Source organism: Bactrocera neohumeralis, chromosome 6, assembly GCF_024586455.1.
Source record: "Bactrocera neohumeralis isolate Rockhampton chromosome 6, APGP_CSIRO_Bneo_wtdbg2-racon-allhic-juicebox.fasta_v2, whole genome shotgun sequence".
NCBI lineage: Eukaryota > Metazoa > Arthropoda > Insecta > Diptera > Tephritidae > Bactrocera > Bactrocera neohumeralis.
Genome location: NC_065923.1, coordinates 59,382,704 through 59,454,075, shown reverse-complemented (window position 1 = coordinate 59,454,075; position 71,372 = coordinate 59,382,704). Strand labels below are relative to the sequence as shown.

General features: G+C 35.1%; 8 protein-coding genes across 17 annotated transcripts in view; 5 read left to right on the top strand and 3 right to left on the bottom strand.

Annotated features, from left to right (window-relative positions):
• Positions 1-21,686, top strand: part of LOC126762643 (unconventional myosin IC) — a 67,058-nt gene extending 45,372 nt beyond the window's left edge. For 2 of the 3 annotated variants that reach the window (XM_050479532.1, XM_050479534.1), the window contains 8 exons: positions 12,431-12,578; positions 14,468-14,583; positions 15,423-15,493; positions 17,487-17,878; positions 17,940-19,114; positions 20,080-21,162; positions 21,232-21,331; positions 21,404-21,686. In XM_050479532.1, the coding sequence (XP_050335489.1) occupies positions 12,453-12,578; positions 14,468-14,583; positions 15,423-15,493; positions 17,487-17,878; positions 17,940-19,114; positions 20,080-21,162; positions 21,232-21,331; positions 21,404-21,418 (3,078 nt within the window). In that variant the 5' untranslated portion in view covers positions 12,431-12,452 and the 3' untranslated portion in view covers positions 21,419-21,686. Of the gene's footprint in view, positions 1-4,350; positions 5,142-12,430; positions 12,579-14,467; positions 14,584-15,422; positions 15,494-17,486; positions 17,879-17,939; positions 19,115-20,079; positions 21,163-21,231; positions 21,332-21,403 lie in introns of those variants that run through there. The other variant, XM_050479531.1, reaches the window with a different exon arrangement.
• A 15,810-nt stretch (positions 21,687-37,496) lies between these two features.
• On the top strand, positions 37,497-38,980 carry LOC126762657 (acyl carrier protein, mitochondrial). 3 transcript variants are annotated; one of them, XM_050479560.1, is made up of 5 exons: positions 37,497-37,587; positions 37,684-37,858; positions 38,172-38,276; positions 38,360-38,485; positions 38,673-38,980. In XM_050479560.1, exons 2-5 carry the CDS (start codon positions 37,706-37,708, stop codon positions 38,850-38,852), a joined length of 564 nt encoding a protein of 187 aa, XP_050335517.1. In that variant the 5' UTR covers positions 37,497-37,587; positions 37,684-37,705; the 3' UTR covers positions 38,853-38,980. The 3 variants fall into 3 exon arrangements, with proteins under 3 accessions (XP_050335517.1, XP_050335515.1, XP_050335514.1); XM_050479558.1 differs by lacking the exon at positions 38,360-38,485 and having other exon boundaries at positions 37,498-37,587; positions 38,172-38,291; XM_050479557.1 differs by lacking the exon at positions 38,172-38,276 and having other exon boundaries at positions 37,499-37,587.
• Positions 38,981-39,199: 219 nt separating this feature from the next.
• Positions 39,200-39,959, top strand: LOC126762656 (uncharacterized). Its single transcript, XM_050479556.1, has 2 exons — positions 39,200-39,312; positions 39,375-39,959. The coding sequence occupies exons 1-2, from the start codon at positions 39,261-39,263 to the stop codon at positions 39,797-39,799; spliced, it is 477 nt and encodes a 158-aa protein (XP_050335513.1). The 5' UTR covers positions 39,200-39,260; the 3' UTR covers positions 39,800-39,959.
• LOC126762652 (augmin complex subunit msd5) lies at positions 39,822-40,628 on the bottom strand. The gene has a single exon (XM_050479549.1). The coding sequence runs from the start codon at positions 40,614-40,616 to the stop codon at positions 39,861-39,863; it is 756 nt and encodes a 251-aa protein (XP_050335506.1). The 5' UTR covers positions 40,617-40,628; the 3' UTR covers positions 39,822-39,860.
• Positions 40,629-42,408: 1,780 nt separating this feature from the next.
• Positions 42,409-43,878, bottom strand: LOC126762649 (uncharacterized). Its single transcript, XM_050479544.1, has 5 exons — positions 43,734-43,878; positions 43,317-43,666; positions 42,832-43,255; positions 42,649-42,778; positions 42,409-42,580 (listed from the first exon to the last, which is right to left on the bottom strand). The coding sequence occupies exons 1-5, from the start codon at positions 43,740-43,742 to the stop codon at positions 42,492-42,494; spliced, it is 1,002 nt and encodes a 333-aa protein (XP_050335501.1). The 5' UTR covers positions 43,743-43,878; the 3' UTR covers positions 42,409-42,491.
• Positions 43,879-44,288: 410 nt separating this feature from the next.
• LOC126762648 (porphobilinogen deaminase) lies at positions 44,289-60,237 on the top strand. 2 transcript variants are annotated; one of them, XM_050479542.1, is made up of 4 exons: positions 44,289-44,692; positions 45,670-45,742; positions 58,029-58,298; positions 58,374-60,237. In XM_050479542.1, exons 1-4 carry the CDS (start codon positions 44,642-44,644, stop codon positions 59,747-59,749), a joined length of 1,770 nt encoding a protein of 589 aa, XP_050335499.1. In that variant the 5' UTR covers positions 44,289-44,641; the 3' UTR covers positions 59,750-60,237. The 2 variants fall into 2 exon arrangements, with proteins under 2 accessions (XP_050335499.1, XP_050335500.1); XM_050479543.1 differs by lacking the exon at positions 45,670-45,742.
• On the bottom strand, positions 60,234-62,461 carry LOC126762646 (zinc finger protein CG2199). Its single transcript, XM_050479541.1, has 2 exons — positions 62,266-62,461; positions 60,234-62,209 (listed from the first exon to the last, which is right to left on the bottom strand). Exons 1-2 carry the CDS (start codon positions 62,434-62,436, stop codon positions 60,488-60,490), a joined length of 1,893 nt encoding a protein of 630 aa, XP_050335498.1. The 5' UTR covers positions 62,437-62,461; the 3' UTR covers positions 60,234-60,487.
• Positions 62,462-62,710: 249 nt separating this feature from the next.
• Positions 62,711-64,249, top strand: LOC126762654 (oocyte zinc finger protein XlCOF15-like). Of its 5 annotated transcripts, XM_050479553.1 has the most exons (3): positions 62,711-62,904; positions 62,960-63,015; positions 63,343-64,249. In XM_050479553.1, the coding sequence occupies exon 3, from the start codon at positions 63,359-63,361 to the stop codon at positions 63,977-63,979; it is 621 nt and encodes a 206-aa protein (XP_050335510.1). In that variant the 5' UTR covers positions 62,711-62,904; positions 62,960-63,015; positions 63,343-63,358; the 3' UTR covers positions 63,980-64,249. The 5 variants fall into 5 exon arrangements, with proteins under 5 accessions (XP_050335510.1, XP_050335509.1, XP_050335508.1 ...); XM_050479552.1 differs by lacking the exon at positions 62,960-63,015 and having other exon boundaries at positions 62,711-62,929; positions 63,343-64,248; XM_050479551.1 differs by lacking the exon at positions 62,960-63,015 and having other exon boundaries at positions 63,343-64,247.
• The last annotated feature ends 7,123 nt before the right edge of the window (positions 64,250-71,372 follow it).

Sequence of the window (71,372 nt, the reverse complement as noted above, 5' to 3'; positions counted from 1 at the left end):
ACCTATCAGGTATTTGATATGATTGGTTACTTATTAGTTAGTTAGTATTCATGTGTATATTTATATATCCAGGTTATTATAATCAGACAATGTCAAGTCTTATGTAGTTTTATTACTTTAATTCTTCTACTGTTAGTCTATATATTTTATGACAGTTATAATCGACAAATTCTTTATTCTTATTTTATTAACCCTCTAGCTGCTATACCAAACTCTAAGTATATGAATACGATCTTCAGCTGTATATTTTCAATATTTTTGAACTTTATTCTTGAGAGTAGTCCTCTCTCTATAATATCATATAAGTATTTACATACATATGTACCATACGTAACTGCGTAATCGAAAGTTTTTTGTGATCTGTCTCACTTTGTCTTTCAATGTAAATAAACGCTGATTACAAAATGGATTGCTCCAGTTTCGTTTAATAGAAAAATAAGTAACTCTTAATCTCGCAATTTAATGAAGACGTTCGAAATTCGATTATTAGTATTTGCTATAATGACTACATTTCATATTTGTGAAATAATGATATATTGTTTACACACCTATGTATATTCCTTAAATGTATGCATAACCCAATTTTAGAACTTCATTTATACTAGATTCTATAATAGAAATAATTAATATAAAATAACTTCATATGTACATTGTAAGTATACTTATATTTATGTATATATGTATAAATATGCGTCATATGCTTTGTGACCTACAAATTTAATTAATTATGTAAATACACAGTCATTCCGCAGTAATAGCCCTGACATACGAGCAAAATTAATGCGCCTTAAGCAACGCTAATGCGCATTGAAATTTTATGGTGACAGACGGCAGACTTGTGCATTTAGACAGCTGATAGTGAAATTTGTTTAGTTATTAAAAAAAAGTGAAATAAAAATTAATAAAATAAATTATTAATAGAAATTTTGTTTTTTTCTGGAAAATCAATATAAATTTAACGAAAAAATTCGTTTATTATTAACTACGTTAAAAGATAATAGAGAACTTAAAAGCAATAATTGATTGTAATGCGGAAAAAGTGTGTGAAAAAGTTAAGAATATTGGAAAAATGGATAGCAAACTGTGCGTTGTTTATCTTCTGCCATCTAAAAATATTAAAATTTGTTTTTGTTAATATACTTACACATAATTTAATTAGCAATATAAAACTGCTTACCTCTGATGCTGTAAACGCAAAGGAGGCAGCAGACTTCAAGCGACATCTGTGAAAAAATAGAAAAAATCGGCCATTTTTGAGCGTTGCCTACTCAAATTTGGTAAATTCAGCTAAATGTACGAAATTCTTCTGCATCACAAACTTGCAATAACATTTGTCAAATGCGCAAGTAAATAAATGTAAATTAAGCCCGCTAATGCATATTAGCGCTGTCGTCTGTCAGGGCTATAATAGACTAGTAGCCAAATGAGTAGCAAGGCAGGCTTTTCTCTGGAGCATTATAAGCTCCACTTTTGGGCAAGTCCAAATCATAAATGATAAATAAAGTTATACAGTCGTTACTCGGCACACAAACTCAAAGCTTATCATAAATTACAGTGCTAACTGGTTACTAAGCAGATTAAAACTTATACATAAGTCTCCAAATTCTCCAATTTCAAATTGAGCTATGGGCGTTGTGTGAATTGTTGACAAACTAAAAGGCTGCTGTTTCTATAATAAATAATGCTAAATAATGTGGTGAGATCTCTCCTACAGAAACTTGGAAGGAAGCTTTCTACGGCTTTCAATATTCAAATTTAATAATAATTTTGTAGAATTTGATAAAAGATTGTTAGTTGAGATTCACTTGGGACTATTATAAAACTAATATTGGCTAAAGAGCGGCCGCTAAAGCAGTTTTTTTCATCTACCCCATTCAACTATCAAACCAAAGGATACTCCAGTCTTTGAGAAAGCCATTGACAAGAGAGACAACAAGTTAGATATTATCAAGTTATTAGTCGGGTGAATATAGTCAATATTATCATAAAGTGAATACATGTTAGAAATTTATCAAAATTGGACAAAATAAGTCCAGGTGTACCCTCCGTTTGACTTGTGATACAGCCGAAAGGATATGGTGCGATACAAGGACTTTTAGATCGTGGAATCATGATTAAGGAGACTTGTGATTTAGAGGAAATTCTAAGATTTATGCATTATTAGGACGTATTCGACAGCATTTAAAATCGGTTGGCTTAGTAGTTCTCAAAGTAAATCAGAGCACTCTTGAAGTAGCACAATATGATAAGCCGTTTCTGCGTAACGACAACTTCGTTCACTTTCTCATTTTTGTTAAAAAATATCGCAAAACAAAATAATAAATTTTATTACTAAGCATAACAATTTAAAGTTCATATCAAATGATTCACTTTTGAAATATGCCACCATCTACTGGAATAATGTATGTATATATGTATAGTTCGGATATACAAATTATTTTCATATTTAAATGTTGTATTTACGAGGGAGGACCAACAAGTGCTTAGCCTAACCGCCCAATGACATCTCTTTTGCAAGATATGGGCAATCTTCTACCGTTTAGTATATTCTTGTAGACAGCTACTGTCAAAACTTTAGCAGAATCGAGTGGAGTTGGGAAAGAGAAATATCGGCCGATGATTTGATTTTTGTTTTTGGAAGAGAAATCGGGCAGTGAAATCAGAGATCGTTTGAATACTGTATACAGTGGCTCTGATTCGTTCAATTTGGTTTTTAGGTATCCTGCTTTCTCCAGACTGGGCAGCGAAGCAAAACAAATGGGTCTAGCAGTGAACGAGGGCAAGACGAAATATCTCCTGTCATCAAACAAACAGTCGTCGCACCCGCGACTTGGCTCTCACGTCATTGTCGACAGTCATAACTTTGAAGTCGTAGATAATTTCGTTTATCTTGGAACCAGCGTAAACACCACCAACAATATCAGTCTGGAAATCCAAAGGAGGATAACTCTTGCCAACAGGTGCTACTTCGGACTGAGTAGGCAATTGAAAAGTAAAGTCCTCTCTCGAGGAACAAAAGCCAAACTCTATAAGTCACTCATAATTCCCGTCCTGCCATATGGTGCAGAGGCTTGGACGATGACAACAACTGATGAGTCGACGTTGCGAGTTTTCGAGAGAAAAGTTCTGCGAAAGATTTATGGTTCTTTGCGCGTTGGCCACGGCGAATATCGCATTCGATGGAACGATGAGCTGTATGAAATATATGACGACATTGACATAGTTCAGCGAATTAAAAGACAGCGGCTACGCTGGCTAGTTCATGTTATTCGAATGAACGAAAACACTCCAGCTCTGAAAGTATTCGACGCTGTACCCGCCGGGGGAAGCAGAGGAAGAGGAAGACCTCCACTCCGTTGGAAGGACTAAGTGGAGATGGACCTGGCTTCGCTTAGAATATCCAATTGGCGCCACGTAGCGAAAAGAAGAAACGACTGGCGCCCTGTTGTTAACTCGGCTATAATCGCGTAAGCGGTGTCTACGCCAATTAAGAAGAAGAGGTATCCTGAAAACGATTACCTCCAAACATAACGCGACAAAAGTCCACGATCTGGTATTAGCACATTGCCGATTAAAGATAACTGAGGTACTTGGTATCTCAAAATATCTTGTCGGTCATATGCTGAGTGATATTTAGATTCACTAGTACACACTAAAGATGATGGACTGTTTAGGAAGTATCAAAGCGTGATCTTGTGAGAAGATTCGAGGTCCGAACCACAGCAAAAATACAGCCCATTTGGCGAGGAAGAAAATTTCTTTCAACTAGAGCCTTCCAGAGAAGATTCGAGGTCCGAAAATAGCCCCATTTGGCGAAGAAGATAATTTGTTTCTACTAGATCCTTCCAGATCTTTAAGGTTAAAAAAGTTGAAGAATCGCCGAACTATAAGGAGGCTGTATTGAGCAAATACATATGTACATATATCACCATTTTATAAAATTTTCGTTATTCTTTCATTTACTAAGTATTTATCGGCCAGCTCTCGTACATCTAATATCAGTAAACATTATTTTAAACAAAATTCTTTGCTGATATTATATTTCAAATAAATGTAGAACCCATTCAGCTGATCAACCAATTTGCACCATATAAAACAGTATGAATATATGTACATACTTATGTATGTATGTATTTTGTATATCTCTAGAATTGAACTTGAATTCATCACGAGCATGTACATACATACATATGTATGTACATCATGAATGTAAACAATACATTTAGCACACTGATAACAACAATTGTGCGAACAACGGATGACTGTTGCCACTGCTGCTAGCTTCAGATGGCAGAACACTCCAATTATGCCACATTTTCCGCTCGCCAGGCGTGTGAACCAGCCACCATTGACAAAGTGTCGCTAAACTTAGATGTGAACTTGCACAAACCTACCAACAACAATAGTAATATTTATACCAAAAAGAACACGTTTGTTTATATTATATGTTGTAATCGCTTGCAAACAGATAATTTATAGAAAAAAGATCGTGACAATAATAAAAAAATGACTTATCATATTTCAATGCACGCGTCAGTGTGTTTTATCAATCGAAGATAGAGTTACTTTTTTCCACTTTTTTGTGTCTCACTCGCGCGACGCGTTTGCATGTCAGTTCTCAATTAACAAGTGGTGAGTTTTTCAGCAATTTCGTGCAGAATTTCTATCAACTCACACTAACTTCAATACTTTATCTAATCGCAACAGTGAATGTGCTAATCAAAAGAGCAAAAGCAAAAATTAGAAATAAAATAAAATCACGCTAAATAAATACCGCTAAAGGAATAAATTTCGAAAATACTAGCAATAATAATAAAGAGACTGTAAATAATCAGCCGTTTCAGAGATATGCTAGCAAGAGTGATTCTGTTGTTCGGTGGCTTGAGGTACCTTAATCGCCAGCATTTTAATTCAGTTCGATCCGTGAGGCGCACGAGTGGATGCGACGGTTTGGCTAACGCGTAACCCCGGTACTCACTTATTTGCATAACAGTGCAAGAACATACTTAGATATTGCAAGTGCTCTTATAAGTGATCTCTTTAGAGACTTTGTGAATTACAAAAGACTAGAGATATTTTTTTAATAAGAAACAACACGATAGCGGTCGCCATACGAAGCAGTGTTACAAAAACATGACAAGGTATATACAATAAATAAAATGTGTAAAAGTGTCCATAAAAAGTGAAAAATAATACACAATCGTATGTATGTATATAAAATTTGTTTTCTATAAGATTCATGAAAATATCTTGATCTATGTACATATACATATAAGAGATATGTTGAGTTTGTCATTTTATTATTTTTGCTTGAAAACCGAGCGATTTGGAGAAATGAAAGCGGTCTATAAAAAACTAATGTCATATAAATATATTTAGGGCGACATTTAAAGAATAAAAAAAATATTACATTATGTTATATTATAAGTCGTTTTGCCGCTGACATCGGTATTGGCGTAAAAGATTCTGACTAGGGTTTCAAATAATGCAGTATTAAAACATAACTTAAAAAAATTAATCCTAAAAACCGGATTAAAAATACATTTACATATTACAACTACCGGATGGAAAAATAAAATAGAAAAATTTTATTTTATCTTACGCATATAGTTAAGAATAATAGTTAAGAATAAAAATCAAGAAACTATATTGTAATTTTTAATCCCAAACATTTTTGAATTAAAAAATTCGCAACCCTAATTTTTATTTGAAATCTTAAAATCAAACATTATTTCACATGAAAGCGTTTTTTATCCTTGGTAAAAATAACACTTAAAAAAAACTCTGGTTTTGCGATTATTTTTATCGTAATTCCCTTCGCCCATTTGAAAAACATACTTTCGAGAAATCACTGTTTGGTTTATGGTTAAAGGTAGACCGGCTATGAGCCAAGTCGCATATCTTCAACAATTTTTAAGAAGCATTTGAAAATTTTTCATTAATTTTCTTAGAGCATAGGTACCTTACGATTAATACAATCAAATAGACAGAAGTTTTTGAAGCGTCCTTGAGTAATTCCCAGTAATATTAGAAACTTGTTGGAATTTCGTTGTTTTAGGGGTTGCAGAAGAAACAAGATAATAGAGACCAAATACTTTACATCCTTATTTTTATCATTTTTCCATTTCATTATTTTCTTCATATTTTGTTAAAGAGAATTTTACATTGAAAATGAGTTTGAATATCGATATAATTTAACAGTGCTGTATGTATAGTAGTAATCCAAAATACAAGTGTCTATCTTCCCCACAAGTATTTTGCTACTAAGAAAGGCACATTGACAGGTTGAAATGCTCTCAATCAAAAAATTTCTATCAGCGATTTAGTAAATGATTAAGTTTATGAAAAATACGTGTTCAAAGAGTCAGACAATAAGAAAGGCAAAACTTATAGTTACTGATAAAGGACAAAAAACATTTGGCTAGATATTATCTGCTGTAGAAATTTAACGATCGGAATGAAGTTCTGGTAAAGAGTCAGTGTGTTTGTATTTGTGAAGGGTATTATAGATTCGGTGCAACCGAAGCTTACGTTTTTTTCTTGTTTATTAAATTAAAGTACAAATTAATGTCGGAATAATAAATATTACTGACTAGTTGTTGTTGTTGTTGTAGCGGCAGAATTCTGCCGAGTTGACAGTCCTTGGCCGGATAAAAATCCGGGTCCGTCCCGGTTACGTAGACCCGACTGTCGTGGGAACGGATTGACAAGAGATCCGATTACTGACTAGTCTAAACCCGCAGCTCCGCTCGCTCCTTGTTGTCAAGGATATTATTAAACATGACAACAATTTCATGGAATTAATAAATTTACTTTATTTATTTACTACTTCTACTTTAATCTACATTTTTTATTGACTTCGTAAATCACTTAAAGATAGTCATACTAATACTTCATTGTTCTGTGCTATGCTTCAGGAATATTTGTGAGTTATTACGCACTCAACTCAAGTTATGTTTCAATTTTTCCTTGTTCAGTGACAACTATCAGTATATATCCCTATATATATGTAAAGAAAAATTAATATACCCTGCCAGTAGCTATGTGATGTTATTTTGTTTTTCAAGCAAAAAATATTCAAAAGATTCTGACATGATTACTAAACATATGCTGATGATTTGAAATATAACTTTTTTATATAAAATCTACGGTGAATTTGCAAGAAAGGCCTCCGTTAAGACCTTCTGCAGGACTAAAGGAATACCTGTGCGAACTTTCACGTCTTTCCGTGCTGCGGTTCGGACGTTATGCCGGCACATAACGAAAAAACGTTCAATTTTAATATATATATGAGTATACATACATACATATAAGATTAGGAGTACAAGGTTCGAGTTTCCGCAGAATTCCCAAAGCACATTGTTGTTATTGGAGTTCTATTTTTTATGTTCAATACCACATTCTGAACTAGTCCAATCTATTAAGAAGTTACATAATAAAACGTAAGTATCGTGAATTTATTGCCATAAGTTGATTATCGGAGCAAAAATTATTGATTAAGCATACGTGTAGAAATCAATATACCTAAATACGATTTGGTAAAGTTTATAGTTATTGATTTCCACAAATGATAACCGACATTCTTTTAGAAATAAACAGGTTTTCAAACAAGATAATAATTGTTTTAGCGGTAATCCATACGAAGATAATCTTCGCCAGTTGATAGCATAAAACAAGCTATATGTGAAGAATTACAATGCCTTTGGAAATACAACGCTGGATTTTAAAAAACTTAAGTAATAAAAGGATCATGTGTTATATTGCACGAAATAAAAAAAATGCCTTCTCTGATCATTTAATGAGAAAAAAAGTTTTATTCCCTTAAATCATTATTTTTATTCGCTTGCAACTAATTGATCAGGATGACGAGACGCGTTGAATTCCGAGTGACTATCTGTGTGGCCAAGCGATAACTTGAGTAAAAATTAATATATCTTAATGACGTATACCTTGGCAAAAAAGGGAGGACGAGTTCGTAGATGGGCGTAAGAGGCATTAAACGAAAATCTAAGCACTAAATTAAGATACCTAAATGTAATTTGGCAAAGGGATTGCAGTGGAAAAAGGCACCTGGTGGCTAAAAATTAAAAAACAGTGGTCATGGCCCCTAATATGTTTAATGTACATATCTCCTAAACCACGTAATGTAGAAGAAACAGCCTTTATTGGAGCCGAATTGAAAAATGGACGGTGAAAGCCATATCTCTGAACCTACTCGGGCGATATCGACCAAATTTGGTATATACATACATATGTATGTATATGCTAGTAACGTAACTTTCACATTCCTATTTTCCACTGCGAAAACCAACGAAATTCTAGTGCAACCTCGCCAGTTGATAGCCAAAGTTGATAACCCAATTTTAAGTTCCTAAATGCAAAAATTGTCCAAATCAGACCTTAAACTATTCAAGATGCCGAATATGTGGATCAAAGTTTCAATTCAATAGTATGCCTGTATGCTAGAAATGGGTTGAATTGGAACAATAAGTTCTTTAGCTCCCATATATCCAATTTAAAGATTTTCGAGCATTTAGTTGATATCGGCGAATATGTGAGTTAGGAAGCGTGTTTTCAAATAACGGTACATCTTTGTGCCTAATATGGATAAAATCGTGTAGAAACTTGCCCTAGACCTCATATAACTTACATACCTTATGCACGTGAAGGAATTTCCCTGGCTTTGATTCTGGCAACTTGCATGAGTATGAAATGTTCGGTTACGCTCGAACTTAGCCCTTCCTTACTTGTTGATATTGTATATATAGAAATCCCTGAAATTAAGCACAAAATTTAGCCATTTTTGCCGATTATTATCAAATCAAGGAAAAACGTTAACTTCGGAAGCACCAAAACTTTAATACCCTTTACATATGTATGTATTTTTTATAGCAAATATATTCTAACTAAACCTAAAACCGTAACCAGTCAATGATTTGCATCCAACGGATATCGTCTTGCTAATTATTTCCAACCACATTTTTGATACAAACAACATTCAAATCGAATTAAGATTACTTAATAAAGAAAAAATACTTTTATGTTGATTTTGGTCGATTAATTTGAATGGCAGTGTGCTATGTACATATATGCTATAGCGGTCTGATCTTAAAAACATGTTCGGAGATTGTAGAGTTGCCTTTGACAATAATCTAGTCCAAACTTCGTGAAGAAATCTTGTCAAATAAAATTTGTTGATCATTTTTTGTATAGTAACTATTTATGCTATAGTGGTCCGTGGAAAATGATTACCTAAGAACCCAAAAACATTCAAATTTTGGTTGGCTCGCTGAAAAGTTTCTTAGAAAACGTAGTACATTATTTTCTTAGACTGGGATGTTAGATTTACGCATTTATAACGGGTGATCCATGTGGAGGTAATTTTTTCAATAGCCTTTTTTGACAGATCCCGCTTGAGTCATGTCATGCTGTCATGTTATTTTTGTTCAGTATTGCAGGGATTATTCCTGATAAAGGGATGTCAAACTTATTCCAGTGTGAGAGCGCTTCAAAATTAGCTTTTTTTATAACATTTTCCATTATGGCCAGATTGAACAAAATAAAAATTTTTGGGCATTTAAATTAAAACACCCAACATTTAGTATGAATAAAAATTACTATATAGTGGTTAATTATTATATGGAGAAACTATTTAAATCTTATTGAAGTATGTTAGAATAACTGACTTTTGACCTCTCAATACCCAATAAGAAGATTTAAGCTTATTAGCTCTCAATCATTAAATGTTTTTAATAATTTTCCATTGAAAATAATACTATGATGCTTCAAATTACAAAACCTTTCATCAAATGCCTTTAAATTTCACAAATTTATTTAATTTTCATTGCTTTACTATTTTTATACGTGGTCTTGATTTTTTTACATATTTTTTGGTAAGATTTCAATCTGGTCGTCCCTCTTTTTCAATTGCTAAACGTCCAAACCTACTGAACTCGATTAGCTGTCAAAGTACAGTAGGTTTTGACGTTTAGCAATTGTTCTCTTACTTCCAGTGAGAGAGGAGTTGGACATCTCTTACCTCTGGCAGGGATAATGGGATGCCCAACATATTCCAGTGTGAGAGCGCCTCAAAATTAGCATTTTTTATAACATTTTCCATTATGGCCAGATCGAACAAAATAAGAATTTTTGGGCATTTTAAATTAAAACACCCAACAATTATTACGATTGCAAATTATTATATATTGGACTTTTAATATATGACGAATTTACTTAAATCGTTTTTTATGATTTTATGGTATATTAAAACAACTGACTTTTGATCTTTCAATACTTACGAGTAATAAGGTGAATTAAGCCTAAGCCTGTTAGTTCTCAATTAATAAATGTTTTTAATCATTTGTAATTGAAAATTAATTCTATTATGCATAAAATTGCAAAACGTTTCATGAAATATATTTGAATTTCGCATTTTCTTTGATTTTCATTGTTTTAAATTTTTAATAGCGATCTTGAACGGCGGCAACAAATTCCTCCGTTCACATATATTTTTAGTATAATACAAAATACAGCTAGTGCCTCAATTGAAGCCGTTCGATTCCGAAGTGACATCGCTTCCCTCTATGGACCCTTGCAAAGTTCCAAGAAGATCCGACGTTCTCGAGCCAAATATTGTTCAGCGATGAGGTCTATTTCTGGCTTAATGGGTATGTAAACAAGCAAAATTGCCGTATTTGGGACGAAGAGCAACCTAATGAGATTCAAGAAAAAACAACGGTTTGGTGTGATTTGTGGGCTGTTAGATTCATTGGTCAGAATTTCTTCAACATTTGAAAGAGATACTCTTCCAAAAATAAATTCCAAAGAAATTTCTTTCGGAGGATAATAAACATTCTCTATTAAATGTGAAGTTTCTGTATTTTTTCTTTAAAAAAGTAGGGAACCTAAAATGGATCACCCTTTATTAAGATATTTATACTCTTGCAAACATGTTACTACAAAGTATAATAGTTTTAATCACAATTTTATGCATAATGTAATAGTTTTAAGTATATGAGTTTGTATTACCTAAAACTAATCGGCTTAGATAATTTAGATATACCATACATATATAAATGATAAGGATGAAAGAACGAGATTTTGAGATTGAGATATCTTAATGAAACTTGGTACTCATGTTTCTCGATATCGTAAGACGGTTGGTATGCAGATGGGCGTGAACGGATCACTTCCCATCCCACAAAATACATTAAAAGAAAGACCTATAAAGTGCCATAACTACGCATTAAATTAAGATATAGAATTGTAATTTGACACAGTAGATCGCAGTAGCAAGGGGCGCCTGCGGGAAAACAAATTTAATGTATTTATCTCTCAAACTATTCAAGTTATAATATCGCTCAGGGCAAATCCCTTAAGCACTATCCCTCCTGTAAAAATGGATAAAATCGGACGATTACTCCGCCTCTCGATAGAAAGGTTGTGTTAAAAACTACTAAAATCAATAAATAACAAAAGGCGGCAGAGACATTAAATATTACCCATGAGATAGTATGAGAGGGCTTTAAGAGAATCATACCATAAAAAGTAAGGAAGAGCTAAGTTCGAGTGCAAACGAACATTTTATACTCTTGCAACTTGCAAGAATGAAAGCCAGGGAAATACTTTAAGGTATAAAATCAATAATATAGAGTAAAGTCAGCCGGATGTTCGAAAATTTTGATATTAGTTATATATGGGCTAGCCCAAGTTTCCGATCAAACTTATATATTTCTTATTTTCACTGGGATAACTCACATAGCGGCCGATATATGCGGTACAAAGTCACCCGAAAATTTGAAAATTTTTATATTTAGTATATGAAGGCCAAAGGCGGATCCAGAGTAGAATTTTGGGGGGAAGGGGGTTGGGTGGGATGGTTGAACTATATAATTTTGTACTTGCAACACCAAGTCTTCTTCTTGCGGAGTGTCACTTATGATGGAATGCAATCAACCCGTTCTTTACTTTGCTCTAATATACTCCATATAAAGATTTTTACCTGACTTTTAACCGTTCAGGTTGGTCAAAATGTGATATCTTTATGAAACTAAATGAACAAGTTTTCGTAACAATTTTGTGGTTTAGCTATGGTTGAATTGAAATTGGTCTATACCTTAGACTAAACCTCATAAAAGTAAGTCCGGTCCTCTGGTTATCGTTTTCCACATCCTCTTCTGTCGAGTTGACATCATATGATCGTATTTTGTTTACGATTTCTTCGAATAATGAATGTTGAATTTTTTCGCAATATGTTTTAATATACTATATAGTAAACTGAAAGAATTTTGCGGGATTTGATTCTTAAAATGTTCGGTTACACCCGAACTTAGCTCCTTCTTACTTGTTTAATGTATCGCAGCAATTTGTTTTTAAATATATTTTGTACTATATTGATATAATTGTTTTTTTTCTATTTCCTTTTCAACAGCGAGTCACCGACAAGACCCAGGATGGAGCGCGGATTGCACGATCGTGATCGCGCGGGTGTACAAGACTTTGTGCTGCTCGAGAACATTCAAAGTGAAGAGGCATTCATCGGAAATTTGCGCAAACGTTTCCAAGAGAACCTAATCTATGTAAGTGGGTAAACACTAGTGGCAACATTTATATTTACCAAGCAATTGAAATACAAGGTATTTAAATAAAGAACAAAAGCAAAAACAAAAAAAATAAGAAAGCAAGAGGATAGACACAGCAATTAAACAACTCTTTTTATATTTATTAATTAAAATTAAATAAAACAAGTAAGAAAGGGCTATGATCGGTGGTAACCCAACATTTTATACTCTCGTAATTTGCAAAATTTAAATGCGAGGAAATACTTACTTTATATTTTAAAAATTTCGCGTAAGAATTCAATGTGTACAAGTACAAGTACAAAAAAAAAATAATAAAAGCGGGGATAACACCCCTCTACCTCATATAACGGTACTGTTCAAAACTACTAAAAGCAGAATATATCAATAACTAAATATGCCAGAGAAATTAAGGGATAATCCTTCTCTTATAATGGTATGTCTGTATATCAAAAATGGGTTGAATCGGACCAATATTTCCCTTAGCCCCCATATACCTAATATAAAGATTTTCGAACTTCCGGGTGACCTTGTACCACATATATTGGCCAATATGTGAGTTATCCCAATGAAAATAAGAGAGCATATTTTATTTCATAACAGTGTATCTTTGTGCCTAAAATAGATAAATTTAAGCGAAATTTTGGCCTAGCCCCTATTAAACTAATATCAAAATTTTCGAACATCCGGCTGACTTTACTTTATGCGATTGCTTTTATTTTAAAGTCAAATGGAAACTCAAAATAGATGAGCAATTGACTCCACCAGGTTTTTGGCACTCATGTATGAATTTTGTCCCATTTGGCCAAAATTGCGTGTTTTAGTTGCTTAAAGCTGTTTATGGCCTGCTTCCCGCGATCGTCTCAAATCCATTATGAAGACCATCTGGTCTGTTCAAATTAAATTGCAATGAATTTTGCATTTTTATGACTTTGCTTTAGAAATGGCTTAGGAATCCGATTTTTATTTTTAAGGCATACACATTTTCTTATTATTTGATGCACACGTCAGATCTAGACCAAATTGCGCTTTTATTTGTCTGCAACTCTTATGGTTATTGGTAGCTAGCTGCTAAATGCGCCGTTTGCTCTTGTCATCAATGGTATCCATACGACCATTACGCTAAGTATCACCATAGTTATCTGGATTTTTCACAAAATTGGTTATTGATTAATCCCTAGTTGATTAATTCCATTAATCAATCAACGCTCCTCATCTGATAATTCAATTCCACGGCATTTTCCTAGAAATTCAAGAAATTAAATTTAATTGTGTCGTCTTAAATCTTTAGTCATGTACTGTACATACTTAAATAGTTTTATCTCCGCTTTTTCTACTGTTATGAGGTATAGGATTTCATCTGATAATGCCCACCTTTTTAACAATTTGGAGCCCGCAGGTACTTATTACTATTGCGATCCCCTGTATCAAATTACAGTTTTATATCCTAATTTGGAATTTAGTTATAACACCCTATGAGTTATCATTTAATGCCAATTTGTGGGCATGGCAATAGTCCGATTACGCCTATCTGCAATACTAACCAATAAGTGTATCTCAATTTTTGCTCAAATAACTACTTGCACGGACAGACGGTCGGGACAGTCACCCGGTATTCAACTCTTGTTGACAACCTGATCATTACCATATATGTAAATAAACTCCCTGTATCTACATATCTCATTTAGTTTTAGGTGATACAGACAACCAATACTATTATACTCTGTAGCAACATGTTGCGTGAGCATAATACAATAAAGACACTTTTAATTATTAATTAATAGTAAAAAACTGAATAAAACATATTTTTTATTATCAATTATGTTTTTTTCCTAAAGAATATTGATAAAACTCAATTTGTTTTCTATTTCTTGTTCGGATTTTTTCAGACTTATATTGGTCAAGTACTTATATCAGTTAACCCTTATAAACAACTGCCAATCTATAGTGATAACGATATCAAAGAGTATCGCAACAAACACTTCTACGAGATACCACCACATGTGTAAGTATTGCCGTTTATGGTAGAAATATTGAATACAGTATAGACTAGTATAAAATAGTAAAAAGTCATAAAATAAATGGTATTGAATAGGAATATTATTGCTTTATTGCCGGCAATGATGTTTTTATGGCATTTATGAGACCATAAATCGCAAACATATATGGAGTAAGTTTAAGCTTAATATTAATTATACGAGGGTTGCCATTAATACTTCTAGACAAACATAACGAACATTATTATGAACAATAGTTAAAACAATGTTTTAATACTTCAAAATCTGATTCAAGATCATCAATACACTATTTCAATAAAATAATTCAGAATGCCCTAACCGAACCTTGTGACATCTAAAAACGTTTCTTCCTGATACGAAAGCAAAAAAACATGACACGCAATTTTATCAGTATATTCATATGTTAAAAAAATGGAAAACAATCGGATTTTATCAAACCAAAAATGACTGTCAAGATTAAGCAAAGATAGCCATTAGTGTATATGTATTTTATACAAGGGTACTCAACATACTAATGCCGATAACCCTAAGAGGTTTTGAGTAAGATCCCTAATGAATCCGATAACAACTGTTATGATCTGTAAAATAGAGTCGTCTTCGCTTCCTCAAAATCTCGTATAAAAAAATGTTCTATTACAATAAATAATTTTGGACGACCTTCGCGGAATGTCCGCATCAGGAAAAGTAATAAGCAACCCTCTTAACTATTTCCAACCACTCATAATCTCCTTTATAGCAGTTATAATTAAAGAAAATATATTAATAACAGAGTGTCATAAATGACTTTATAATTAATCTATACATATTTTTATTTCTTCGCCAACAGTTTCGCAGTAACGGATAATGCTTTCCGGTCATTAATTGAAGAGAATAAAGGCCAATGCGTTCTAATTTCCGGTAAGCAAATTATTAATAATGCTAGAAATAAAATCAGATTAGTGTAAAAAGTAGTATAGTATACTTCCACCATTCAAAATAACACATATTAAAGGCATAGACGTTCGATATCAAAATGTCCTCTCAGTGTAAGCTTTCTGTATTAAAATATTTTATACCAGCATTTATATTATATGCATGCACGCGATCTGCCTAATTACCTAGATGGGATGATCTAATTGTTTTATCATGAGAGCGTGTTTAAACATTCATGCGACATTCTTTAAAAATCGATATTGACGTTGGAAATTAATCTTAAAACCTCAAAATATAACATAAAACCCAACCGATTAACTGAATTTGCTGCAACTCACTTCCAAGTAATTCCTTCAAAGATATCGACTCACTTATCTTCGATTACGCCACTCTACATTACTGGTTTTTACACGAACTAAAATTCCAATAAAATTATGAAGATAAGATTTGAAAGCTTAGCGTCATCATACAATTGTGGAATACCAAAAAAGGAAAAATTATGCATTTCATTCCACAAGCATATTTCAGTCTTTTCTCAAAAATCACCGGCAAAAAAATACACTGCATTCAAGTAATTGTGCCGAATATTGTCGACTCCAAATTTTTCAAACATTTCGTCAGCTAAAAATTGGTTTATAAAAAAATACATATGTACATATATATATTTATTGTTCAATTCGATTTTTGTCGAAATGTATAACTTTAGATATACAGGAAAGTTATAAATATTTTTCCAAAGTTCTCCTAGTAATCCTCGAAATCCTCGAAACAAGTAGTTTCGTAGTAAATGATATGCTTAAATTGCCAAAAATTATAAGGGGTATTCTCTTGCTCTTGCAAAACCCTTGCACGGTGCAAGAATTGCAAATATTTCCTCTTGGTGCACCGGCACAACAACAAACACACGCAGAAAATTATTTGCAATGGCTGTAAAATATGTCAGACCAAAACCCATGTATATTTGCGAGCAATGACACTTAAAAATATAATTGCAACCCTGTATTAGCTGTAATTTTACATAAAGACATATTTCGCCGTTAAATAATCGAGGAAGGTAAGTTTTAAATAGATTTTATAATTTCTATTTAAATTATAAAGTTTTTACAGTTTTTTGGTAAGAATGAAAGCAATTCCCAATAGTCATTTACAATAAATTGGACCGAATCAGCTGTTCACATATCACTAGATTCTACAATGGGTGCTCTCGTGCCCTTGCATATTTCGGCATAGGATTTTTGCATTTTGTGTCATCGTGCAATCTTGCAAGAGCAAGAGAATCCCGCTATTGCATTTCCAAAAGGAAACGTCATAGACCCTATGAAGTACATATAGAATTGATCAGCTTGACGAATGGAGTTGATTTAGCTAGTCCTCAGTTTTAGAGATATCGAATTGAAATATTGCACCTGTTCTTTTCTCACTAACGGCCGATACGAGTATCGGAACCCTATAATATACAGCTGCCAAACTGAACGATCGAAATGAAGTGTTTGTATGGAAAACTTTTTTATTTTACGAGATATCTTCATCAAATTTGGCATTTGTTATTTTCCAGAAATTGTTCAGATCGAAGCGCTATAACATATAGCTTTCATAAACACTGAACGATCGAAATCAAGTACTCCGAATATATTGTTCAGATCGAAAAACTATAGCATTTAGCTGCCATACAAACTGGCAAGTTTGTTTTTAGTTTTGAAAGGAATCTTTCGCATTTGCAAAGGGTATTATCACATCGATACAACTGAAGTTAACGTACTTTCTTGTTTTTAACACAATCTTGACTTAATAAAGTTACTAAGTTCTCGTAAGCAATTTGCATACATAAGTATATTCTTCACGAAGAGAACATTGAATCTCTGAGAGAGGCCGAATGCAAATTTAATTTGAATTTGTTTATTTTTGTTTTAAAAATTTCATACTAACTAGTATTATATAGTATAAGACGACAGCTTGTATTCACTTTTTTATATTTCAGGCGAAAGTGGTTCCGGCAAGACTGAGGCCTCCAAGAAGGTGTTGCAATACATTGCCGCCTGCTCCGGCCATCAGTTCACTGTTGAAAGTGTTAAGGAAAAATTACTAAAGAGTAATCCGGTGTTGGAAGCTTTCGGAAATGCGAAAACCAATCGCAATATCAACTCTTCGCGTTTTGGCAAATATATGGATATACAATTCGACTTTTCCGGCACACCAATTGGTGGACACATTCTCAATTATTTGTTGGAGAAATCACGTGTGGTTAATCAAAATGGTGGTGAACGTAATTTTCATATTTTTTATCAACTGCTGGCTGGCGCCAGCGAAGAGCAATTGAAGCAGCTTGAGCTGACACGCTCTTTGGACCATTATAACTACCTAAGCGACGGGGTAAGCATTACTTTTAACAAGAATTTGAAGAAAATTTATTAATCCTAACTTACTCTTGCAGCAAAATGGTGTGGTAAAGGGCATAAACGATGCCGGCGATTTTAAGGTGGTGCAACAGGCCATGACTGTTATCGACTTCAAGCAGTCTGAGCAAAATGAAATATTCAATATTATAGCTAGTGTTTTGCATTTGGGCAATGTGAGCTTCACCGAAGCCGAAGGCATTGCGAAGGTTGAGAAATCCGCGACCGTCACCACGATCGCCAAATTGCTAAATGTAGATCAGAAGGAATTACACGCGGCGCTTACAAATCGCACAATCGATGCACGTGGCGATGTGGTCACTTCACCTTTGAACCGTGATTTGGCCATTTACGCACGCGATGCGCTAGCAAAGGCCATCTATGATCGTCTGTTCACTTGGCTGGTGCAGCGCTTAAATATTTCGCTACAGGCTAAAGATTTGCGCGGCGCTCTCAACAATGTGATGGGTATTTTAGATATCTATGGCTTTGAGATCTTCAAGAAGAATAGTTTCGAACAATTCTGCATTAATTTTTGCAATGAGAAGCTACAGCAATTGTTTATTGAGCTCACATTGAAATCTGAACAGGATGAATATCGTCGCGAAGGCATTGAATGGGTGGCAGTCGAGTATTTCGACAACAAAGTCATTTGCAATTTGATTGAGGAGAAATACAAGGGTATCATATCTATATTGGATGAAGAATGTCTGCGTCCAGGTGAACCCACTGATATCACATTCTTGGCTAAACTCACCGATAAACTGTCAAAACATCCTCATTACATTTGCCATGAGAAATCTTCAACGCAAGTGCAAAAGACAATGGGACGTGATGAATTCCGTTTGGTACACTATGCTGGAGATGTGACTTACAATGTTAACGGTTTCCTCGATAAAAATAACGATCTTTTATTCCGTGACTTGAAGGAGACGATGAGTAAATCAGATAATGAAATTATACGCTCTTGTTTCCCAGCGGCAGAGTATAAGAACAAGAAGCGCCCAGACACGGCTATCACACAGTTTAGAAATTCCTTGAATAATCTCATGGAGATCCTTATGTGCAAGGAACCATCTTATATACGTTGCATCAAGCCAAACGATCAGCAACTGCCAGGAATCTTTGACGATGAACTGGTTCTGCATCAAGTGAAGTATTTGGGTTTGATGGAGAATTTGCGCGTACGCCGTGCTGGTTTCGCTTATCGCAGGTTGGTCGTAAATATTTATCAGTTTTTTGTATTACCTAAATCTTTCAGCCAAACCAATAAATAATAGTCATGTTCGACTAAAAGAAATGGGTAGATAGAAGGGTGATTTTATGAAATTGATAGAGAGATTATTTTTTTTTTGGTTTTCTTCATTTCATTTTCTCCTTTAACAACGCATAAATGTATGCTTTGAATAAGTAAGACTTTAATCCGTTAGGTTATTCAGATTCAGAAAATGTCTATTGCAGCAAGAGCTCTGCATCTGTTACAAATTATCTACGAGTCTTTTGTTTTGTTTTGTACATTGTTTTTTTAATAGTTACTCTAATTCCATTTAAGTACCTATGTAGTAAGAAATTATAAGTTTCAATGTTAGGTACGGACGAAAAGTTCTGTAATTGCTTTTTTAACGGATTTAAACCATTGGTAAATAGATGTTGATTAGTAAGTAGGTTTAAAAGAGCTTACAACAATGAATTTACTGTCATAAGGAATTTCTTTGAGGCAGAGTATATATACATATATACTTGTAAACGTTTATCTGAAACAAGTCCGGAATGATAATAATTTAAGCTCTTATAATATTTCGAACTCAAGCTCTCCATCGACATTAGGTGCTGATTAGCGTTTCGGGCATTATTTGGAAAGTGAGAGTTGGAGAAACGGTTGCACTCTCTCTCTCTCTCTCTCTCTCTCTGTCAGTAGCCTTTTTGCCTATGTTTACCCAAGCGACATCCTGAAAGTTCAGCTATTCTTCCTTCTGTCTTCAGCAGAGACCAAATCAGTGATCCAGGAATAGATCATTTTGTAAACTCTTTCTCTTTTGCGGACTGTTTTGGTAAATAAGGTCGGGTTTTGGTTTTCTTACTTCATACATACATTTCGAACTTAACCGCATATATCCTGAACTATAAATTATTGATATATTTATTTTACATAATTTATCGAACTCTGTTCATTAACAGAACTTATGAAACGTTCCTCAACCGCTACAAGTCGCTCAGCAAAACCACCTGGCCGAACTTCAAGGGTTCAGCTAAAGAAGGAGTGCGCATACTTGCCAACGATTTACACTATGGTACCGATGATTATCGTTTGGGTGAAACGAAAATTTTCATACGCTTCCCCAAGACACTATTTGACACAGAAGATGCCTTCCAAGCTAAGAAACACGACATTGCTGCCATAATACAATCGCGATGGAAGGGTCTTGTACAACGTCGAAAATACCTCAAATTACGCGAGCAAATCATTACATTACAATCATATTGCCGTCGTTACTTGGCCATAAAAGCGCTGCAGCGTCGCCGTGATGCAGCCACCAAGATACGCGCTTTCATCAAAGGTTTCATTACACGCAACGATGCACCGAATGGTTACAATGACGAATTCATTGCGAACATGAAACGTATGTGGCTATTGCGTCTGGCCAAACAGCTGCCCACCAAAGTTCTGGATCAAAGTTGGCCTTCCGCACCGGTACACTGTCAGGAGGCATCCACCTATCTGCATCGCTTGCACCGCTTGCATTTGGCGCGCAAATATCGCTTAAGCTTATCGAGCGAACGCAAACGCCAGTTCGAGTTGAAAGTGCTGGCCGAGAAGCTGTTCAAAGACAAGAAGGCTAACTACTCGGCCAGTGTGCCATATTGGTTCCAGAACGATCGTATACCCAAGGAACACGCAGCAGAAATCAATAATTTTGTTGCCAATTCGTTGAATGGTGAGAGCTTGAAATATGCATCGCCATGCACAAAATACGATCGTCACGGCTATAAGCCGAGAGAACGTTTCGTGTTGCTTAGCAACAAGGCTTTCTATGTTTTGGATGGTAAGAGCTACAAGCAGAAACATCGTTTGCCATTGGAGAAAATCGATTTCGTTGTCACAAATCATAGTGACAGCCTGCTGGTCATACGTATACCACTCGAGTTGAAGAAAGATAAGGGCGATTTAATACTGGAAATACCATATATCGTTGAGTTCGGCACCATCGTAGTGGACACAGTCGGCACAGCCAATATATTTAGCATCGTTAGTCGCGATTCGTAAGTTTATTTTTTATTTATACATATACAGTTGTAATTATATTAACAATGTGTTATGTAATTCTGCAGCTTGGAGCACAATGTGGTTAAAGGCAAGGGCGGCGTTATCGATATTCAGACCGGTGGCGAACCAGGCATCGTACGTGATAAGGGTGGTCATCTTGTTGTCGTAAGTTTTTATTTAAGTAATGAAAATCGTCTTTTAATAGTAATTTATTTGCGTGATTTCGTTATCTTGCAGATTGCTGGACAATAAATAAGCGATAAAAGTACTAACCACCTTTAACATGAAATCAGGGCTTTAAAACAATGGATGTATTTTTTATATAGTTTGTTATACATAAATTATTTGTAATTGTTATCTGAACTTTTGCTGCAGATTCATTCCAGATTTTATACACTTTTTTAACTTTACATACATATATACAAACGATTTTTATTGTATGCGAAAAGTATTTACTAAAATCATATAATTTATTTCCTAAAATAAAGATAATAATTGATTTGTTAGAATGATAATAATACTAACACGTCTTTTTATTTTTTCAACTTAATTAAATTTGAAAACATAACCGGCCAAACGTTTCAGTAATTTTTTTGCAGATTGTACAGTTGCCTTGAACAAAACTCCATGCCAAAAATCGTGAAGATGTCTCGTCCAATAAAAAAAGTTTTCCATATGAGGAATTGATTTTTATCGAACAGCTTTTTGGGTAGAAAAGGACGAGTGCGAAATGGACAGACAGACGGAGATTGCTAAATCAACTGAGCCGTCACGGTAATCATTTATACATACAGTGGCTCCATCGCATAATGGGACAGAAGTTTTTCTAATATTAATGTGCTCCAAACAGAAAAACAAACAAGTAAGAAGGGGCTCAGTTCGGGTGTAACAGAACGTTTTATACTCTTGCAACTTGCAAGAATCAAAGCTCGGGAAATTTTTTCAGGGAACTCGTCCGGAAAAGGCCGGAAAGGCTAAATTAAATCTATTGCCTTGATGTGGATGTGATCCCCCAGAGGACCAAATTTTTTATGTTGGGGATATGAGGCTTACACCAATTTCATTCCTATCCAATTTTTTTTAATATTTAAGAAAGTTGACCATCTAATTTCATTAAAATATCACATTTTAACCACCCTTTACGGTTTAAAGTGGAGAGACGGAAATCATTTTATGATCAACTCTATATTTATTTTGGGTTGGTTACATGTCATCGTAATGACTGACCATTGACGTTGACGTCGTTTACAATGACGTCTTGAGAGTGTACATGGCTCTTAGCACGCAACTAGCTCTGATTCAAATTCAGCACAGACGCTCGCTAGCCAAGAAATTGAGGTAGTAGTGTCCTAAGCGTAAATACCAACAAATTAATTTTTTTTTTCACCGACCATTATATGGAATGAATAAAAGTCCATGCAGGTTACTTTTTTAATTACGTTGGTTTGAGGGATATTACAGTGATATCCCTCTCATCTCTTCCATTTAATCAATAGGTATTGTAGAGCATCATAATATCGGTGAGTGTCTGTAATGCTGGCGAGAGAATCATGGTACTTCCGCAACATTTCTCGGTGCTGCGGGGTCAGCGCTCTCAACTACAGCCAGCACATCGATGGCCGCTGGTGAGTTGTAGTAGTCTTCGCCCAATAGTACTTTCATACTTATAACTCAATTATTGGCCGATATATCCAGCATAAAATCACCTGGAAGTTCGAAAATCTTTCTATTAGGTATATGAGATCTCAGGGAAGTATTGACTCGATTCAAGTCATGTGAGATACACAGACAGATACTATTGTCAGGGAAGGAAGTAGGCGTGGTTGTAGTATTTTCACACTGTGATATAGGAATGTGATAAGAACGCCACGGTCGGGTCCCGAGATATGGGATTTCACCAAAAAGTGCCCTCTGATACCATGTCGGAGATAAAATTTTATTTTATTATTATTTAAATTTTTTTCATCCATTTTTACACTGTCGATAGGAGTTCGTATAATATTTGAGTTTAGAAAGTTTGGTTATTGTAGCTTTAGTCGTTTAGGTGAAATGTACATTAAACACATTAGAGGGCGGGACCACGCCCACTTTTCCAAGATTTTGCTACTTCTATCTTCTGTGCCAAATTACAGTTTTATATCTTAATTTGGTGCTTTGTCATGACAGTTTATTGGTTTTCGGCTAATGGGCAGTGATCCGATTACGCCCATCTACGAACTAATTTTTACTTTTTTGCCAAGGAATGTACATATCACGTTTCATCAAGATATCTCAATTTTTACTCAAGTTACAGCTTGCAATGGACACAGACGGACAGTCACCCGGATTTCAACTTTTCTCGCTATCCTGATCATTTATATATACATAGCCTTATATCTATCTCGTTTAGTTTTAGGTGATAAGTACAACCGTTAGGGGAACGAAATTATAATACTCTGTAGCATAAAAGTTGTGAGTATAAAAATTGTGGCTGTTCATCAGTGGCGTAGCTACAACTTCGGACGCCCGGGGCCAAGGATGTTCTGCCGCCCCCCTTTATCTACCTACCTACAAGTTTCATGAGGTGGTTCGAACAAAAGTGAATTTTTACAAAATATCTTCAATATTAAGTATATAAAATTTAGGAACTAGAAGCCACGCAAATTCTGAAGTTCCAAAATTCTCACAATACGGTTTTTGAGGAAATTGATAGTAAATTTACAAGACATCTTATTAAAAGCCAAGAAAAAATCCTATATCCTATCTTGTACACTTTTGACACAATTTGCAGGAATTTTTGCCCGAATTGGAGTTTTAAAAACAGCGAAGATCGTTTTGCCGCCCCCAAGACGTTGCGCCCGGGGCGACGGCCCCCTTCGCCCCCAGATATAAAAATTCACAGTAGCGGTATTCGGCCAAAATTAAGCTTTATTTTGATATAAAAATTAATGGATATTAATAAAAAAATAAGAATCTGGACGCTTGAAGGGTAGAAATGTACCTAGTATAGATACTAGTCTAAATATATCGATTATAATATTTATAATTAAACATTAGAACATTAAAGTTAAGAAGTTCGTAAAATGCATACTTATTTTTACGATTTAACGTGCCGAAATCGAGTTTTAGATTTTCAGGCGGAAGCTGGAAGTGAAGCATAGCCTAAGCGCTTCGCGTTTAAAGCATGCAAGGATATTTTACGCTCCATCTAAATTTATATTACGGTCAGTTGGAGCTCGAGGCCTCCCGATTCGCAGGGCCCGTAGCATTTGCTGCTCTTGCTACATGGCTAATCTGGCACTGCATTCGCTTCTAAAGTAGGAATGGCTATTTTGCCCCCAGAACAACAAATTCCCGCTCCCTACTCACTCCATTTTATTGCACCACAAAGGCGACATTTATTTTCCATTCAGCTAATTTTTATGAGCCTGTGGCTACCGTAATCCAATACATTTTTCAAATATCTGATAAATATTTGCCGACGCTCTGCTTGACCCTGAGCGACTGTGAGTCGTTATATGTATGTACATATGTATGTGCAAAATGAACTATTTCTGATTTGTACATACATACATATGTATGTATCAATAGAAAAAGCAGAAATAAACATGTAAAAGAAAATACAGTACAAATGGTCAAGATAAATATTGAAGGTATTTGGGATGTCCACAAGAGGCTACCGTCACCAGATCATCCACGGTATGGACAGCATCTTCATCAAAAGGCAAGTCCAAAATATACGTTGGGCCAGGCAAAATGTACGCAGAAATCTACACTGATTTGTTGGAAATCAAACTCCTTGATTATGCTGATAATTTGCATAGTGATGATTGCACCGATTCTTGTTGCGAAGAAGACAAAGGCGTTCTTTAATTCTCGGAAAATTGTATGGCAGGCCACTGACTTAAGTCACGATTTAATTCGATCGAGGGTTTTTGGCGATATCTTGTATAAATACATAAATACAAATAAAAATAGTTGAATACTCAGTGCTCTCGTGCAAAAATGAACTAATGAAAACCATACTGGTTCGAGTTATGTATTTTAATTTCTAAATTCTTTTTATTAGTTTTTATACTCACAGCTGTTAAATTTTTCTTGCATAATTCAAAATACAGTAGAAACTCGCTTATCCGGCTCTCAGTTATACGGATTCGCGATTATCCGGACTACCAACCACGACCAATTTGAATGTACCTTATGGAACAGGTCGAAATTGCATATTCCGCCCGCGCCGTTTGGGGTCGCTGCCGCTGCCCCGCGCGTTTCATTATTGTTTTAGTTCGTTTGCAATTGTGACTCCGCTCTGACGTGCGTGTCACGTCTACATATTTAAACATGCCAAAGCGTAAGAGAGTGGTGTTATCGCTTAAAGACAAAATAAATATCATTGATTCACTAAAAAATGAGAAACCGGCCGTAAGTTAGGTGAAAAGTATGGTGTAGGTACATCGACGATAAGTAATATTAAGAAGAATACCGATTAAATTTTGTTGTACACCTGCAAATTAGATAGTGAAGACGGAAGTAGAAATCGGAAAATGATGAAGAGACCGAAACATGAACTTTTAGAAGAAGCTCTGTATTGTTGGTTTTTACAAAAACGATCAACTGGGCAACCGATATCTGGACCTTTGCTCTGTGAAAAAGCATTACAGTTAAATAAAACATTAGACGGCGATGAATCATTTGTGGCAAGTAACGGATAGTTGTACAGATTTAAATCACGTCATGGAATTCGTGAATTGGAAATACAAGGTGAAAAAATGTCAGCTAATGTAGATGCAGCAAACTCTTTTAAAGATAATTTTAAGAAGAATTTGAATGAAAATAACTATGACTTGGATTGTTTATAATGCTGATGAAACTGCATTAAACTGGAAGTCGTTACCTTCAAAATCTTTAGCTTCTAGGCGAGAGAATTCAGCTCCAGGATATAAAACAAGCAAAGAGCGAGTAACAATATTAGTTTGCGCTAATGCTGCCGGGACCCACAAAATACCTTTGCTCCTCATAGGAAAATCAAAGAAACCCAGATGTTTTAAAAATTTCAGGGTACCCTTAATTTATAAAAATCAAAAAAGCGCATGGATGAACTCTGAAATATTTATTGACTGATACGACAACACTTTTATCCCTGAAGTAAAAAGAAGACAAAACGAAATTGGCAAACAAGGAAATGTGCTACTTTTACTGGATAATCCGCCAACCCATCCTTCAGCTGAATTGTTAGAGAGGGTAAATGGAAAGTTTAATGTAAAATTTTTGCTTCCTAATGTGACATCCTTACTACTGCTGGATCAAAGTGTTATTGAAACATTGAAACGACTTTATAGAAAACAACTTCTACGTAGGTTGTTATCTGTTGAAGAAGATAATGTAGAAGTCGTTTTATCATTTTTTAAGGACATGAATTTAAAGGAGTGTTGTTACATGGTTGTAGATGCATGGGATTTGATTGAAAGGAAGACTTTAAGAAAGGATTGGAATAGAGTACTTAATAGTGAGAATGATAATTCAATAACCAATACGGATGATTTTATTTTACAGGATATGAATGAGGTAATGTCAAAGCTACAAATATGTCAGGATTGTGATGATGATGATATGAAAGAGTGGGTCACTTGTGTAGAAAACATTTTGCAGATAAATGAACAGCAGGAAATGCAAGAAGATGAAACAGAAGAAAACATAGACGTGGAAAATGATACAGGACCATCTCATGATGTAGCATTTCATGCCCTGGAAACAGCTCTCAAGTGGTTTGAAAAACAAACAGAGAGTGATACTGTGAGTTTACTACAACTGAAACGAATTCATGATATAGCAGCAATGAAGAGAAAAAGTTGATTACGTCAAATGACAATTACCAAATATTATAAACCAAATTAAACTTATTACCTACCTACTTATTTCATGATTACCAAATGCAAATTAACAAATACATATTGTAAACAAATTATTCGTACATACGTACCTAAATATTTTATTTCATGATTAATGCTGCAGTTTAGTATTATGTATGTAATGTAATCTAAGAAAAAATGTACATGCATACATAAGTAAGTTTTCATTTCTTAATAAACATTGATTTTCGTTCATATCTATTTGTTTTTCTTCATACATTCGATTATCCGGATTTTCGATTATCCGAATACCTATCGACAACAATTAGTCCGATTAATCGAGTTTTTACTGTATTAGAAATTCTTGGTTTGCTATTTAATGATTAATGACCAGTTTACTTAATTAGAGCTATCTCTTTCGTGAAGGATAGAAGGATCATGTATCATGTACATATACATATGTATATATAGGTTGTTTTCCAATTTTTAGAAAAAAAAACACAATGATTCGGGTTTCTAATTTTCGGCTGAATTCAATTCAGCCTTTTCGCGCAATGATTGCAGCACATTCATATTTCTTGTAGTAACTCTCTCAACAGTTGCCCATTGTATATTTTATATAAAATTTATACCGCTTCGGATGAACTAATGCGTGCTAGTTCAAATTCAAATTCAGAATTATTTTCTTCAGTGGGTTCCCATTCAATCAAGTAATTGTCTTCAATCCAGTTATTTATTTCTTCTTCTGTAAAAATAACCTAATAAATATTTATTGTTATTAATCATGAGTTTATTTTATTTTGAATCACCACAGGATTTCAGCCTTCGAGAATATTTGTAGCTTCTTTTTCCAAATTTTTAGCTTTCTTTTCATGTTTATAAAGTTTAAACTATTTTTTTCTCAACTTATTGAAAGCTCTATCAAAATTGTTGTAGCATCGCTGAAGTTAATGTTTTCATTGATTCGACCAATTCGCATTCATCGGAGAAAATGACTGCCAGCAGAGAATCTTGAAAATGGGTCTTTGTTAATCTTATTGCGTTTTGATTCCTTGAATTGAATTTACCACTGTTTGTATCAAAGCTTTTCTTGAAAAAAACAATAAAACTAACGGTAAATACATTTTTACTCTATCCCATTCGTACGCGCTACGAAAAGCAAAAGTGAGAGAATTTGACTCGCGGACTTTTAGCGGATAGCTAAAAATGTATCTCTTATAATAAATTAAATTGCAATATAAAATCGTATTTAATAGCCATACATCGAAATGAATATTGAAAGAAAAGTTCTATGTTATATAAGAAACTGGTTTTTATATAATAATATGTTGTTTTATTGCTATATTCTTGCAACCAGTTGCTACAGAGTATTATAGTTTTATTTATTTATTTATTTATTTATTTATTTATTTATTATTTGTAAAATAATAATACAATTATTATTATACATTAAACATAAGAGCACTAGCTACAGAGGCTTTCAGCTAATGTTAATGTAAATGTAATTTGGAATGCCTAATGAAGCTTCGATTTAGGTCGTGTTGAACGTTTTTAGTCGGATGGCTAAATGAGCTCACCCCTTCCCCCCCTTATGTAACTACCTCAACAATCCAGTACACCACACACCCATAAAGGATAACGTAAATATAATTTTTTAACTTTGTACAAGATAGGAATTCAGATATTTCAGTGATGTTTACAATAGATGTTATTTTTAATAAATGAAGAGCTTTATTATTCTGAAAGATACTGGTTCTTGCTGAGTTGAAGAAGAGGCATTCATCTAGTAGATGTGTCATGGTTAAGGCAGGTTGAAATTCGGTTTCCATTTAATAAATGGGAATGCGTTAATTACGTACGACCAAGACGAAGGCGAACAAAGGCTTTTATATCTTGGCAACGGCCTGATGGTGGATAAGCAGGTTTTTTCCTCTCTTGGTTGCAGATGGCGTAGTGGCTTTTTGTTTTGAAACGATTAAATGGATTATGTCGTTTTTTTCGATGTAGTCAAAAACAATCAATGGCTGTTTTCCCGCCAATTTGGCGTTTACATCGGCCCATTCATTTAAGGTAATACCGGCATGTCCAGGGATCCACATAATTTTTATTTTTGTGTTCCCAATTAGTATGTTTCTAATTTGCGCAATGAGGTAGGATTTGTTGGATGCATTTAAGAGAGCTGAGATAGTAGACTTGCTATCAGTACATATTAATGTTTTTTTATTAGAGTTTTGTACTAGGGATAGCGCATTATAGATAGCTGCTGCCTTCTGCGGTGTATACTGAGCTGTAATTGGGCAGGTGTCCAGCTTTTAATGTCTTTCCAACGTTATCAACAATAGCAAAAGACGTGTAGAAGTCGGCCTTCGAAGCGTCAGTAAAAATGAGTTTCCAATCTACGTAGTGTTGTACAATGCGCTCTTTGAACAAACTTTGATAAACCCTGGAATTGGTGTTCTTTTTATGATGTTTTTGAAGATGTAGATCGAACGAAGATTCTTTGAGTAGCCATGATGGGGCAAAAGAAATAGACTTTTCCTCCGGTATAGTTGTAATACCTAAATCCTTAGCTAATTTAATGCAATTAGAAATAGTGGAAGAAGTAGTGGAGTTAGTATCGTCGGTCCATTTGGCTTTTACTATACTATATAAAAGCTTATTATTACATAATAGTAGTTTTGGAATAAGCCTTTGCGAAGTATATGTAACTCTTTCCTCGATGGATGGGAGATTATAGTTTTATTCACCTAATGTATGTATGGGTATGTATCACCTAAAACTAATTGAAATAGATATAGGGTTATATATATGTATTACAGTGATTCAAAAAGAAAAATAGGTTCTAGACACCTCTAAGAAAGCCTCTCCAAACATGAGTTTTTAATTGTAACGGGAAGGTACTCCTACATACAGTTTTCTATTTTTTTTATTATCAGATTGAAAATTTATATCTCGCTTCCAACTACTTGAAAAAATATCTTGTTCCTTGGATTTTGTAGGAAATTGAATGCTCTACAAAAAAGGTTTATTATGATTTTTTCGTAATCCCAACCGTTTAAAAGATATTAACGGTTGAAGTTTGGTTATTTTTGGGAAAATTTTTTATTTCTTATGAATTTTATAACTCAATGAAAAAAAATTATTATGAATAGATTTTTTGAGAGGCTTTCTTAGAGGTGTCTAGAAACCTATTTTTCAGAGTATCAAACGAAAAAAAAATTTTTTTTTTTTTGATCCACCTTAATATGCATTGATGTTTGACGATGAATATCTCGTAAACGCTTAACTTAATCGAAAAATCATAAGAGACCATTTTTATAGAGCAGTAAATTTCCTACAAAATTATGAGTTTCATCATTCATAATAATTTTTTTTCATTGAGTTATAAAATTCATAAGAAATAAAAAATTTTCCCAAAAATAATCAAATTTTAACTGTTAATATCTTTTAAACGTTTGGGTTTACGAAAAAATCATAATAGACCTTTTTTGTAGAGCATTCAATTTCCCACAAAATCTAAGAAACAAGATATTTTTTCAAGTAGTTGGAAGCGAGATATAAATTTTTCAATCTGATAATAAGAAAAAATAAAAAACTGTATGTAGGAGACCTTCCCGTTACAATTAAAAACTCATGTTTGGAGAGGCTTTCTTAGAGGTGTCTAAGAACCTATTTTTCCAAGTACGAAACGAAAAAATAATTTTTTTTTGAATCACTCTAATATGTATATATACATATGTATATATATTTAAATTATCAGGGTGAGGAGAAAAGTTGGTGGTGGTGGGAGAAAAGTTGAAATCCAGTTGACTGTCTGTCTGTCCGTCCGTTCGTCCGTCCGTGCAAGTTGTAACTTGAGTAAAAATTGAGCTATCTTGATGAAACTTGGTATGCAAGTTTCTTAGTACAAAAAAAAAAGTTCGTATATGGTATTAATCGGACCACTACCATGCCCACAAATCGCCATTAACCGTAAACCTACAAAATGCCATAACTAAGCACTAAATTAAGATGTAAAATAAAACTCATATTTGGCGCAGGGAATCGCAGTAGCAAGAGGTACCTGTGGGAAAAATTTAAAAAAAGTGGGCGTGACCCCGCCCTCTAATAAATTTAATGTATATAAGTTTGTCCTAACCCCCTTACGCTACAATATCTAATTTTACTCAGCAAAATATTATTAGAAGTTCAACCAATATTGGGAAAATGGACGAAAACGGATGAAAACCTCGTTCACTCCCTATATAACGGTGCGGTTCAAAACTACTAAAAACGCGATAAGTCAATAACTAAATACGCTAGAGACATTAAATTTTACCACTGAGATGGTATGAGAGAGTTTTATGGGAGCTGGTGTAAAAGTGAACTATGGGCGTGCCACCTCCCACTTTTTGATAAAATCACTATCTCGGGACCCGACTTACCGATTGCGACAAAATTTGGTACGCGGCATTTTTCATATTCTTATGTCACGATATGAAAATGAGCAAATCGGATAATAATGACGCTTACCATACATACATATGTAGCCAATTTCAAATTCCACTTGATTCCTCTATCCACTACACAAATCAAGAAGCAATTAATATAACGGGATAAAACTTTGCACAAATAATGCCTTTAGTGTATGCCACCTTATGAACAAAAATTGTTCGAATCCAACAAAACCTGTTCAAGCCCTAGGTACCGAATATTTGGACCCCAGAGTATCGGTCAATTTTTGAGATATATAATTGAAATTCAGGTTCATAGTACTACTCTTACAATGTTATGCCTGTCAAAAATGGGTTAAATCGGATTCCGGGTGACTTTGTAGCGCATATATTGGCCAATGTGAGAGCTACCTCAATGAAAATGAGCTAGCGTGTTTTACTCATAACAGTGTATCTTTGTGCCTAAAATAGATAAATGTGTGCGAGAACATTGACTTGACGCGCGCTCTTAAAACATACACAAAAAAATGATTAACCGTTGTATTGACGTATGGCGCTCTAGGAAGAGGGACGTTCGGTTAATCTTAATCTTAGAGGCACCGCGGAAAGCGTGTGCGTGGACAATAGCTGAGAGGTTTCTTATTCACGCTTGCTTTACAAAGTTTTTAACACTTACATAAATGTGGAGTTTTCCAGCTCGGTCCAGGCTATGAAATATATATGTAAATACATAAATAGCCCAAAGGATGAGATCCATATGTTTCGGGCGAGCAGTTATGTAAGTAGTAATGAAACGGCGTAGAGAATACTCAGTTTATCGTTACATGAAGGGCACCAAGCAGTGATCTATCCCGCTGTACATCTCCCAAATGACGAGCGCGTGTATCTACCGAGGCAAAACTGCCAGACCGAATTGCAGTTACCACCCTCACCTCATTTTCCGTTTGTGCCAGGAAGACGAGTTTGCTCGTACGTTGTTCTTTGTAGAAATTCCAAGGTATTACAAACGTCGAGTGCAGGGCGCACCCGTCGACAGGTGGCCTGGTGTGAAAGCCTCAGATGTCTTGAGTAGAATTTTTATCATACACATAACACACTTTGAGCGTTGTTGTGTATGGTTGCTGCTGAATATAATCCGTTTTCAAACACTCAAAATCGAAGATGGGCACGTAAAGGACAGTTTCCGAGAAGCCTTTCAGGCGATGGGGTTGCATGAAGACGGCGGTCACTGAGACGAAACGATGGACGTCGCCATATTGTGCTGGACAGCGCCTACGTTGAGAGAGCTCTTTCCGATTATAATAAGCTACTGCGGACTCTCTAACCCCGGCAATTGTGCAACAAGTCAAAAAACGCTTTGTCAGAAGACGATGCTCGCCGATACCAAGAAATAACACTAACCAACGTTGACATAATTTTTAACGAATCGCTGGAACTTATTGATAATAAAATTTTTGGTTGAAAAATTACTGCGCGATTTCAGTATGGCTGCACTACAAAGAACTGAACAGTTGTCCACTGATTTATAAAATGTAGTAATTAAAGTAAGTGACGGGAAGTAAATTATACTAATGAAAGCAAGTAAATCTATGGTTGTAATCCATTCACGCCTTCATCAAATAATGAATGTTGAACCCTTTCGCTACATTTTTATACTCTTGCACCGGTTAACGGTTGTTTGTATCATCCCAAATATAATCGAGTTAGATATAGGGTTATATTCAATATACATATACATAGATGATCAGGATGACAGCGCGAGTGGAATTTCGAGTGACTGACTGTCTGTTCCTCTATGCAAGGGATACCTTATGTAAACATTGAGATATCTTAATGGTACTTGGTACACGTTTTCCTTTGGCAAAAAATTGACGACGAGTTTGTAGATGAACCTAATCGGACCATGATCACGCCCATAAAACGCCATTAAACAAAAACCTATAAAATAGCATAACTATTAGACCAATTTCAGCCGAATTAGGTATATGACATTATCTTGACGTTTTCATGTTTAGTTGTGAAAATGAATCAGACCACAAGCACACCTACTTCCCATATTGCAGAAATAAAATTCCATATGATTCTTTCTCTTTCCAGTACAAAAATCAAGCACAAATCAATATATTCGTATATACATATGCATGTAACTATGCACAAATAGTGTTTTTAAAGTATGCCAGCTGGAATGTATCAATTGCAAAAATTGGACCATAATTGTTCAAGCCCCCATGTACCCAATATGTTGACCCCAGTGCGTTAGCCTGATGTTTTGCCAAAAATATCTACATATTTATGAAGTATGTTATAAAAATTCGAGGAAATGTTTTTTGTATAATAATATACCCTTGTGTTAAAAATGGAAAAGAGAACAACAAATTTCTACGTTATCACTATGGTCATAACCTTCGACAAATTTCGTTTGATACGGGTGGTAGGTACGGAATGACTAACGGCCACTAATGATTCACCAACGTGCCGCCTTCCGTAGTGACAACGTACTTATTCTTGTGCTCAATTGAGCAATGTTGCTATTTCAATGTAAATTAAATCGTAGAAAAGCCGGGTTATCGGTGCCGCTATTTTTTATTAATTAAACAAGAAAAAACCTTAACCTTGGTTTTACCGAACCTAAATACCCTTCACAGGTGCATTTCTGTTAGTAACTATGTGTTTGAATGGCAGCTATATGCTATAGTAATCCGATCTGAACAGTTTCTTCTGATATTACCTCATTTTATAAACAATAACTCATACCAAATTTCGTGAATATATACTGTCAAATGTGAAAGTTTTCATACAAGAACTTGATTCCGATTGTTTAGTTTGTATGGCAGCTATATGCTATAGTTAGCCGATCTGAACAATTTCTTCAGAGATTACATTGTTGCCTTAGAAAATAATCTATACCAAATTTCGTGAATATATTTTGTCAAATGTGAAAGTTTTCCATACAAGAACTTGACTCCGATTGTTCAGTTTGTATTGCAGCTATATGCTATAGTTAGCCGATCTAAACAATTTCTTCGGAGATTACATTGTTGCTTTAGAAAATAATCTATACCAAATTTCGCGAATATATTTTGTCAAATGTGAAATTTTTCCATATAAGAACTTGATTCCGATCGTTCAGTTTGTATGGCAGCTATATGTTACTGTTCAGATTTCTGAACAGTTCTTAACGGCTACAATTGTAAATGAGATATTTTTGTAAATCTGTGTAGAAACAGATATCATATTTCAAATATTTATATGGATTATCGCTAAAATATAAAAACAAAAAAAAAGTCCTAAATATAAATATGTATGTACAAATACCCATTGCAATGCTACATGGTATGGGGTTGTTTTCAAGTGCACATGCACATTTGTATTCAATTACCTAAATACATATCCTAAGTCAATATGCTATCTTAAGCAAATATCTTTGTTTGTTAATTGTTGAGTGCATACGTATTGCATATAAATGCATACGTGCCTCATATAAATGTATATATGTATCTCTATGCGTTTGTTGTATCTCTATGCGTTTGTTTATGTATTTACTTTGTACTGCCTCAACACTGGCGAAGATAAGCCTGCTAAACTATTAAAGGATAAGAAAAACGTATGTATGCCGTTAGGAACATTTATGCTTAAGATATATGTACACACTTCCGTATGTACAGTAGATTAGTATTAAGATATGTGTATGCACTCTGCATGTGGTGCATACATGAATTAGGATAAGGAATTTTATAAATAAAGGAGCTCTGGGCAACCAGAGCTGAGTACAATTTTTATAACCGAACCCTTCGCGTTATTACTTAACAGTTACAGTAGTCCGATATCGGCAGTTCCAACAAATGAGCAGCTTCTTGAAGAGAAAATGACGTTTTCAAAATTTCAAAACGATATCTTAAAAACTGAGGGAGTAGTTCGTATATATACAGACAGACGGGCAGACAGACGGACATGGCTAATTCGACTCAGCTCGACACACTGATCATTTATAAATATACTTTATCGGGTCTCCGACCCTTCCTTCTGGGTGTTACAATCTTCGTGACAAACTTAATACACCCTGTTCAGGGTATAAAAATACACTTTAATAATTGGATTTTAGCTGTGATGTTTTACGTTTTGAAAAATTATAACTGAACAACTTGATGTGTGCAAACCAATGTATAACAAGTAAGGAAGGGCTAAGTTTGGGTGCAATGAACATTTCATATTCTTTCGACTTGCAAGAATCAAAGTCAGAAATCTTAGCAATTATACATATGTTCCTGGCCGCCATATTTGACATGAGGTTTGTGAGAAAAACGAAAATAATTATATGTAGTACTATATGGCGTCATGTGTAGAAGTTCACGCAATTGAGGAAGGTTCTCTGATTGCCATTCACGACTTCCGGTCCTAGACCTAGTATTCTCTGGGTAGCCAAAGAACATCCGTTTAATGACGAGCTGAAGTGAAAAGGCCGGACATACGCTCCACAGCATAATGCGCTGGGTTTGAGAACCGCCACGTTAAAAACGCTTCCAATGAAAAAGCACAAACAGCCTCGAATGAGAGCCCCCCTCTTAATGACGACCATGGCAAACGCACTAAAGATAACGATTTAAGGGAATATCCTGTCCCTTAATTGGGAACTGCCCAGCTGGTTAATGTCCTCGCTAGATTGAAGGCTTACATCACCGCCGTCCAAGAAATGCGAAGGATGGGACAAGGACTGAGGTGAGTATTTCCTTGTGGCATTTACTACAGTGGCCATATACAGGAGCACAAATTCGGTGTGGGCTTCGTAGTAGGAGAGAGACTCCGTCGCAGATTACTGTCATTCCCCCCGGTGGATAAACGGATAAACGTCTAGCTACAATCCGCGAAGTTCTTTAAGATATCGCTAGGTATAACGGAACTGCGGGATGGCCGACTAGGATAATGCTCGAAAATTCTACGAAAAAATGAGCCGATTAACAGAAGGTTTCAAGACCGGAGCATACTTTTGTAGAACCCCCTAAGGTGATCTAGTAACCGACGCCCAGAGCGTACTAAACTTATGGAGAGAACACTTCTCCAGCCTGCTAAATGACAGTGAAAATATAATGCCAGGAGAAGACGAACTCGATTCCCCAATCAATGAAGTTCAAATAGCAATTAACCGTTTGAAGAACAACAAAGCGGCAGGGCCGATATATGTATTGCTGGGCCGATATATTGCTGGGCGAGCTATTCAAACACGGCGGCGAAGAACTGATATGTATGTAACATGCATCAGCTTCTTTGTAAAATATGGTCGGACGTAAGCATGCCCAACGATTGGAATTTAAGTGTGTTCTGCCCAATCCACAAAAAGAGAGACCCCACAATCTGCGCCAACTAACGTGGGATAAGTCTCGCATATAAAGTTCTATCGAGCGTATTATGTGAAAGATTAAAGCCCACCGCCAACAAACTGATTGAACCTTATCAGTGTGGCTTTAGGCTTTGAAAATCAACAACCGACCAGATATTCACCATGCGCCAAATCTTGGAATAGACCCGTCAAAAGAGAATCGACACACACCATCTCTTCGTTGATTTGAAAGCTGATTTTGACAGTACGAAAAAAGGCACGTTATCAAACGAAGTTTCAGACAAGGCGATTCCCTATCGTGCGACTTCTTTATGTGAAGATCTTTCAAAACGAAAAAATCTACTCAAAATCATATAATAACATAATTGTATACAAAACTCAGATAACATCCTGTACACAGACCTCCAGGCTCTAGCTCACTCGAAAAGATACCTAAAAATTAATTCTAAAATCACAGAAATCTTCAAAATGTCGTCTAAATAAAATTTTTGTCAGTTGTTGTTGTTGTCGTAGCGGCAGAATTCTGCCGAGTTGACCGTCCTTGCCCAGATAAAAATCCGGGTTCGTCCTGTTACGTAGTCCCGACTGCCGTGGAGTTGGAATGGACAACATTGGAGTTTTTTGCGTTTGCCCGATGTGTTGTGTCCCCACAGTTTTAAAATATTCAAAAAAATGTATACATATAGTCCAGAAATTTTGTTAGTAAATTATTTCGGTGTTTTTCCATTGTGAACGACCCTAATTTTGACAGTTTGTCTATGCACGTCTCTTTCATTGCCGCAATTTAACATAGTTCCTGACGTTTTTACATAATATTCTTCCCAAAGGGTCAGTGCAGAATTTAACAATTTTTTCTTAAAAAATTTGCGGTTTTATTGTGAAGCCTTTTACAAATATAATTCAAACTATATTTATTATTAACAGGTCGGAGTTTACCACATATACGATGTCATTAACGCTAGCTGTTCGTAACTGCAGCCGTTTTGCTGCAAAATCACTGCGTGTAACTGCCGCAGTGTCGTTAACTGCCCAGCCACAAATGCGTTTGATGCACAAGGTTAGCAGCAATTCACCTGCCGTAAGCGCTTTGCTAAATCAGGTGAGTGGACAAAAGTTGAAGGATTATAATATCAAAGAATGCGTTCAACCAATACATACTCTTAACCTCAAAATGGTTTTAGATGCTGCTATAATGAAAATAGAAAATCATGGGGAAATAATATAGTATTCAAGTAATAAGTATTAGATTTTGGTAGAGCTCCTTACCTGTATTGAGATAGTCATAAATATATACAAGTAATTGTAAAATAAACAGAGCATGTACTCAAATTTAGCGAAATCATCATACATCTAACAATCACTTTGATTTAATTAAAAACAACCTTCTCACTCATTCCGTTCTTCATATTCAGCAAAATTACAAGAAATCTTTTGAAGTGCGCACATATGCATCAGCTAAACGCAGTTTGGAGGAAATCCAAGATCGTGTTTTGAAAGTAGTCGCAAGCTATGACAAAGTGACTGCTGACAAGGTAATAAAAGGTTTGGAAGAAGAACTAACTTTTGGTTTTTTGTTTTGTTCTTGTTTTCGGTTCATTAGAACAATTCTGCATGGCAATCACAATTTGTGCGAAACTATTCTGCAAAGCCGCCACTTACTCTTAAATTAATAGGCGAACGCGTCTTGCTCGTACTGAAACTGTATGACAAGATCGACCCCAGCAAGGTAATTGGTGTTTTTTAATGGTAAAATAATCAATATGTGAATGAAGTAATAATTAATTTTTTAATCATGATTCTAGTATCGATAATATATATTTAAATTAATTAACCAGTTGTTACTGCCAATATTATTTGATTGAACCGAAAACAAGTTATTTACGCTATATAATGCATATATTTTCATTCAACAGCTCAGCGTTGACTCGCATTTCATTAATGATCTTGGTCTCGACTCATTGGATCATGTGGAAGTTATAATGGCCATGGAAGATGAGTTCGGTTTTGAAATTCCCGATTCAGATGCCGAAAAATTACTGAAACCAGCTGACATCATTAAATATGTTGCAGACAAGGAGGACATATACGATTAAGCCGTTAAAATGATTAGTTCTATAAAGATAGTAATGCACGCCAGTGAAATGTAATTTGTTTAAACACATGAAATGAGTGTAATTTACATTTACTGTTAAACCAAATACAAACAAAAAACCTAAGAATATCCGCATTATTTTGCTTATCGAATGATATATTAATATTGTTGAGTACTGCATCAACACTATATTAAGCACTTTTTAAGAATCTTATATTAATTGAAAAGAGCCAAAGATAAATAAATTTTTTTTAGAGAATATAAGAATTGTTTTGTTAGATCTTCAAAATTTTTCTTGTCTTCTTTAAATATAAAGATGTGTGAGCATAGTGTATATTGTTGTGACCACTAGGTAACAATAAGAAGAAGCATTCAGTTTGAATTGTCAAATTGTTACAGAAACATAAAAATGAATACCAAGTCGAAATCTTGCTTGATCGATGAAATGCTAACTGAATTGGGTAATTTAACTTATTATTTACATTATGTCAATTACTTTTATAACACATTTACCATTCTGTAGCAAGTAGTCGGCAATCTATGTCTCATCAGTCGAATGTAATTTCAGACGTCATTGATAAGTCAAATAATATAATGCTTCAAATTGAATCTACGCGCGGTAGCACAAATAGTGCCAACACTAATGCAGATAGCTCCACAAATAAAACATTTTCTTGTAAAAAGGAAATAGTACAGATTTTGGCTAAAATAATTGAAAATTCACCACAGATGTTTAGCGCCAACATGCAAACTCTCGCAGCCAGCTTGAATCAAAACGGTGACCAGTTTGAGCAGTATCTAGAACAGAGCCATCAACGTGCCGAGTATTTAAGTAGCTGCGTTAGAAAATTGCTCGCTGTGGGCGATACACTAACGCAAATAAAAACTGTTCTACATGAGGCTGATGACATTAATAATTCTGAAGTATATGAACCATCGAGTGAATAATTTTTGTTATTAAGAAAGTCGCTTATCAATAATTTCTATGTATTTTATATTTTAAAACGGTTTACATACTGGAAACTGTGTTTAATAAATAGGTGATTAAATTCATAAAACTTTCTGTGCGCGCTGACTGTGTATTGGCTGTTGGCGTTCCATTTATAAATATTTCTTGATTTTCACGCATATAATTAAGCTCTTCTAGGTTAGCAAGTATATTTTGTAATTTTTTTTCCTCATCAGATTTGAAAGCTTGTTCTATATTATTAACAGCTGGACATAGCTTCTCCAACTGCTTCGCGAATGCACATAATTGATCCAATTTCTTTTCAAAAGACTGAGCGCATTCTTGTTGCTGTGTTTCATTTAGAAATTGTGTAAGTTTCTGCTGAAATTTTTTAAAGACATTATAGATCTCCGAGGCTGAAGGTAACTCCGTTGCACAGCTCATATTTTGAAGTGAAGTGCTTCCTGGTGATTGTTCACGTGAATTAACCATTATGGTCATATCTCTCGCCATTGTACAATTCATTCGCAGTTGCTGCTCTTTTATTGGCAGGCGTTTTGGCTTGTGTAAATTGGAGGGATACTCTTCAAATGCTTTAAATATATCTGCGAAGTCTGCTACTGTAGGATTGTCCTTGGAGGGTGTAATTTCAGAATTAATATCTTTAATTTCACGTTGATAACCATCATAAAAACTCGACAGGTTAATAATTGAGGTTTTTACCCTATGCTCTTTGATATTATTTTCGTGTTTATTGTAATTTTTATATATGTTTTTAGAGATTTCCGAAAAATCAACACTTAAAGCCATTTTCATATTTTAATTGAATATTCAAATATCTGACACTTTGTGGTGTAATTCCCAATAGTTGAAGTAAAATAAGGGGTGAATTTCCCAAATTAAAATAGGCAACACTGCTCAAAAATGGCCGATTTTTATTATTTTTTGACAGATGTCGGTTGACCGGTGTTAATGCAAGTTTGTAATGCACAAGAATTTCGTGTATTTAGCTGAATTTACTAAATTTCAGTAGGCAACTGTCATCAAACATGACTAGTTTCTGCTATTGTTTGACAGATGTCGCTTGAAATCTGCCGCCTTGTTTGCGTTTACAGCTTCAGAGGTAGTTTTGTATTGCTAATTAAATTACTTGCAAGTATATTAACAAAAACAAATTTTAATATTTTTAGATGGCAGAAAATAAACAACGCACAGTTTGCTATCCATTTTTCCAATATTCTTAACTTTTTCGCACACTTTTATTTCACTTTTTTTTTAATAAATAAACAAATTTCACTATCAGCTGTCTAAATGCACAAGTCTGCCGTCTGTCACCATAAAATTGCAATGCGCATTAGCGTTGCTTAAGGCGCATTAATTGTGCTCGTCAGGGCTATTAATGAAACTCAGAGAGCATGTTTTCCTGTTCATACTCTGAAGTGCAGTTCAGTAGAATTACTAGAAATTAGAATCAGGGTTTGAAATACATTAAACCCTCTGAAATTAAAATCGAAAATTCAATTGGCTTGAAGGAGTTAATAATTTGATAAAAGGGTGCAGTCACAGTGATTTCTTCTCTACTGAGTACTTCTTCTGGCTCCGATATTATTTTTTAAGATAAAAAAAAACTAAAAAACGAACAGTTAAAAACAAAAGGGTTCTATTTTATGCCCGTCGACTGTAATGCCAAAAATAGATAAAATCGGGTACCAATACTACATCTATCTTCCCTATACCTGATAAAAGATTTTCAAACTTCCGGTTAGTCTTATACCGTAAATATCAGTCAATCTTATTAAAATTAGCTGAACGTACAATATAATGTTGGACATATTTTAGTTGAATGCCGAAAATATGTGAAATTATATTATACTACATATAATAAATTCCTTTATTCTAAACGTGATGGGTGTTGCTCTAGACCTGGGTATCATCAATTGCATTCTTCTGGTTGGGATTTTGCTCATCAACTCAATGTCAATTTAGCCTCTTTGGTTAAGTTTGTGTCAGATATGTACATATATCTCATTTTAGAATGATTTTAATATAATTTGTATGAATTTTAGAACAGCATGCCTATATTATTAAGATATTTGTTTCGTATTACACCGGTCTACAACAATTTTACGAACGAAGAATAATAAAACAAGAAAAAACGTTAACTTCGGCTGCACTGAAGCTAATATACCCTTCACAGGTGTATTTCTTTTAGTAACTATGTGTCCAGGTGTATGGAAGCTATATGCTATAGTAATCCAATCTGAACAGTTTTTAAGGAGATTATATTGTTACCTTAAGCAGTAATCCATGCCAAATTTCGTGAAGATACCATGTCAAACGCGAAAGTTTTCCATACAAGCCCTTGATTCCGATCGTTCGGTTTGTATGGCAGCTACATATATGCTATAGTGAGCCGATCTGAACAATTTCTTTCAATATTACATTACTTCTATAAACAATAACTCATAGCAAAATTTCGTGAAGATATATTGTCAAATGAGGAAGTTTCTCTTGCAAGCATTTGATTCCGATCATTCAGTTTGTATGGCAGCAAAACAAACAATTTTTTGTTGGCCTGTGTAATTTAAAGTTTGTGTAGAAATAAAAATAAATTTACTTACTTGGCTTTATTTAAAATTACTATTAAAAATAAATATAGCTAAACGAATCTTATGAGTGAATATTTATTGCTTAACCGTACTCCGATTGTATGGTGAGTGCGAATTGTCCTTTGTTAGGAATAGAACTGCCATGGTACCAAATTCTGGTATCAACCAATACTTTAAATAACGAAATTAATACATTTATAGTTTTTAATCGATGAGTAAATATAATGCATATAACGCACCTGCATCACCGGGTTCTACATAGAAGGAAAACGATTGACAAACGTGATCACATTCTGGAGTCGGTGCTACAATCCAACTTTTGTTTCCTTGCAACTGAGCTTGCCAAACTAGACGCGGAATATAATCCAACTAGAATAAAGATTTAATAATTATTATATTAAATTAGTAAAACCATAACCAACATGCATAAAATCGCCTTGTTCATAGCCAATAAATATATAATCCGTATTTGGCACTTCGGCATCAACAGGTAAAAAATGTGGACGCGGATAAAGTTTACGCAATTCTTCTAATACAACTGAATGGCAATTGCTCCAACCCACGTACCACGGCGTTTGACCTATGCTTAAATTTGAACGAACGCTAGGCATTGCAAAAACATCTTGCAACGATTTGAAATCCGAACGAAAATTAAGAAATTGACATTTCTCGTCCATTGCACCGGGTATACGTTCATATAAGTCTTTTAGATAATCGAAATTTAAAAGTTGCTTAGCCTTCCAGTGTGCAACAGCATTTTTTATTATAATTGGCTGCGATGAATATGCATAAGGTGAAAACTCTTCTCGCGTCAGATTTTGTAGTATCTTAGGTCCTGTTACATCCCTGAAATTTGGGAAATTGTACGCATTAGCTATAATTTTTTAACTATCATATTTCATTCTACCTGCAGAAGTCGCAGTCGCTTATAGGTCTTGTTGCCTCCGAAACAATATAATTGTTGGGCAAAAAGCAACGCACTCCCAAAAGAAACGTAATTATCTCATAAAATAATGGTGTTACTACCATTATGAACGCCAATAAGCCTAGCACATACCACATATTAATTTTATTCGGATTAAGGTCTGCATCTCGAGATTTCCTATACGCTTCTTGCAAATCAGATGTTGTTACTAGGCCTGTGCGCAAAGCGTCATCGTGTAATGCATCTAGTTTTCGCACAAAATCCTCCCCAAGAGATTCGCGTGTTCGTCTCGCTGTAGGATTAACATTTCTTGTTGATGACCTGTTCCAAAACTAAAATATATTTTTACATTGAAAACTTTTTCAAACCTTCCTTTAAATTAATTTAAATATGTTGTACCAAAAACATCACGTCTGCTTTAACAAAACTGGCACAATTGCAGTTGTTTGAACTTTAGACAGACATATTTTATAAAAAAGAAATTAACAACTTCAGTGTTTTGTCTTAATTTTTCAGTGCAAACTGTAAACAATGGATAGGTTTAACAGCTGATGCTACCCTCACGGTTCGTGTTCTTCGTTTTAAAATCGATAAATAGATATCGATAGTTTTAAGTTTATCTGGATTTACAAAGTTCTGATGAGGTTAAAATATATATTTGCGGTGATTTGCGGTTTGTGTATATCTATTTGGGAGGCAAGATAATATTCTTTATTATAAAAAATCGGATGTATTTTTGAAGGTAGTGCTCTTAAAGTCATATTTGAAATGTATATAAAATAAATTCGTATTGATATTATTTTCGATAACCAGCTCCAAAAATTGTTTGCTTTTAATTCCCACACAACGGCAAAGCCGTACAAAATGCAACCTTATTGTTTGGGGCTCAGTTGGAGCTGAATGCCCCATCACCCTCTCGCAAATCGTGTAACACACCTGATAACATTTTCGTAATCAAAATTTTTCTCTCATCATGTCGCATGCCAACTACTTCATTCAGATCGGTTGGCGGATGCGGTTTGGATTGCTTTGAGTGGTTGATTGTACTGGAGCTGTTGCGTCGGATCACTTTTTACCAGTATGGAAGTAATTTTTTACTGTGGCATTTAAGTATAAACCGCGGATAAGTTCGAGTGCGTGTATTCTTTGAACATTGAGCTTTGCGTGTGCGATTTCATTCAATATTAATGACAATAAAACGAGCACCTTGGAAGAAGGTCATTGGCCAATAAATATCTATCAAGACTTTCACTTTTAATAACGAAAAATATCCTAAAACTCGCCACTGCATTTCACAGCGTACAAAGATGACAAACCATAAGGATAAGACCATACGTGTGGGCTCCAGAAAAAGTGAAGTAAGTGAAAAAGTCGTAGAGCTGTGTGGAAGCTAAGGTTATAATCGCTTAACAAGCAAAAGAAAAAAATAGCAACCTTAATTAATGAATTTCGTAAATGTTTTTGTTTTTTAATAAGTACTTGAAGCAAAGAGTATGAATAAAATGAATGGTAAAGTTGTTTGTTGTTTGGAAGCAGAGGGAACGCGAGGCGAGTGTTGCGGATATTGGTTGTGTTTAATTTTTGGTGATTATACAATCTCATAACTCACGAAATAGTCACGACAATCACGCACATGAGATTCCAACAGTATGCTACTAAACTCGTTACAATGCTATGAAAATATGCACAATAACTGCGGGAACGATTTTGTGCCAGTGGAATCGAACAGAAAATATTTCGAAAAGGCTTCAACTTATTTTCTATTTGTGCTTCATACATAAAAATAATGCATTATATTTGTATTTTGTATACAAATGAATGCCTGTCTGCAAGTGTATATTTACATATTAATTGTTCGTTTGTGCATATTTTGGAAATGGAAGTCATTAAAGTAGCGCAATGAGTAGCTTATTCAGTTTCGAATTTGCTTGCGCATTTTTCTTATATTCAAGTAAAAGGCACTATCTGCCAGTAATGCTATATTGTGCTACTGTAACTATCACACGTGTTGTCAAAACTGTCGGATTGACGATGATATGCAAATATACAATCAGAAATTCAAATAACTTTGAATGATAAGATTTCCTTTTAACTTCGGTTTTTTAAATGAAATGCTTTTATTCCAAAAACTTGATGAGTAGCTCAATCACTGGTATTGTAAAGTTAAAATATAAAGAAATTTCAGTTTTTATTTTATTGTTTCGAGTTTATTTATTTCCCATCCAACAAACGCTACAATTGTTCTATGTTATTTTCAAAAATATATTAATCGTCGCTTTCTATGAAATTAATCAAATGCTTTAACTTATTTTTCATTGTTTTCTTATAATTTCAGTTAGCGCTCATTCAAACGAAACATGTCATTGCTCGTTTACAAAAACTCTATCCCAAAAAGAAATTCGAAATCCGTAAGTAATCCTTAATTCCTAATTTTCGCTGAATTGGTATTTTACTTGTTTCACAATTCAACAAGTCTAAATTACTAAAATTATAATATCGTAGGTATATACAGTGTGCGACTATACTAAAGCACGGAATCTACCTTGTCGGTATTTACATAAATGAATAAAATCATAAAGTAGTCATTAAATGATTTGTTCTTTATTTTTATTATTAGGGAATTCATTGTTCATTTAAAATTAATAAAAATAAAAAATGCTTCTTTTGAAATCGAAGCCATGGAAGGACGCTGCGTATTCAGTGCCTCTGAAAACCTCTTCCATGAAGAGGTCCTGGAGCACGGTAAGATCCTCCGACTCCAGCGTCTCTGCTGGGTAGTTGAGAGGCAGTACAGCCATTCGGATGCCTTTTAAAGCATCCACATATCTGCGCCGTCTCTCCTCCATCCGGGGGGATTTGGTATGGAGGGTTGGCCTCCGGCTGCCCTCGTGTTATTGCCCTTCAGCCTTTTAGAACCGGGGAGCTCCTGCGGCGTGATTTGCCTGCTCTTCCGCTTCGCGGTTTGTTCCTGGGTGTTAACACTCTAAGTAGAACGAGCGGACGCGATCTTGCTGCTACGCTCCTTAGCAGGGGATACACTATTTATGTAAAACAATGGTTTGTTTATTACAGGATTGAGGTTTTGAAGTGGCGAAAGATTGGACGTGAAAATTGTAAAAATAAAGACGCTTTATTTATACAAGTAAAAAAATCATAGAAAAGCATTTCCGGCGATACAATAAATTAATTAATTGTATTCATGCCTCGCCGCCTTGAAACCATATTGAAATAAAAAATACGAAACCAAATATTAAAATATAACAATAATTAGTTTAATTTTTTCTAATTTAATTAGAACAATGAATGTCCTAATATTAAAAATAAAAAACCAATAATTTGATGTCTATTTGATGATTTTATTCAATAAATAGATTTCGTTGCTTTAGTTTTGTCACCCACTGTTCATACATATAAATATGTAGGCACGTGAGTATAAAACTGAAAACTGCTTATCATGTGTACAATTTTATGTATGTAGGTACTATTGAATCTTAAAAGTTCTTAGTACTGAGACTGCAAGTGAGTTTTTGCTTACGATATGCTTGCCATTTTATCTGGCTCTTACATACATACATACATTCTTATTCATATAAATATGTAAATTACTAAAATAGTACTTGTAATTCGTGTTATAAATTAAATATATATTTATTTAATGCAGGTACATAGTGGATATGTTGTTGCTAAGGGGTCAATAGGGTAATTTGGCCTGTTTTTTTAACATTTTTTTTTCGTAGAAATTTTTATTCTACAATAGAACTTTTTTATATAATGGAGGGTATAAACAATTTTTTTTCGGAATTTTTTGATGACATCTGTCGGAGAAGTGGCTGGGTGAATGAGATGCGTTTTTTCACTGGCGGACACGATTTCTCATGTTTGGATCATCTGAAACACAAAAACCCAATTTATTCTTAAAAAGTACATGAAGGGTTATCGCCCCTACTAGAATCATGAAAAAATGTAGTAATTAACGTTTTTGTTTTTAATTTTTCCCCATGTTTTTTTTTTTTACATAAATTTTGCATAACATTGTCAATAAATTAATAATAAGTTGAGTAGTTCGACCGGAATCATGTCCGCCAGTTTAAAATAGTGTGTTTTGAGAAAAACGCGTTTAAAGTTTGAGGTGTGTATTATTATTTGTGGGCCTTTTTCGAAACCTTCCAATGGTAAAGTGGGTTTCTACATTAATTCTAATGGTATAAGGGAACAGAAAATGCAAAAAATTTTTTTTTTTTTGAAAAAAGATTACCTACCCTACTGACCTCCTAACAGATAATAGTAATTTTGTATGCACATAAGTATTTGCAAACAGCTGCGAACAATGAAATAATAATGGGCATTCGTTAAAAAATTTTGATATTTATTTCGCATTGCACAATATATTGTGTAATATGTAACGTCCCTATTGCACTCAATTTAAAAATGTTAATTATATACCGTTAATCCGTAGAACAGATATCATTACGATGTTAGTAGTGAGCAAAAAACTTGGTAAAACGTTAGATTTCAAGTCAAGATAATATGCATAAATTGTAAGTTTGACAGGTTTTCCCTATTTTTTAAATGGAGAATAAAAATATATTGTTTTTTTTTTGTTCTTTAATAGGACGAGCGAAAAATTGCTTCGAAGAAAAGGGGAAATTTATTACTTTATTTAAAAAAAAATCATTAATCACGATGTCTTAGATTTGTACAAGATCAATCTAAAAATGTGGGAACATACTTTTTTTTATGGCCGGAAAGGGTTTCAAGAGTATGGGTGACTTTCCCCTAATACAGAGTATGACCCGCGATATACCACGATATGGTGATGTTTCTAGTACAGAGATGTTGGTCCGATTCATGGTGTTGGTCCGATTCATCGTATTGAAGGCATCATGGATCAGCACTATTTGCAGAAGATAATATGCTGCTAAAATTAATGTTTCACCAGGACAATGAACCAAAACGCACCAGTAGGTGGGCACAGGAATGGTTTCGGGTCAATGGAAATGAGTTTATGAACCAGCCAGCTCAATCTCCTGACCTCAATTCAGAGCTCTTGGTATTCGACTAATTGGATAGAACATTATTGGAATAATAATATTTAGTTTGTAGTATCCGGATAGACGTAAGTGGTAAACTACTCGATTAACCGCTCATTTTCGACTATCCGGTTAATCGTTCTTTGTCGACTGTTCGAATAGGAAGCGTACAACTTCTACAATTTTTTCTACATACGTAAGTTTATAGAAACTTTGCAGTATATAGACGCATAATTGGCTTTTCAATATTTAAATGGAAACACTGAAGTATATGCGTACAATTTCAAACTGTTCCTTCCTCAAAAATAATACAAAAGATTAATGCCATAACCTTTCCAGCCGAGTTATTCGTCTTTCCATGCTTAAGGACCGGTCCATAATGTGTAGTCCACTACTTCAGTGAGAAATTATGGAGCCACGTCACACATAACTTCATAAAAAATTCAACAATATTTTCCCCTCCCAAAAAGCAATGCTTTATTTACACACCAAATGTGTTTTGATCCATTTTCTGTAAACTAACACAAGCTGCTTCACTCTAAATGATATACATATGTATCTCATTAACTTATAGTTCATCAGTTTGCAATTTGTACACGTATCTTTTAAAGATAGGGACTGGTTAGAAATCATATAAATGACAATAGTAGTACTATCTATGCATCAGCCACAATAAAGCGTGGACGGGTCTTCTAGTTTAAGATAACTTTTTTTATGCACTACTATTTTATTGCCATTAAGTAGGGCCATGTAAAACAAAGCTTTTTGTAACTAAGCATTTACTGCCTGTGTGAACTAATTTATTTTTATTTATAAACTTAGTATGAAAATTTGCAATGGAACCAGAGCCAAAACTATTAAAAGTTATTTACAATTGAAAAAGATGTATAATGTTGGTACCCACTACTATTTCATTGCTCGCAGATGTACATATGTACATAAGTGAATACATACGTTTGTAAAAAAAAACATTTTTTACTGTAAGCTAGCTAACACATTTTAATATACATATGTATGTGTGTACATGTAAGTCAGTGATTTATCTCTGTCAGTGATCTGCAGTGAATGAGTTAAACACAACTTTGAGCCACTTGCGAAAAATTGAGTTTGAATCAAGCAAATTATTCACGGAATGAGCACAAGTGTGATTACTGCTCAATTACAATTATGAGAGAGAGAGTTTTGGCAGAGATAAAGAGATGTCCAACTCCTCTCTGACTGGAAATGAGAGAACAATTGATAAGCGTCAAAACCAGAGATAAAGAGATGCCCAACTCCTCTCTCACTGGAAGTGAGAGAACAATTGCTAAACGTCAAAACCACCTAAACTTTGACAGTTGACTGGATTGGGGAGGTTTTGACGTTTAGCAATTGGAAACGAGCGACGGCCAGATTGAAATCTTACCAAAAAAATATGTAAACGGAGGAATTTGTTGCCGCTATTTAAGATCGCTAATAAAAATTTAAAACAATGAAAATCAAAGAAAATGCGAAATTTAAATATATTTCATGAAACGTTTTGTAATTTGATGCATAATAGAATTAATTTTCAATTACAAATGATTAACAACATTTGATAATTGAGAACTAACAGGCTTAATTCACCCTATTAAGTATTGAAAGATCAAAAGTCAGTTGTTTTAATATACCATAAAATCATAAAAAAGGATTTAAGTAGTTTCGTCATATATTAAAAGTCCAATATATAATAATTTGCAATCGTAATAAATGTTAAGTGTTTTAATTTAAAATGCCCAAAAATTCTTATTTTGTTCGATCTGGCCATAATGGAAAATGTTATAAAAAACGCTTATTTTGAGGCGCTCTCACACTGGAATAAGTTGGGCATCCCATTATCCCTGGTCAAAACCTCCTGAACTTTGACAGTTAATCGAGTTCAGGAGGTTTTGACCAGAGATAAAGAGATCTTTAACTCCTCTCTCACTGGAAGTGAGAGAGCAATTGCTAAACGTCAAAACCTACTGAACTTTGACAGCTAATCGAAAATGAAAATTAAATGAATTTGTGAAATTTAAAGGTATTTGATGAAAGGTTTTGTAATTTGAAGCATCATAGTATATTTTCAATGGAAAATTATTAAAAACATTTAATGATTGAGAGCTAACAAGCTTAAATCCTATTATTGGGTATAGAAAGGACGAAAGTCAGTTGTTATAATATTCTTTAAAAAGACTTAAATAGTTTCTCCATATAATAAATAACCGCTATATAGTAATTTTTATTCATACTAAATGTTGGGTGTTTGAATTTAAATGCCCAAAAATTGTAATTTTGTTCAATCTGGCCATAATGGAAAATGTTATAAAAAACGCTAATTTTGAGGCGCTCTCACACTGGAATAAGTTTAACAACCCTTTATTCCTGGTTTTGACGTTTAGCAATTGGAAACGAGCGATGGCCAGATTGAAATCTTACCAAAAAAATATGTAAACCGAGGGATTTGTTGCATTCTTCAGGCCCACTTATAAAAAATGTAAAACAATGAAAATTAAATAAATTTGTGAAATTTAAAGGTATTTAATAAAACGTTTTGTAATTTGAAGCATCATAGTATTTTTTTCAATGGAGAATTATTAAAAACATTTAATGATTGAGAGCTAACGAGCTTTAATCCTTTTCTTCTTCTTTATTAGCGTAGACACCGCTTACGCGATTGTAGCCGAGTTAACAACAGCGTGCCAGTCGTTTCTACTTTTCGCTACGTGGCGCCAATTGGATATTCCAAGCGAAGCCGGGTCCTTCTCCAATTGGTCCTTCCAACGGAGTGGAGGTTTTCCTCTTCCTCTCAGAGAGCAGGAGTGCAAGCCGAGTAGAAAATCACTCGGCTGTCTGTTGTGATTGCAGCTTCTCGTCGTCGAACCTTCCTTGTGTTTGTTGACGTGCGTTTTTTGCTGCACAGAGGCGGGTGCAAATCTTGGCTGCAAAAAGATAGTGGTCCGAGTCGTTGTTAGGACCTCGGAGCGTACGCACGTCTAGAACACTGGAGACATGTCTTCCGTCTATCACAACATGATCGATCTGGTTGATGGCTTTTCGATCCGGAGACAGCCAAGTAGCTTGATGTATTTACTTGTGCTGGAATCTAGTACTACAGATAACCATATTTCGGGCCGCGGTGGGCGAAGTCGATCAGCCTCAACCCATTTGGGGATGTTTCGTCGTGGAGGCTGAATTTACCGACCGTAGTGCGAAATATACCGTCTTTGCCCACCCTGGCGTTAAAGTCGCCAAGCAGCTCTCATAGGCGCGCTCCAAGCGCTCATAGAAGGCATCTTTGGTCACCTCTCTTCTCTTTCGTCGGGACGTGGGCGCAAATCAGCGATTTGTTGAAGAACCTCGCCTTGATGCGAATTGTGGCTAGACGTTCATTCACCGGAGTGAATGATAGTACTCGGCGACGGAGTCTCTCTCCCACCACGAATCCCCCACCAAACTTGCGCTCCTCTATATGGCCACTGTAGTAAATGCCACAAGGACCTACTCGTCTCTGTCCTTGTCCCGTCCATCGCATTTCTTGGACGGCGGTGATGTCAGACTTTATTTTCACGAGGACATCAACTAGCTGGGCAGCGGCACCTTCCCAATTAAGGGACCGGACATTCCAGGTGCATGCCCTTAATTCGTAGTCCTTATTTCGTTTGCCATGTTCGTCATCAAAAGGGGGGTCTCTCATCCGAGCCTGATTGTTAATTTTCATTGGTATGATTTTTTTACTTGGCGGTCCCAAACCCAGCGCACAACCCTGCGGAGGGGATGTTTCGCCTTCTCACTTTAGCTCGCCTTCAAACGGCTGTTCTTAGGCTACCCAGAGGATACTTGGCCAAAGACCGGAAGTCGTGAGCTGCTTGAGTCATATGTAAAAGACTCGTTTCTGGCCACTCCCAAGTGAATGGCGATCAGAGAACTTTCTTCACTTGCGTGAACTTCTGCACATGACTCCATCCTCCTCCTGGCTATTGCCATTGCCAAATCTGTATGTGGGTATTTGTTATCATAACATAATCATTTGCGAAAAGGCGTCGGGTAAGTAGGGTCGAGCTGATGTACCGCATGTTTTGAGCTCTTGAACTGTTTAAATAAATTTATATATCAATTAAATTTGATATGAGCAATGATATTTTGATTTATTCTTGTATAAGTTTATTAAATATAAGACTTCGCTCATTCCCAACCCATTTTGCATAATATTTCTGTAAATTAACAATATTAAACCTAATAATGATTTTTGGAAAAATGTTTTTTTGAAAATGTACTATTTTTATAATATATGTAACACAACCGTCTTAATACTCGCTCTACTTAATTTAATATTGCCGAAATTAAAATGCCGTCGGTATAAGTATGTATGTACGTGTAAATGGGATATGTTGCCTCTTCGAAATTTTCATAAAAATGAAAACTGCGCTGTCAAACTGCTGAAGTGACAGCGTATTATTTTCAATATATGGCGTACTAATTAGTATTCCATATATTACTTTCCATAAGCAATAAGTAGTCTCCAATAGGCACGGTAATACAGTTAGAATAACATAAATTTTATCAAGTTGCCCCGTTAGGATTCTCTGACAATTATGAATACAAAACACTTGTGAATATACGAACAAGCTCAAATGTGCGCAAGCCCCTTGAGCCTTTGAGCCGTAACGCTATGAACCAAAGGCTAAAAAATCCATTACGAAAGTACTAAGAGTTACTATTATATTACTGTATAACAACAACGATTTTCTAACTGGTTCCAATAATGAATACATAAGTGCATATAATGAAATAAAATATTTTGTATTATTAAAAAAAATCACAATATGCACATTCATGTTATCACGTATAATATTACATTTTAAAATGATAATTCAGTTCCTTTCAATGGCATTAAAATTAAAAATAAAATTCACGTCAGTCCAATGGTATAAAAATTACATGAATTATTAACAAAAAACAAAATCACACACTTCAGTTCATTTCGGTAAAAAATAAAAATACTAAATATAAAATTTACTTCAATATTTATGTACATACATATGTATGTACACACATACTTAATTCCGAAATATATCCTTAGATTGAGGGAAAGCACACAATTGCTTTTCAATATCATTGCATATTCTTGTTTTTAACGTTTCGAAGTTCTTATTGCCATATTAATTAGTCTTACATATAGAATTCAGGAATATTATATTATTTACGGTTTTGGGTGCAAGTCGATTTCTTTTATCAGTTATGAAATTGCCTGCCAAGGAAAATACATGTTCAGACGCCACACTACATACTTGCAGGTAATAGTTATGATTTTAAGTGCAAGTTTTGATATGCGTGGAAAGTTCGTTTTACCGTGCGATTATGTACTGTGATACAGTCTCAAGTCTCTAAATTTGAGATTTTAAGTTAGAGACAATTTTTGAGATTTGAGACGATTTTGCTATTCTGTGACAGTCACAAAATCTATTACATTTCATTATTCAGAGATGTTTTTACACTTGAATGAAAATAAATATGTCGATAACAAATATTAAATTTTCTATAACATAATCAAAAAACATATTTATCAATAAAAATAAAAATACGTGTCGACTTTGTTTCATAATATTTACGAAATTTATGTAAAATTGATTTATTTTTAACATTTTCGTGTTTGGCTTGCTTACAAAATATAAAAAAAACGACAATCGATTAATATCAATGATGATCTCTATTCAGCGTTTGAAAAACTACGCTACTTCCGTAGCATTTCAATTTGCTCTTGCTACCGCTCTCACTTTGTCGGGAGCCACAGCAGAGCCTTATATCAGGAACAGCGAAAAACGCTACTCCCTTCCTCAGTTGCCGTCCTTAGCGAGCAAAATGTATAAAAAGTTGAGCCCGTGTTAAAAACGCAGAAATCCGCCATCTTTTTTTGTTTTCATTTGAACAATGTTGCCATTGCTCAATACGCATATGTATATAGTTTTGTACACATCAAAGTTTTTAATTACAATTTTTCATAATATAAAATGTCAAAACTTATATATTTATAAATAATAGCATTCGACTCTGATTTTGAGTTAGTTTAAAAAAATTTCAAATATATTGAAGACAATTTTTATAGCCTGACAACCCTTTTCAGAGGTATTCCTGGCAACAGAATCAAGGGGATCAAAATTTTTTCAAAAATAATTGCTGATTATTAAAGTTTTTTTTTTTTTTTTTTTATTCAAGTTAAATTTACAATCTGTCTTAATGTTAATAGACAATAAGTAAATGTGCTGTTAAGGTACAAACAAATTGTGAGTGTTACTTCATTAAGTGACCCTCTGTTTAGTGACAGTATAATAAAAATAAAAATAAAATTCCAAACTACATACATACTAATTTACATAATTATTTGCTATTTTCTTTATGTTAAAATAACATAATCATCACTAGTTTGTGCTAAAGTTATGTATTTACATTACGTGCATGCGTGCTGGTTTACAAGTTCAATATGTCTTTTCTTTTTAACCTTGTTGTAGTGGGTACCTGTAGTAATGCCACTGCTAAAGGATTGGGATGGATCTCTAACCTGATTTTGTATCTTTCACTAAACTTTTTTATTTCATCTTTCACTTTGCATATTTTTAAATCTCTGTGAATAGTATGATTTGAAACATACCATGGAGCTTTTGTAATTGACCTGAGAGTTTTTGATTGAACGCGCTGTATTATTTCAATATTTGAATTGCTTGCCGTGCCCCATATTTGTATCGCATAAGTCCAAATAGGTTTGATTATGGTTTTATAAATTAGCAGTTTATTTTCAAGAGAAAGAACAGATTTTTTACCCAGAAGCCAATAAAGACTTCTCAATTTAATATTAATTTGTTCTTTTTTCGCTTTTACATGATATTTCCAGGTAAGCCTTCTATCTATGTGTAACCCCAGGTATTTCACATGATCACTAACAGGTATGGCTGTATTAAAAATTTTGATTGAAGGGCAATCACCTTTTCTTAGGGTAAAAGTAACATGGACAGATTTATCTGAATTGACTTTAATATTCCACCTCTTGAGCCAATCTTCTAGTTGGAATAAGTAATTTTGTAGTATGTCAGAAGATTCTGAAGGTACTTTATTTGAAGTTAGGACTGCATAATGTCGTCAGCGAATATTGCTATCGTAACATCGTTGTTTTTTGGTATATCCGCTGTGAATATCGAATAAAGATATGGCCCTAAAACACTTCCCTGTGGTACGCCTGATTTTATTTTATACATACTTGAGTATTCATTTCCAACCCTGAAAAGTACATTAAATTCTGTAAATGTGTATTTTTATACTCTTGGAACATCTTGTTTCACCTAACGGTTGTTTGTATCACCTAAAATTAATCAAGATAGATATAGGGATAGATATATTATATATCTATATCTTCTTTATTGGCGAAGACACCGTTTATGCGGTTATAACCGAGTTTACAACACCGCCAGTCGTTCTTCTTCTTTGTTTGGCGTCAATTGAACATTCTAAGTGTAGCCATGTTCTTCTCCATCTGGTCTTTCCAACGAAGTGGTGACCTTCGTATTCCTCTGCTTTCTCCGAAGAATACTCTTAGAGCTGGAATGTTTTCATCAATTCGACCAACATGACCTAGCCAGCGTAATCGCTGTCTCTTAAATCGCTGAACTATGTCAATGTCGTTGTATATTTCGTACAGCGCATCGTTCCATCGACTGCGGTATTCACAGTTGCCAATACTCAAATAACCATTAAATCTTCCGCAAAATGTCTAATAATGAGTGACTTATAGAGTTTGGTCTTTGTTCGTTGGGATTTGTTGGTGGTGTTAATACTGGTTCCAAGATAGACGAATTTATCTAAGACTTCGAAGTTATGATTGTCAAGAGGTACGTGGGAGCTAAGTCGCGAGTGCGACGACTCTTTGTTTGATGACAGGAGATATGTATTTCGTCTTGCCGTCGTTCACTACTAAAGCCATTTGCTTTGCTTTCTTATGCAGTCTGGAGAAAGCAGAATTAACGGCGCCGGTGTTGAGGCCAATGATATCAATATCATCGGCGTACGCCAGCAGCTGTACACTCTTATTGAAGATTGTACATACCCGCTCGATTAAGTTCTGCAGCTTGAATTATTTTCTGCAGCCTTAGATTGAGTAAGTCGCACAAAGGGAGTCGCCTTTTCTGAAACCTCGTTTTGTAAAAAAAGGCTCGGAGAGAGAGGTCCTCCCCGATCAACTTAGCTTTTGGTATTGCTCAACGTCAGTTTACACAGCCGTATTACAGGGGTTTTCAATAGCTACGCTACAAAAGTAGATCAATATGGACAGCAAACCAATAGCTTTTCCCGCTCTTTCGACATTTCTCTTCAGTAAGGTTTGTCATTTCATCATGGAAAGATATACGGTCCACCAACGAGTCGAAATTATTAAAATTTACTACCGAAATTCGGAGTCAGGGTCCTCAACTTTAAGAGCGGGTTTTTCAATAAGAGCGATACAAAGTTTTTTTAATAAAACAAAAACTGTTTACGTTATCAATGAAATTATTTATTCGTGTGAAAGTACATTCGTACGTACTATATGAGTATTGATTGCATCCCGAAAAAATTACGGTTTTGTGCGGTGTACGTACTTCTTCAATGATGATCAAGACCGGCATTTTACTGTGAATGGGAATCGCTACCGCTCAATGATAAGCGAATATTTTTGGCCCGAATTGGATGATATGGACTTGGACAATATATGGTTCGAACAGGACGACGCCACAAGTCAAACGATTTATTGGAAACCAAGTTTGGTGAACGTGTTATCTCACTAAATGGTCCAGTCAACTGGCCGGCACGGTCGTACGTTTCGACGCCGTTAGACTATTTTTTGTGGGGCTGCGTCAAGTCTATGGCCTACGCCAACAAGCCAGCGACGATTGATAAACTGCGTAGGAATATCGAACGTGAAATTGCTGCATATCGATTTATACTTGAAACCGTCGAAAATTGGGTTCAGCGTCTGGACTTCTGCAAGCGTGCCTGTGAGGCCATGCCAAAGAATCAAGTTCCATACATAATGGCAATGGAATGTACTTTCACACGAATAACGAATTTCATTGATATCTCAAACCGTTTTTGTTTTTTAAAAAAACTTTTGTAGCTGTCAAAAGCAGCTTTAAAATCGACGAAGAGGTAGCGTGTGTCAATCCTCTTTTCATGGGTGTTTTCCAGGATTTGGCGGATGATGAATTGAGGGTTGGATGCTCTCTATAATGTGATTGATTGTGCCAAAAGTGAGTTGTGCATCGTAATTTACGGCTTAGTTACTTAGACACTTTATATATTTTCGATTAATGGTGTTTTTTGGGCGTGGCAGTGGAGCGATTACGCCCATCTACAAACCAAGCCTGTGAGATACACTATTGAAATTTAAAAAGCTAATTATCTTTGCTTTGGAAATTGCGAGAATATAAAATGTTCTGTTACACCCGAACTTAGCTCTTCCTCACTTATTTAATTCTTAATTATTGGGATGAAAAATTAAAACTTGTAGGTGCATTATTGTTGACTTGTTTTACAGCATAAATTTTATATTTGTTGCTATGACTAGCATGTTTGTTGAATTATGTAATATTTTTTTATTTCTGCATTTATCAGAACTAAAGTTTATTGTTTATAATATTTTTAGATACCATGTCAACGATAGGCGATCGTGTTCTCAATATATCACTGCCAAAAATAGGCGAGAAAAGCCTTTTCACACGTGATCTCGAAGACGCATTACGCAACGGTGGTGTAGATTTCGTTGTACATTCGCTTAAAGATCTACCCACCGCGCTTCCAACTGGTATGGCGATTGGTGCTGTGCTTGAACGTGAAGACGCTAGAGATGCTTTGGTGCTGCGTGAGGAATACAAGGGTCACACCATCGAAACATTGCCAAAGGGTTGTGTGATAGGTGAGTAAATTTTTTATTATATTATTTTATTAATAAACTGTAAGTAAGTAATTAATTATGTTGTTTATGTTACAGGCACTTCTTCGCTTCGACGCACAGCTCAAATCCGTCGGCAATATCCTCATCTAACCATTTGCGATATACGCGGTAATCTGAATACACGTCTTGCGAAATTGGATGCCGCTAATTCGAAATTCGCTGGCATAGTACTTGCACAAGCTGGCCTTGTACGCATGGGTTGGGAGCAGCGTATCAGTCAGGTACTAGAACCGACCGATTTGCTATATGCTGTCGGCCAAGGTGCCTTGGCTGTTGAATGTCGTGCGAATGATGAGGAAGTACTCTCAATGTTGCAGAGTTTGATGTGCCTGTCAACAACCTGTCGCATATTAGCCGAACGTAGCTTCCTCAAGACTTTAGGTGGTGGCTGCAGTGCTCCCGTAGCAGTTTGGAGTAATTTAGATGGTGATTTAACTGAAACAAATCAAAATAACTGTAACAGCGCTTTGTCTTTGGTGGGCGCCGTCTGGAGTTTGGATGGTGCTACCGAAATACGTGACAAGAAAGCCTGCAGCTTCGCCGTAGAAGAAGTGAAAAAAGCTGATAACAATGATAATGCTAATTTAGTTGAAGATAGCGACGACGATAGCAGTGATCAACCGCCTACTAAACGACGCCGAAGCAACGAGTCAAGCAGTCCGGAACAACGTCACAGTCCTCCAGTGATAAATGACGATGCAGAAATAGAAAAGCTTACAACCGCCTACAGCATGGGCGATATCATTGAAAAACACATAAGCTTAGCAAAACATTGCCCTGTCATTAGCGCTGATTTACACAAAATAGAAATGATAAACAATGCAGAAAATGGCAATGATACTGGAAATATTAGCGCAAACTTGGATTTGCGCGCTAGCGGCGACTCGAACGCTAACAATCCGCATTGCCCCTTAAAAATGGATGTAGGGCAAGATTTTATGGGCGAATGCCCATTTGTAAGTAAAGAAGAAAAGATTACATTGGCTACAGCGGGGAAATGTCCCGTTACCAAAGAACTCGTACAAAAACCGAAAGAAGAAACTGACAATGTTGTCGTTGCGGCCTTACCGTCTACCTCAAAATGCCCGTTCGCCAGTATGCACAGCACAGCGAAAGACAATGAGTTTTCAAGCAGTGCGCCAGACGCGGCAGCGGGCAAGTGTCCGTTCCTACAGAAAACTGTAAAAATGTTCGACTATGCTGATGAAGAGAAGCCACAACCGAAGTCGATTCCGGTGCTGATTGAAGATGTGGATAATCTCTACTGCGGTTTGTATCAGCATGCTTGTTACAATCGTGAATTGTATAAACGTAGTGATGCCTTGGGTCAACAATTGGCTGAGGAATTGATTAAAAAGGGTGCCTTAGAGGTTATGAAATGCGCGCAAGCGGAAATACATAGCAAAGCATAATAATGGAAACTTGAGATACGTCTAACGTTTGTAACTTTACATTAAAAATAAAAACTGCAATATTATTAAAGTTTTCCCTTCATCCATGACCCTTAAAATCTAGCTGGTAGAGATAAAAATGAACTTTTTCGTTGAAATAGCTTATTTCCCTAATTTTTTTTGAAAATGTTTGAATACTTAAGCCCGGTATATAGAGGGAATATCTATATTAACATTTTTTACTATTTTAATATTATTGCCGAGTTTACTTTGTGTAAATTGAAAATGTGTATTTAGTGTAGTTTATTAAGTGCAAATTTATTCTTTTTCATGAGCCTATTTTTAATATGATTTTTTACGAAATGGGGAAACGTAAAGGTGACTTGCATAATTTGTTGTTGAACATATTTATTACTTTATACGTGCATACATACCTGTATATGTATCATGGATTGAATATGTGTATTTAAAATATTTACCGAAAATAAAACTAATTCTATTGAAATTAATGTTGTTTGTTTTATTTCTCATAAGAAATATATTATACATAAGTACAATCAAATACATATATGCTGATTACGTAATAGATTGCGTATAATGATTTACGTAAAATGACACTGTAATATTTTAAATGCATATATGTACATATATTTGGTAGTACCGTTTATTGACACTAGGTAAAAACTCAGCATGGGGGATGCGTAACCGTGTTGAAAATATTAAACAAAAAAATAATAATCCTATTAAAACCAACAAACGTTAGTCTATTACATCGGGATGTTTCTCACGCATATGTTGTTGCATTTTTGATGGTCTATTAAAACGTTTCGGACAACCAGGATATTGGCAGGCTAGCTTAGTGTTGAGACATTTCTCGCTAAACAGATGTGCCTCGTACTTCTCCAACGAACGAAATTGTGCATCACAATTCGGACACTTTTTGATTTCGTCGCCTCCATGATGTTTGTCCATATGAGCGCGCAATTTATCCACGGTGGAAAAAAGCTTGCCACATACAACACAAGATTCTTTACTTTTTTCTCGTTCCATTCTACGTTTTTTTGACGGCGTTTGCTCCTGACTGCTGTTCTCAAGAGTGTGTTTTTCTGTACTATTTGCAGTTCCATTAAGTTTTTGTTTCTTTGCAACGTTATCTTGACTAGAATCCGATTCTATTCCTGTCAAATCAACGCTATGACTCACTGCTACATGATTCTGCAACGAGCTATAACGTTCGTATGTTGACGAACAGTAAAGACACTTATATATATCGTTATCATATAAGCCATGTTCATTAATTAAATGAGCTTTGAATGCTTTCTTTTTGGCGCATTCAAAATCACAACGTGGGCATTGGAAAACCCATTCTGAAGATGATATTTCACTCGAACTTAATTGATTACGTGGTTTTTTAAAAGGTTCTTGGAATACATGATCTTGCTGTTCTTCTTGATTATCATATGTGGTCTCCGAATAGACATTATTTTTATAATTGTTGTCCTTTTGATTACTGTTATTGTTTTGAATTAGATTATCAGTTTGATGCAATAGTACCATATGATTTCGAAGCGTTTTTGAGTCTTGCGCTTGATAAAGGCAAAATTCACATCTTAGGTCGTCATTATCATCCAACATTTCTTCTTTAGGTATTATCAACTCGTCTTTGTATAATATACTTTGTTCTAAAGCTACTGACTTTCTGCGCTGTGGTTTAGGTTTGTTTTCATGTTCGTAAGCGATATGGTTATTCAAAGCAAATTGTCGTGCATACGTACTAGGACATCGCTTGCACTTATAAATTCTTGTGTCTTCAATATTATGTTTAACTGATAAGTGCCGCTTGAAATGTTTTGGAAATATTGTTTTATAAATGCAGTGACTGCATGTAAATTCATAGTTTTTGCTGCCATCTGCTTGATAACTATCATTATTTGTATCAACACCATTTGTTTCATTGTTGATATTACCAACTGGAGTGTTAATTTCCACCTGTTTACTGATGGTTGTACTGCTTAATACACTTGGCGAATCAAATGCAATTGTCTTTCGACGTTGACGTTTTTGACGCGGTTTATTTTCATGTATGCTGCCGATGTGATTTTGTATGGCATTTATGCGTTGATATGATTCCGAACAATACATACACTGGTAAATGCGTGGATTATCCAGTTCATGTCTAGTTGTTAAATGAGTTTTGTACAATTTAGGCTTTCTGGTAGTGTATTCGCAATGGGTACAGCGAAATATCCAATCCTTCAGAAAGGTTTCAGATGCCGAAGCTTTGCTACTTTCATTTATACCATTCTGTTCGGTCTGAGGCTCCTCATCGTTATCATCGTTTTTATGATTAGATAAGTTTAGTTTTCCAGAATTTCTGCTGTGTGGCAAAGCCTCCGAAAGTCGCTTTAGCACAATTTCAGTTTGTACCAACGCCGCCGCACATGCAGAACATATGAAAAATTTTGGTGGAAACTCCAACGCCTGTAAGAAAATGAGGCTAAGAATTTCAAATCAAACAATTATCGTACTGCACTTACCTGATCACTAAATATAAATTTTATAACATCAGAAATTTGTGTGCCCAGTATATATTCGTTGGGCTCAAAAACAGATTCGGATTTACATTTACACAACTTGCACGTTTTCATTCTGGCCGCAATTATTTCAGAAAAATTCATATCAATATAAAAAGCATGGTTGATGCTCATTCTTCTTCAAATCTGTTTGCCACATTTTTTCATAGAAATGTCTTTGCCACCAGATCTTTTAGTGAATTTAAAGATATAAAAAAATTGTCATAAATAAAAAAGTATTACATTACATTTGGATTTGAAAGTAAAGTAAATATATTATATATTTAAAAAGTAATTTGAGTCATTTAAATAATTTATTTGTAAGTATAATGTATAATACCCGTTTAATAAGTGGCAACTCGATATGCTGCTGACTTGGCCGCACTTTTCTAATAAATAAAAGCGAATAAGTTCCATTCATATTTTGTAAACAATTTCAGGAGCTATTAAATCGTTGACTGACATTTTTTGTTTTACTTTAATGAAACATAAAAAAAATTACATATTCAATGGGTTAGAAAGAAACATTGCCTGCAGTAAGCGAGTTATTGAACATTGAGCGTAGACGGTTAATAATTACCTGAGTAGCCAAACGTGCAACAGGTAATTTTTTATTGCAGAGTTTAAGGTAATTTCTTTATTTCTAATTTTATTTTAGTTAAAAAATATGACAATGTTTTTCAAAGCCGAAGCAGAAATAATATTTTATAGACAGTAAGCATAATTATTATTTGGGTGCGGTATCAATTAACCATATTTATGCACGGAAATTTAACAACCTGCTGAAATCCACCTGCACATATGTATGTTAATTAGTAAAATACTGAAAATACTAACTGTCTACATACGCACACTATATTGAGGTACCTACATATATATGCTTAGCAAGTATGAGCACGCTTTTCTTGTGTTTAGTAAGCAAATGAGTAAATTTAATAACATTTCTACCAAATCTTGAAAGTATTAACTATTTGAAAATAATTTTTTATACCCTGAAAAGGGTATCACGAAGTTAACGTTTTTTTCTTATTTTTCTTATAGCCATTAGAAAACTAAAATGTTGCACTGTAGCGAGTTCGAATATGAAAATGAAAACTTTGCAAACACTACAGCTTTCGATGTTGATATTGAATTGCTCGACGATAAGGGTACTGCTGAATCTGTCGAAAAACCTACTATTATTAGAAGAAGTAAGGGCCGCCCACCCAAACGTTACGATTTCCAATTCAAATGCGAACAATGTGACTTTGTTAGCGCCTATGCAAAGTATTTTCGTACTCATATGTCTCAAACACATAAAGATGAATCAATGCGTATATTCAAATGTACACAATGCCCTGAAGCATATGTGGAGGAGCGTTTTCTACAAGAGCATGTGAAATATTTACACGATTGTGTGCCACGTCAACCGAAGTTCATCTGCGCCAAGTGTGGTAAAGGATTTCCAAAACAATCACATCTCACGCGACATTCCTATGTTCATGATCCAGCGAAGAAACCTTTTCTATGCGATCGCTGTCCTAAGCGGTTCACAAGCCAGTCCACGTTAGATCGTCACATTGAAGCGAAACATATTGAGCAGAAAGCGCATACTTGTGCAGATTGCGGAAAGGCTTTTGGTCATATTTACGGCCTAAAAGCACACAGAATGCGTTTGCACAAAATGAAGGTTGAATAGTTGCATTTTACTTTATTTATTTTCAAATCAATTCATATTTGCTGTTTCAAATATATAAAAGACTTAAGACAGAAACTTGCACAAAGTTTTGTGCTTAATTTAAAAAGTTTATATTTTTCATAGTATTAAAAAGTGTGCATAAATACATATGTATTTATTTTAAAAAAGTTATTTATTTACTATTTAAAATCAACAAAAGCAATGAAAAACTGTTCATGAAACATTGAAAATCTAACAGCTTTAATTAATTTAATAGTTAAAAACTTGAGGTTGCATACCAGTTAATTACATATTGAATAAAATATATATACAATTTCATAAAACAATTAAATTTTATTAAATAAGTACAATTTTTATATTGACCGTCCTTAAGCATTAGCTTAAATTTTAGTATATATATAGTTAGAATTATGAAAGTATACTATTATATACATATGTATGTATACAATTATATTGAAGACCTTTTCAACCGCAAACGTATTTTTAAGCACATCTTTTTATAAAATTTGCGATTATATAAACAAAAATTAAATAAGAATCAGTTAAGTAAAATATTATTACTTAAAAGTGTAAAGTTTGTATTCGATTAAACGACTAACCGGATAGGATTCGAATAATATTATTCCGTTTGCAGTATCCGGCTATTGAGACGATGTTATCCCTATTTGGAAACATGGTTCCAAGGGCCTTTATCCTGCGCATACAGACCGATGTCCAGTTAATTAAGAGGTGTACTGGAGTTTCAGACTCCAAGTCGCAGACCCGGCAATTTGCACAAGAAACTAGGCCCACGTTATATACATAAGTGCTTCTTGAGCTTTCAATGGCCGGTGTAGAGGGCCACAAGTAGCCTGAGTTTTTCCTTTGGGACATACTTAAACATTTTAAGGTTGTGAACACCCATTAGCAGCTTGGCATGGCGCATGCCTACTGCTTCATCCTTTCGGAGCAGGTTCTTTATGGTACGAGAACCATGTTGGTAGATGCTGCAAGTGGTCAAGCTCATCAGCCAGCTCATTCCTGGCTATACCCAAATGAGGTGCACTTGGTTAGGATCTGATAGACTGTTCAGTCGTTCTATACACTCCAGCATTAATGGAAATTTGATCTCGTACGCAGAGGTCGCGTGGTCCTGCGACTCTTGCGCCAATTCCCTCCGACGTTTTCGAGCCGTCGGTCTACCACTTGATTGTACTGTCCCTAAGTAGTAGCTCGAGAGCGGAATTGTTCCATTCAGTCTTATTATTGAGGGTAACCTTCCTAGTGAAGTTAACAGTTTTGATAATGCTGTCCATTAGCAGAATAGCTAGTGGTATTTCTCTATTTAGGTCCTTCATGCGTTGAGAAGAGATTACCTTACCTCTGCCAAAGCCTTCTGCTGTCCTTTGGGGCAATAGCACCTAGCTGTATATTTTCTCCAATTTCCTGGGGCTAGCTGAGTCGTTGTGACTTAGGACATGGCACAATAGACATTAGGTCGCGGTCCAATCCTCATTTACTTATCTAATCTAATCCAAATCCGGATAGCCGTAAGTAGTCGACTATTCGAGTAACCGTTTATTTTCGACTAACCGGTTAACCATTCTTTGTCGGCTATTGAAGTAGTAAGCATTCCAGTTCTACAAATTTTGCCTACGTATGTATACACATAAGTTCATAGAAACTTTGCAGTATATGGCGCACAGTTATCTTTTCACAAATTTAAAATAAGGAAAAATCAAAGTCTGCTTGGATTTCAAATAATTACTACTATTTCGATTAGCATTAATTGATTGTATTTATACAAACGGTTACAAACCGGATATTCGACTATCGATTTTCAGCTGACTCGAATAATTTTAAGAGCCCTAGTAAGAACGTTACGCAATTAACTACTGTTTTATTTCCTTATTTCCGGATGCTTTGTTTTAGCACACCAAATCACTGCCTATGATTCTGCCAACGGGTCTTGGCTGCACATCAAATCCCATCAATCCCTATTGGTTTCCTAAAACGTCTAACATTTTAGCGGGAGTGAATATTTTTATCGCTGTTATACTAATACCAATTGATTTAATTACCATTGAATGCTAAATTGTTGTTTTTCATTGTTGCAATGGAGCTGGTTGAGATTCAGGATAAGTTTGAGCGCATTCTGGGGAAAATTCTACGCTAATGGATTTGACTCGGGCAATGTCGATATTGTCAGTGGGGATTAGTTCGTCATAGTTGAGGAAGCGAAATATTTTTTAAAACACCCCACTTGAAACACTTTGAGAGTTCCTTATATACATACATATGTATGTATGTAAATATGTACATATGTAAGTCGTTTTGGTGAATTCTGTCGACAGAATAAAACAGAAGAGTGTTGGGCTCAGTGTCAATAAGGAGGTTGAAGTGCATGTATATGACCAAAAGTAGTTCTAAGTAGCTTAGTTTAATTTGTTCTAATTTGAAAAATGTAGGTTCGTGATCAAATATTTTAGGTTCTTCTTCTTAATTGGCGTAGACACCGCTTACGCCATTATAGCCGAGTTAACAACAGCGCGCCAGTCGTTTTTTTTCGCTATGAGGCGCCAATTGGATATTCCAAGCGAAGCCAGGTCCTTCTCCACTTGGTCCTTCCAACGGAGTGGAGGTCTTCCTCTTCCTCTGCTTCCCCCGGCGGGTACTGCGTTGAATACTTTCAGAGCTGGAGTGTTTTCGTCCATCCGGACAACATGACCTAGCCAGCGTAGCCGCTGTCTTTTAATTCGCTGAACTATGTCAATGTCGTCGTATATCTCGTACAGCTCATCGTTCCATCGAACGCGATATTCGACGTGGCCAATGCGCAAAGGACCATAAATCTTTCGCAGAACTTTTCTCTCGAAAACTCGTAACGTCAGTTGGTAATCTTTCATTGGGGGGCTTTTTACTTGGCGGGTCCCAAACCCAGCGCACAACCCTACGTAGGGGATGTTACGCCTTCTCACTATAGCTCGCCTTCGAACGGATGTTTTTAGGCTACCCAGAGGATATTTGGTCAAAGACCGGAAGTTGTGAGCTGCTTGAGCCATGTGTAAAATAATCGTTTCTGGCCATTCCCAAGTGAATGGCGATCAGAGAACTTTCCTCACTTGCGTGAACTTCTACACATGACTCCATCCTTTTATTTTGGTTAGGTTAGGTTATTTGGCTGATCCCTCAACATGGCGAGGGAACATAATTAGACTGTTATGTACTATATAGTTCTTTATGAGACCAGAAGAAAAACTCACAATCAATGGAATCAGTTTGGGTCAGAAGAACTTTGCGTCTACACAGCTGCTACATAGTAGTTGACCAACGCTTGCTGAGTTGGTCTGAAATCCAACAATACAGTAGTGAATTGCAAAAAGCTAGTAGAGCTCCTATCCGTTTTCATTTGTAGTTAGTGACTGAAATACCTGATCTAGGTAGCTCATCAGCCTTTCAGATACCTGCAATACATCTGGGGACAGGCTCCCAAACCAGTGTAATCATATAGAAACTCGATGCTAGAAATAGAAGAAGTCTAGACATTTTTTCACTAGTTGTGATAGTAAAGTATTTAGTCATCACTCTGAAGGAGACTGCCCTCCGGAACAGCAGATCTACTGCTGCTTTTATGGCAGCTACTTTGGCTGACGGAAGTCGTTGCTATGATTAGAAAGTATAAAACTGGGGCTGATGGATAGTTCACGACTCTGTAATAATTCTTCTATAATCATAATAATTCTCTTCGATAGCTTTGATCCAATCGCTAGTTCCTCTCTTTCAGTGATTCATTCCCTTCACATGCCTTCCTCGCAGGTATGTCAGCAGGCCGAGACATATTTCACCCATCGATGGTAGGTCGAATATATTAATTTATTTATAAATATAAAGTATTTGGTGAATTTGTTCGATTTGTTGCAAAAATTACATATATACATATATATATCTATCTACATCTGAATGTAGTATTTACATATTAGTTATCGTTTACTTTTTAATAACAAGCGCGTGCTTGAAATCAGTGTAATATACATACATACATGTATACCACTATATAACTGTGCAACTTTCCATAATTTGTTATCACTATATTAAGCTATTGCGCTATTGAGATGGCGAGCCAAAAAATCACCAGCATAAATTAACCTGAGCAAATAAAATGAACCCCACTTGACAGTGCTTGAAATCAATTTAGTGGATAATCTCAAGCAAACTGAATCATATAATAAACACAACGCCACAAAAAATTAACCAAACATCAATTTATACACATACATACCCATACGCATACATTTTCATTCATAAAACTAACAAAAACGTTTATTAATTTGGTGCTCTATTTGACTTGACACCCAAGGAATCCTATTTGGTACTTGTACAAACAAAAGGCAGTTTACTCCTACACATACAAGTGTTTTGGTAAGCTGCGTTGCATGAGGGTAAGCAACCCTGTAGGAAATATTCGGAGAGCGTGCACTTATTTCGATTTTTAAAATTATACCCAAATAATCGATAGAATTGAGGAGAAGGTACAAACTTCACTTGCGCTCTCAATTCCCACTTATTTTGTTGATACCAGCAGAACTTTTATTTTAAACCAAATATAGACAAATCAATGAAATTACACCTTCATTAGTCAGAGCTTTATGCAATATATTTTGCACCACTTTTCAAACCTTAACTAGCCAATTCCATTGGGTTTCCATTTAACAGTCGTAACTAGTTAAGCAGCATAGACCTTTGGCAAAAAAGTCAAACGTTGACTTCATTTTCAGTTGAAGAAAATAAGGAAATATACAAATTACACTAAAAGAAATGTCGAACACTTGTTTTTATGCTAACAATTAGTTTGATATCTATCTTCTTCGAAAATCTTTTACCTCTAAAACGACCCAATATAAAGAAACTGAATTGACTACAAATTAGAGGTTAGTTATGCTTAAATTGTCATGGAAGCCATCTTTTCAGCCTACCTACTTGGTCGACATAATTTTACACATCACTGTGTTAGACCGAAATTAGCACGACCAATGCTAACACTTCCTTAAAGTATACACATACGACATGAAAAAAATGTACAAAAGTGGCCTTGAATATATATATGTATATTCATCCTTAGAGCATTGATTTTATCGTTAATTTAAAAAGCAACTCGTTTCTCTCTGTCGAAGATGAGTTAACCAATAAATATATAGTTTGTGATCGGTAGTCGATTTGATCGCAACAGTCACATCCATGTAACAGGCTAACTTGCACATAGACTTATAGTCAACCTAGTTTTTCATATGAGATCGGTGCATTATAAATGAGAGAGTTGAGGTCCTGCGTTGTTATAGAATCATTTAACACATCGTAGGTTCATATCCACTGCCATTGTTTCTAAAATATTAAAGAACTATATCCTTGATATGTACACTAGAGAGGGTCGATTTACAGTGAGCTAAAAAACGGAAAAATCGCGTATGCAGGAAATGTTATACGGATCGTTTCTGAACAACTTTTCTTAGGGGATAATGGGTCTAAAACCGGTTTTAAGCTAGCGATTTTTATAGCATTTTCGCACAGGAAATAATTGATTAATTAACCGGCCTTTGCTCGTTTAAAGCGCTAATTTAGATCGATTTATCATACAAAATAAAAATCGTATTTGACTACATTATTTCATAATTGTCAAATCCGTGGATGTTATTTCACTGATCTATTTGCTATATTATTTGTTCATATTTGCCCAGCAGGGCATGTCGAAAGCAATTTACACCTACTCGGCCACACATATGCAATAGAATACAACACGGAGCAATAGCAATTTTCGTGTAAACTTGGCAAAGAGCATGATTCGGTAACGAGCAGCAGAGTCATTCAATATACATATATGTGATGGGCTGCAATGGTGAAGCTGAGAAGAAGGGGATGACAGTAAGAGCAATACGGTAATCGAATTAAGTAAATAAACAATATTGTATGAAAATGTAACTGAACGCTTGATTGTTGAAGTGTCACTTGAAGGCGCTTCATGCACTCCACGGACCGACGGAACCTCGGATGGCCGTACCTCACATTCTGTCCCACCTACGAGGTCCTTACCCTTCTTTGTTGCGCTTTTAAGAGCCTACGCGCATTGACGCCTTCGATAGCTTTCTTCGTCATGCTGCTGCCTGTTATTTCGAGCGAACTCGTGCGCGTATTTACCATAATGATCGCGCATGTGTATTAAGAGCGCCGCTAATGGTGACGAGGTAGAAATGGATCATAACATATTCGTTTTTGTTGCGATTCAAGATGCGCCTGTGGTGGCTCATTTGGAGTGTGTTGATTTAGTAAATTATTGTATGCATCGTGACTTGTTATCAGGTGGAAAGAATGGATGTGATGGAGGTGTAACGGATAATTGACGCAGGCACACTCGTGCAGATTATAGAGCCATATATACACAATTGTATAAGTAAACACTTGTAATTATGAAACTATGTACACACGAATGAATAATGATAATAAGACGGGTTGGATGGTACCAATCACATATGTACATGTTATAACTATCGGGTCCCAAGATGTCAACACGTAATGGCTGTCTATTTTTATTCACTTCTCGAACACTTCTCTCTTCATAAATCGCAACATATTTTTGGGCATATTACTGAGGAAATTAGTTCCACGCTCTCTACAATAACACATACACTCTACTTTACAAGGTTAGCTGGTTTGTCACTGCCTTCAGCTTTTAAATTCTTCTTCGTCTCCCGTCCATTTATTTGAATGAACAGTTTTTAGGCCATTTCATGCTTTGTCGTATATTTTAACTTAAATATTCGGAGTTATCTGAAAGTACCTGTGAGAGTTGATAAAGAGTTTTGGAAATGATGCTTCAATTTCTCAGGACCATTTGGACGTGTTGACGGTTAGTTAGATGTAACATACAAGTATGGTGTTTTAAATTCGAGAAGACGCGATATCATGTTCATAACTAATAACTGTAATGATTGTTTGATCAAAATGAATAACTATACCGTTGATCCATAAGCACAATTGGATACAGTACTATTTTTATCGTTTATTAATTATATTTATATCTTCCGTTCGGTTGGTCCCCAGATCGTCTTTTCATTCTTCTAATGACATTTGGTGAGCCTCGTGGAACTATTCTGAACACTCTTAAATTTCAAGTTCTCTTAATGTATGTTTAATGAACCAGTATTTTGACTAAGACAAGATATTAGTTCAAGTCAATGCTCAGTCCTCAGCTGGTACACATTTTTAAAGAACCGAAAACATGCCATCCAACTATGTGTTCGGTTTCGTTCGATGTATAGACATCCAAATTGTTCGGAGTAACTGCTCTAGCTAAAGCCAATAGTACTGGAGCGTTCTTTGGTTAAGCCAGACAACATCAGTCCACTACCATATTAGAGTCAAA

Bases quoted from the DNA above. Each gene is read 5' to 3' on its own strand.
- LOC126762657 (XM_050479560.1), top strand. From the start codon at position 37,706: ATGTCATTAACGCTAGCTGTTCGTAACTGCAGCCGTTTTGCTGCAAAA. The intron at 37,859-38,171 runs GTGAGTGGACAA...CTTCATATTCAG, and splicing joins TAAGCGCTTTGCTAAATCAG to CAAAATTACAAGAAATCTTT. The intron at 38,486-38,672 runs GTAATTGGTGTT...TTCATTCAACAG, and splicing joins ACAAGATCGACCCCAGCAAG to CTCAGCGTTGACTCGCATTT.
- LOC126762656 (XM_050479556.1), top strand. From the start codon at position 39,261: ATGAATACCAAGTCGAAATCTTGCTTGATCGATGAAATGCTAACTGAA. The intron at 39,313-39,374 runs GTAATTTAACTT...ACCATTCTGTAG, and splicing joins TGAAATGCTAACTGAATTGG to CAAGTAGTCGGCAATCTATG.
- LOC126762652 (XM_050479549.1), bottom strand. From the start codon at position 40,616: ATGAAAATGGCTTTAAGTGTTGATTTTTCGGAAATCTCTAAAAACATA.
- LOC126762649 (XM_050479544.1), bottom strand. The intron at 42,779-42,831 runs GTTGGTTATGGT...TCTTTATTCTAG, and splicing joins AACAAGGCGATTTTATGCAT to TTGGATTATATTCCGCGTCT. The intron at 42,581-42,648 runs GTGCGTTATATG...CGTTATTTAAAG, and splicing joins TGTAGAACCCGGTGATGCAG to TATTGGTTGATACCAGAATT.
- LOC126762648 (XM_050479542.1), top strand. From the start codon at position 44,642: ATGACAAACCATAAGGATAAGACCATACGTGTGGGCTCCAGAAAAAGT. The intron at 44,693-45,669 runs GTAAGTGAAAAA...TTATAATTTCAG, and splicing joins TGGGCTCCAGAAAAAGTGAA to TTAGCGCTCATTCAAACGAA. The intron at 58,299-58,373 runs GTGAGTAAATTT...TTTATGTTACAG, and splicing joins GCCAAAGGGTTGTGTGATAG to GCACTTCTTCGCTTCGACGC.
- LOC126762646 (XM_050479541.1), bottom strand. From the start codon at position 62,436: ATGAGCATCAACCATGCTTTTTATATTGATATGAATTTTTCTGAAATA. The intron at 62,210-62,265 runs GTAAGTGCAGTA...ATTTTCTTACAG, and splicing joins AATTTATATTTAGTGATCAG to GCGTTGGAGTTTCCACCAAA.
- LOC126762654 (XM_050479553.1), top strand. From the start codon at position 63,359: ATGTTGCACTGTAGCGAGTTCGAATATGAAAATGAAAACTTTGCAAAC.